The following is a 70,746-nucleotide window of genomic DNA, read 5'->3' as shown; positions in this document are numbered from 1 at the left end:
AACTTTTCTTTTGTATTGTGACATTTTTACTAATACGAGTTTACTGATATATAATTCATTTGCAATAAAATATTCACTAACCGTTGTAATTCACTCCATCGTAATGTGAAATTTTCCAGACACATACACAGATAATTTACATTGTCTTTCACGTGTAAATCACTTTTCACAATAACTAGTTATATAATGAAAGTTTAAAGTGTCTCGATTTTTTACCGTTTTTCGCAATTGCAACAATATTACCCCATATCGTTTATATTTGGTTTCAAATATTCGTAATTTTACATTTTTCAGATATTCTGGTAAAACCCGATTCTTCCTTATGGTACCACAGATTCTATTTTTTTTTCATATATATTTTTTTTGCTATTTCAACACTGTTAAAAAAATCATCCATATAAAGATGACGCCATTTTATTTATTGTCTGATGTTAGATGTGATATTGAATTTTGTAACGGAATTCCAGGTCCTGAATATATTTTAAATTTCGATATGTATCCTGACACTAATTCACATACCATTCTTATCACTATACCGTACTTTATGAGCTTACTGGAGTTTTATACGTGAAAATTTAATCTTCCACACCATGGGATCATACCCTCATCCAGAAATATGTTTTGGCTTGGTTTGTACATATTTTTTAATCTTTCAGAGAAATAATCAATTATTTTTTGTACTTTGAACAGTAATCCTACATTATCAGGAACATTTTCATTATTGGAAAAACGCAGGTAACGTAATATTTGATAAAACCTATTTCTACTCATGGTTTTTGCAAATATCAACGTCCCTATTAGTGGATTTGTTGTCTAATACAGATGTAATGAGCCTTTTTTTACCAGGCCCATTAGCAGTATCAACTAAAACCAATTTTTTAATTCTGGTACCGTTACATCCACCCATTTTTTAGATTTTATTTGCAGTTTGTATCTGTTGATGTGTTGATTATGGTGTCTATTCGTTTCTTCTGCAATAACGGAAAACAAGTCATCTTTAATAAAGTTTTGTGTCTTGTAAAGTGTCTTCTAAATATTTTTCTTGTTCATCTTCCTCATTGCTCATGAGCATCATAGCATGTGGACGATTTCTTTCATGAACAGAGGAGTCTGAATCACTACCATTATAATTTTCATTGTAACTTGGAATATCTATATATATTTAACACTATATTAAATAACATAAACTGTAATTATTTTCACGTAGATTCTACACTCGTATTTAACTAAAAAACTATGTTTTATAAACAGTTCGTAATATTTTTCGAATATTCACTCGAGCACACGAAAACCAGATGCACTTCACACGATAGCATAACTTAAACTTAATTCTTATCCATAGGTTTTTATGTGTATCGTGCTAATAATTCAAAAATAATAACTCGAAAAAATTCCCACTTTCTAAAATAATGTGTCACTGAGATTCGGTATTTCCAGTAAGCCAGTAATATCTGACGGGAGATAATATTTACTCACAAAAAATATGTTGGAATTTCCTTATAACAGGATAGAAAAAAATACAATAGAATCTTACTAATCTGACAATCTTGAGATTCTCAGTAATCCAATACTATCTAATGGTTAATGATATGATAAATTTTTAGTGTCTTGTACTTTTTATATATGTACATCGTATTTTTTAATTTTATGTAATTTGACTTAATTATAAATAAACCCATTTACCCAATAAAATATTTTTAAATATACATATTTATATGTTTGTGTATAAAATATCATATTTTTTCTTTTTTTACACCGTCTGAAAAAAAAGTGTGCTGGATAAAAGTTTTTAGAAATTTGAAAAAGTTTGAGAACCGCTGGTTAACTCAATTTAAATAATTTTTATTTAAATTCCTAGATTACTTGCTTTTATAATTTTAAAATCATCAATCAATTTTAAAATCTAATAATAAGGAAATGTAATAATTAATTTCTATTTCCGGCGAACCACATGTTGAGAGCCACTTAATAATGGCTTGAATTGATGCATTGTTACATTTATAGCATGACTAGAAAAATTTGTTAAAATATTCAGACCACATCAAAAGATACATAAGTTTGTCTGGTAGTGAAACTGCCTGATGAAAGAAATATAAAATATATTTATAAAACCTTCGCATTTGTCTAAATATAATTAAAAAAAAAAAAAATTAAAATAAAATGAAAATTCATACATTTATTTAGTCATCTCTTAAAAAAAAGCAAATAAAACACTTAACATATATTTTTAATTTGACATGGAAACGAAAACATACACAGGACGCCAATTGGCGTCTGCGGTGTTTAACTTTCGGCACACTCAGGACGCCAATTGGCGTGAGCGGTAGATAAAGTGTTAAGATCAAAATGGTACTTATGGTCAACCTATACATATAAAAACAAAACTACCCAAGTATTATAAAATCTAAGAAATGATAAAAAATAAATACACGATATACATAGAAAATAATTGTATTTTACTCAATAGTTATACAAATGAGTTGAAGCATTTTATCCAAATATTATAAATGGTTCACTGTGTAATGTAGTTCAATGAACTTTTAGCATACATACTCAATATTCAGCAACATTCATCGAACATTTTCGCGGGCCTCAATATTGACGCAAATCTAAATCGATACTCAAATGTTGGTCCGCGGATTATACAGTTACTTAGGATCGATTGATCGAACGAAAATCAACAAACTTTCAGCATCACGTTGTCACATTTTCCAGATTCGCTTGCCCGACGGAATTTTCTTATAGTTAAGGCGGAGGTATTTTAAGCACCGATGACATGGAAGTGACGTTCGAGCAGGGGTGGCGATTTTTTATGCACATAAGGCGACTAGGATGCTCGGCTTTGTTATGCGGAGCGCGTGTCACTTCAATAATTCATTTCATTATCGGTGTAGCGTATACTCAATGAAGCACTTTTTAAAGTTGCCAAGGGGCGGTGTCGGCAACCCGTTGATGCTCGTTGACTTTCAGCTGCGAGCTTTAATCATTAATGAATATATAATTATAGATATAATGATTGTATTATAATAAAAAAATCATAATAAATAATCACAGATATATTCATAATGGAAAAAAAATTGATCTCCGTTATCTTTATAATATTTCCTCAATGTAATAAAGAAACACATACGTGCATTAAGAAATTAATTATAATATTAAGTTTTTTTATATTCTGTTTATGTTTTACATGTATGTTTCGATTATTTTTTTTCAGTGTATAAACAATTAGCTATATTAGCTATATAAATTAATAAATTAATAAAAATAATAAATAATCTCCACAAGAGGGAGTATGAGTCGTATTCGTATTTGTTTTGCGTTGTGATAATAGCGTACATTTTAAAGTTGGTGAGGGGTGGTGTTGACAACCCGTCAATTTTCGATAACTTTCGGCTGCGAGACTAGAGTGCCCCAGAGAGTCGAGATTGCGATCATTATTCTTGACTGTTGCGACTAGGACGTCAGCGCTCAAGAATACTTCTGATTTTTAACGAGCTTGCCAAATACAAAGATATTTTTAGCGATAGTAATGAGGAGCTGGGAAAATTCACGTGGGATGGTGCTTATCTATTTAAGGTGTGCATCATTACTGATTTTTATTTATTTATTTTTTAAATGTTTATTATTATTTATATAATGGCTAACATGACGCATTGTGGAAACCTGTAAGGTCATGTCAATTAGATTTATAATAAAAACAAAACAAAACAAAAAGTGTTTACTCATTTCTTAACGACCACACTGCCTAGTATATTTTCCAGGGCTGTGGAGTCGGAGTCGGAGTCGGAGTTGGAGTCGGAGTCGGAGTCGTGAAAAATGAGCGACTCCGAGAATTTTTTTAAATTATTAAATTTATGAATTTTTAATTGCGTAATAATGAATGTGTATAGCGTATGAATAATAAACGTGTAGAAAAACATCAAAAATACCTGATAAAATTAAATTTTTTTGAGTCGGAGTCGTGTTGTTGGTAAATATCGGAATCGGAGTCGGAGTCGTGTTTTTTTTTAACGACTCCACAGCCCTGATATTTTCATATTAAATTTCAATTGCAATAATTACAGGTCCCGACTCTGAAAATTGAGTTTTTATATACTTTGACTTTTAATAAATAATACACAATAAAATTTAAATAAACCGCGATAAATATTTTCTGAACATAAAATAGCTGAAATTTTTTTATCATTATAAATATGAATAAAAAGTGTAAGTAGCAGTGATGTAAATCTGAAAAAAATGATGGCATATTTCTAATGATAAAACTAATGCTTTTAATGCTGAAGCATAATTTTAATACTGGTATTTACAATATTAAATGTATTTAAAATACAGGTATTAATACTGAAATTCCGTTACAAATATGAAAAACATATTTTTTGCGGTTGAGATTCTAATAAGATAGCTTATAAACAAAATAAACATTTCCTTTGAATTACATATTTTTTTAAATCACGTGTTTTTAATAAACAAATATTTATTTTCTTGTATTTGACTGTAATTTCATTTTTCTTTGAAGGCATTTTGATGTGTAGATTCTAGATAATATTTCGTCTAAATCTCGTAGGATTTTTAGGTTTTCAGATAACGCAAAACATTGTAAAATTATCGCGTTTTCTATTAATTTACATAAAGTCATTTACAGAAACGTTAACCTTTCTTATCAGTAGGCAGTAGTTAAGATAACTGATTTGATGATGATAGGCATTTCAAGGAATGAATTAATTATTTTTTTTAAATTTAAATCTTTCGTTATAATAAACCAGGCGTAAGCCCAATGCGTTACAATGAGATAAATCAATACCTACAAATATTTAAATCTGAGAATCGGTGACATATATTTTATTAATTATAAACAATGATTATAGTGAACAAACAATATAATATTTTTTAGCTAATTTTTAATAATAACGCATTGTTGTAAATAAAGAACTCGAGTCTGCTGCAGTTTTCGAACCCAATGGATCTGGATTATTAGTCCAGCATCTTACGGATTCTATATTTTTTGTAATTAATAAATTTAGACAGAGTTTTCTTCGATATTAAAATATTATATTATATATGAGAATAATTTAAACTGAAGAAAAAAGGTATAAATTCAACTCTTTATTTATTATAAAACTGTGACATATTATTATCAGATGTATAATATTATTCGACTTTGTTTTGGTTCTAAAAAAATGTTGACTGTGATGAAGTAGTAAAGTAAATCCCAATATTGCAGAACAAACATTTTTCTCCTGCTCTTAACCGATAAACGTCGCGAAACGAAAATTCTCGTCTCCTGCATACAAAGTGTTATAACAAATATAAATGGCCAAAATCACACTTAAAATAAAACCAAAATAATTTTTGATTATTTTGTATCATTTTAGAATACTAAAAAGAAAGTTAACATAAAAGATGTTAATCAGCGTCGTCGTATAATAATTACCATATCTTTTATTTCGACCTACAAACACATTTCCAGTGTTGATATATTATACAAGCGAGTATTTTGCTTCATTAAAGTTGTAGAACCACTGCCCGTTCGTTCGATGTGTGAGCAGTTCAGTCAGAGATGGCGCGAGTAGTGTGGCAGCTGGGGCTGTTTTTTTATTTCTATTTCTACGACCTTAGAAGTGATGTTGAATAAATTATAATTAAGATTCTGAGAGAAGCGTACGTAATTTTCGTCAAACGTTTGTGTATATAAAACCTCAGAAGAGTCTGGAAGTGCATTAAAATCTCGACGCTGCTCGAAGTGACATCATCGTTCCATACGTTTGGAAATCACAGAGCAAGGATGACATCTGAAGCGTACGAAAGAAAAGTACGAATAGTGACGGCGATAGCTGCCGGTAAATATGTTATTGTTTTTGTTAATATACAATAGACTTACCGTGATGTGTATGGATCAATAACAATAACAAGGCTAACCATATGTTCGGTTCTGCATGGGACTACATTCTTATGTATCGGCGATTATGAAATGATATACAGCCGGTACCTGAACTAACTTTCACACCGAGAAAGTCACGCATGCGCAAACAAACTATAGGGTTCTCAAACGCATTTATCAGTATAAATGCGTTCGGAAACTCACTTCAATACATAATTTGTAAAAAATATTTTTGTTGAAAAAAATATTATTAAACTGCGGATTTTTATTCATTGCAACATTATTTTAATTAAATAAGCGATTAATAATTATTTAAAATATAATATTAGATTGCTAGTAAAATGTATTGAATAATTAAGTAAGATTATCGGAGAAAGATGTTTTGTTAAATGCTATTATGGGCATATAGTCATTTGCTCTCCCCGTTGAATTTTCCCAGAAAAATGCATGTCATTTAATGAAATATTAAAACAACGACCACTAACTCGCCAACTTTTGGAAAAAGCAAAAAGGACGTCCCTGATTTTAAATCAGAAATTCTCGGGTTATCGCTCTAAAAAAATTAAAGAAAAACAGTCTCGAATCTATCCCGAAAATACTTTTTAAAATATGGCATTTCAGTGAAATCATGTAGATAAATATATATTTTTACCAGTGAAAATATTATTTTTTGGCAGGTGCTAGTAAAATTATGTATATGATTTCAACTTTTCCATGCGTAGTAATATAAATGTTACAGAGAATGTGTATTTTTCAGTGAAGTTATATTTTCACTGGTGAAGTCCAAATACATTTTCACCGGTAGCTATATATTTTTACTAGCGAAAATATAATTTATGTCCATAAAACTCAATTTTACGTTTGCGAAACGTCTATTTGCTGTTCAAACTTTCAGTCCAAGTCCAAAGTTCAAACTAAGCTGACTCATCTCTCAGGAGAAAGTAAACGGAAGAAGTACAGACATATTGCTCCGTAGTTTGTCTACATTTCGAAAAAACAAAATGTGTTAAAAAACAAGTAAAGAAGACATACATTTTCTTTAAATATAATATAAAAGGGCAACAACTTTTAATCATATTAATACTGTAGAATATTCATATGTATATATGTACAAGAAATCAATACATACTTTAATTGAATCGTATTAAATGTGAAAGTTCATGGCAAATTCTGATCTGATTATATTATTGGCTGTACGTGTTATAAATGATGACGCATGAGGCAAAATTTGAATGCAAAAATGTTTTCTATATATTTTTTATACTTGCAGAAAAATGTAAATATAAAAATTACAAGCACAGCGTTTATTAACTTTTTTCTTCAACATCATTAAATAATGTTGATCACAATTCTTTAAGTTCACTAATAAGAAGTTTCCGTTATTAAAATTTAAATGATGCATTTCTATACTATCTGTATTTGTTTTATTTAGTGATATTAATTAGATTAAAATATAATTATTATTATATTTATTTCAGTGTTCATGATAACAATTCCAATCACAGCTATTAAAGTAATTAGATCGATTCCGTAAGTATACTACTATTTATATTATATTCTTAAATAATTGATAAAATACACCATTCAATGATTTATTGCTCCTTAGAAAAACTGAAAGAATTCAGGAGCAACAAGTGAGAAATATTACAAACGATAATGAGTAAGATATTTGGATATAAATATATAGTTGATCAATATTTTTTTGTACTTTATTATAATACATAATGTTACAGTATCTGGCGTTGTAAAAATGGTGATAAAATTGATGTGATGTTTGTCTGTGATGGAAAAATTGATTGCACAGATGCTTCTGATGAGACATATTTACAATGTCGCAACTTACCGTAAGTAACCGAGTTTCAAAATCTGATTTTTTTTGTAGAGCACCCATTTTTAGTAGTACCTTCAATATACAGTAACATCTATCAGTTTTATTTTAATTAAACTAGAAATATATACTAATACCTAAAAGTCCTAGGTTCAAGTCCCATAAGAATGCTTGTGTTTTTCAAGTTCTATCGCGTTTGGGAGATTGGAATTATTACTTATTTATATAATTCTGATCAATTATCACAGATTTTTCTAATCTCACGGATGAATAATTAAAATAAAATAAAGCTAAGCTATGCATAGTGCCATATTGATTGCTGTTATAATAATTTATAATTAATAAAATAAATGTCACTGATTTTATCTGGTGTCTCATTATTTACTTGTAGGTATTGTTTGTGTTTACTCCATTGTAACGCATTAGGCTAGCGCCCGTTATGTTACAATGGAAGATATACAATATTTAAAAATAAGTTATAATGTTTTGAACCTTCTTAAACAGTTAGGAAAATCAAAAAAGCTGTACAAATGGGTGCCTGTGCTTATTTTACGCACCAGAAATGATCCATTTACGTACAACAAAAAAATTTACTTATTTTCTCCATGATATGTTCAATTACTAATACATATACTATGATTTATATAGATGCGAAAATGATTTCCAATGCGTTTACGGCGCTTGTGTGCCTATGAGTAAGAAGTGTGACAAAAAACGAGATTGCGCTGATGGATCTGATGAATTTCATCCTGATTGCGATTTACCTACTACCAAAACTAGTGTATGCGACCAGTAAGAAAATAATTTGTTATAATGCTATTTTCTGGCATAGTTTATATTGTCCTTTCTTTGTAGATATGAGTTTGAGTGCGATGATCACCAATGCATAAATGCTGTAGATGTTTGTACTGGTAAACCACAGTGCCCCGACAATTCTGACGAAAAGGTGGAAGTATGTGGATTCGTTGAATGTTCGTCGCGAATGTTCAAATGCGCATATGGAGCGTGCATATCTAAGAAGAAGCATTGCAATGGGGTAAAATTTACTAATTAATAACAAAGACTGACCGTAAAGGTCTTTCTCATATTTCAAACATTGATAATTAGTCAGCAAATGTTAGTAGACAACAACACGGTTTTAATCATACACGATACACGGTCACTAACCTTTTATTCTTCTCATCGATGGTGACTAAATTCCTTGATATGGGAGTTCAAGCAGATATATAGATTTTGATAAAGCCTTTGACAAGGTTTGTCATGACAATTGCTTGGATCGATTTTATCATTCATAAACGAACGGCCATTAGAAACTAACTTTTTGTTGTATGCCGATGATTTGAAAGTGTTCAAAAACGATTTATGAATAGTTTGCAGACCAATCTGCAGACTATTCATAAATCGGAGCATCGGAAAGTACCATGTCGTGTCGTTTTCACAGATATTTTTTATCAGTGGAGTTTTCTGATTACTTAAATGAAGACGAACTTCACCAAAGACCTCGGAATGACATTCGAGAGGAAGTGGAAATTCTCTACATTTCAATAATATCTGTGTCTTTTAGATTGCTTGGCTTTGTTATAAGAAACGCATTTCACTCTAATAATCAGTGATTCGCATCATTATCACACTTTGATCTGCAGTAATCTTGAAACAAGATCATTAATTTAAAACCTTTGGGGAGCCACATATTCTCTCTTGATTAAGAAAAACCAGAAATTACTTCTAAGATACTCCATATGAGGAATTCTGTTATTATCCATTTCTATATTTCATTAGGACCTTTATATTATGATTAGCTATGTTCTTGTTAAACTAACACATTGCTTTGGATCTCAGAATTTTCATTTCATCCATGAGGAGCTGATCTGATTAATTTTGTCCGATTTTATTATGTTATATAATAAATGGCATACCTTTTTAGGTTGATGATTGTTTAGACGGTTCTGACGAATGGGAGTGTGCAAATTCCAGTCCTAAAAATCCTCCGGTGTAAGTATCTAATGTTTATTCACTACATTATCTTCAATAAAAATATGCATTGTTTTTTTAGATACGATCTACCATGCAAATTAGACAAAAACGTTAAAGGCACACCGTACTTGCTACATCAAAACATAACAATTAATGATGAATTAATAAGACATTCGGAATACATTAAGTACCTCTGCAAAGATGGCAAAACTCAGTTGACATATTGCGAAAACGGATCATTGATCGGAGACGTACTATGTAAAGGTTAGAAATACTTTTTGAACATAAATTTATTTATTTTAATTTAAACACAACTAGACGATTTAACAAAATCAGGATTATGATAATAAAAAATATTTTTATAACATAATATGGACATGGAATTACAATTAAGCTTAATACAGCATTGTATATAATATCAATACATCTGAATGACAAATCCTTTTGAATTGAACATTTTTATCAAGATGGAAAATCCGCTCTCTGCACAAAAAAGTGATAAGAGTGTATAGACCAATTTTAAACTCATAGAAACCTTTGCTGATGATTCTTATAAAAGCCGGATACAGCATCTTGATATAGTCAAGAAAATAAAATACATAAATGTTTGCAAATCTAAAGAAATAAGGCAAACATGAAAAATAAGTTAATCAACACACTAGAGAAGAATGATATATTGAATGCAAACAATTTTGATTTAGTCTAAGTAAAAATATCACAGTTAACGACAGACTTTTAGGGTTTTATATGGGGCTAAATAAGCTATCTTTATATGTATATTAACAACAAAATTAATTAAGCTAACAGCCAATGAAGGGAGCATTATCTAATAGACAAAAATCGATTTCCGTGGCACAGCTCCAAATCCTTGTGGCCATTGAAATTTCATTTTTTGTTCGTGTGACACATTTGGCCTCCATTTTGCTATCAACCGATTGAGAGTTCAGCATCCGATGGACAAAAAACGATTTCTGTGGCACAAAAATTACTTTATTTTGTCTGTGTGACACATTTGGCTGCCATTATAAACTGCTTGTACATAAACCCATCTTGATACCAAAGTGGATGTATAGGATCTGGCATGCAAATCTAATAACGAAATTATATAAAAAATTCAGAACGAAATACTGAGATTAGTATTGAGCACTTAGTGGTTTATCCAGGGCCGGCCCGAGGGGCAGGCAGTACAGGCAATCGCCTGGGGCGCTAGATTTTGTGGGGCGCCGTGATACCAAATAAAGGCGCAATATTCACTTAAAATTATCAAACAATATTGTTAAGGAATATAATCTGATATTAGTTTTTATACACTACTGTGTACTCTTTAAATTATTTCACACGTAAAAAATCACAAGAAAAAATAAATTATAAATTCTTAAATACCCACAATCGTAAAAAAGAGCATGTTGTCAAATATAATATATTATTTATTTAATTTGAATTATATTTTTGCGCTCATCAAGTATTAATAGGGTGGGGGGGGGGGCGCAAATTTAGTTTTTGTCTGGGGCGCCAAATAACCTAGGGCCGGCCCTGGGTTTATCCCATAGGCGAAATTGAAAAACATTCCAATATTTTGACTAATGAATTGGCTAAAATCAAAATCATAGGACACTTAAAGTCATATATGCGATATACTGATGCAATAGAAAGAATTTTTTAATGCCCAGAAATGTTTTTCGCTAAATGATTTTAGATATAATGGAATTTATTTTTCTAATTTTAAAATTGAAATTCATTACTTAACCAATATATTAAAAATTATTGAAGCAAAAGAATAAAAAAATAAATAATAAATTTAATTTTTCTTATACATATGACTCAAAATCTTGCGCTTTGCGCTCTTAATTTCGCTTTTTATTAGTGTAACTACTAACTCATTATTTTTATTTATTAATATTTAGTGTCTTAAGAAATCATATAAGTATCAATTTCAGGCATCGTACATTTTAAAATATTATGTGTACTAATAAAAGACAACGAATGTTTTTAAGGAAATATTTTTTTATGTACTCACTGGCCGTTATTATAATGAATGAGTTTTTTTTATATAATTACTATCACCCCAAATGTATCATGATGTGTAGTCTTTGACCGCATATTACTTAATTATCTTTTAAATTACATAATATGTGGTTAAATGTTCAAAACAAATAACAACTTTTACGCTTCACATAAAATGACATATATAAATAAATTATATATATTTTATAATAAATATAATGGCCAATAAAAACAAATTATACTGTGATCAAAGCTTCATATACAAAAGCTGTTTTAAAATAGCTGAATGTGGTATTGGGATTTTTACTTAATGTGTTTTTGAGATAATTAAAAACATAATATTCCATTAGAATTAGATAATAATACTTTTATGAAGGGCATGCGTAACATAACCCCAAATTGTTTTTAGAAACTCTTCTAGAGATTTATGGAACAAAAATATCTTTCTAAAGTCATTCAAAACATATATGTATACGTAAAATGTTACTAGTTTAAGTTTTTATAATTCTTATAAAATAAAAAGCAGTACGTGTATAAAAAAATAACAAGGTGGAGGAAATGAAAGTAAAAGGCAAATCGTACAAGCATTCGATTTTACAGATTTAAAACATACACATCACCCAAGAAATAAAATAAATCATACTACAGTGCGATCCATTGTACCTACATCAGGCCCAAGAACTACACAGCATCCAAGAACTAGGCGGTCGTAGATATATACAACTCTGGATATCGGATATGGAAATGGAGACTAATAACGAACTTAAAATTCTCGAGCTTTCAGTATTAAAATATAATATCACATTGCATCTATTGCTTTGATATTTTGTATTTTTTGTTATTAAGTGTTTATTTATTTTATATGCTAATTTTCTTATTGATTAAAACATAATATGTAGAATAACTACGCTCAAGAACTTCAACACCAGATTAAGGATACAAATACAGAAGCTACTAACAAGAACTGATAGTTATATTTACACATTACCTATGATCCTTAAACCAGTATTAAAAGAAAATATTAAATTGCATCTATTGCCATGGTTGTACAATAATATAATAATTGTGATATTTTATAATTGTTATTATTAAATGTTTATATTTTTATATGTCAGTTTTTTTAAATAATTAAAACATAATAAAATCGAATGTGTATTAATTAACAACATTTATATTATTATATTTAAGAGAAGTTATAAAATTTAAAACTTATTACTACAGATTCCCAAACACCAAGCGTTTCGACTATCGTCTCGGTATCCCAAAAGACAATATCTTCGCTGTTACTGGCCCATCTGATCTTCTATGCGATGCTGACACAACATTGAAGATATTCAACAATAGAGATAGCATTATTATATTATTAATTTATATATATTGGTAAATGGTCTTTAAAACATACTACCGAGAAGAATCTATAGAAAAGTAGCTAAATATTGTAATTTCAGGGTTGGCAATAGTAATTATTTTCTAATAGTTCAAAGGTTTAATATTTGTTCGATAGCGAAATCAATTTTTGTAAGAATCTAGTCGAATTCCAATTGCTTAATATTTATTTAAAGGAATTATAAAAACATACATAGCTTTAAAACCAAATTTGTTCCTTAAAAAAGCTATAGCTGTTTAACTGATGAAATTTCAATTAAAATATTATTATATATAAATGTTTTGAATATTTCAAAAATAAAAGTTATGAAATAACAATTAACTTTAAATAAGTAGTACATAAACAATCTCATAAAACAGTTCAAGGATACTTTATCATATTTCACGAGTTACCAAAAATAGAGTGACGAGATATTCGGTTGATTGTTTACAAATCTAGTTTTCACTATTTTTCATAACAAATTTATTTTCGCTGATCATTACCGAGTAATGTGAAGAAAAAATGAGGTAGAACTTGTTTTATTGAATGTATATGAAAAATCTTAGATTAGATTATTAAAAAATATAAAGAAATATAGTATTGTTAAAATTGTAACATTAGATATCGAATCTCATTAAAATCTCAAACTTTTATATATTCCAAAGATCTATTTTATAATATGATAATATGGTTCATTAATTGAAAAAAATCTCATGGCCTAATGTATTATTATTAGTATAATGTTTTATTTTATAAATTACTCGCATTGTAATAGTGATAACTATTGTTAAAATACAAATTATATATCCTCTAAAATGTAAGAACAGCAAATTGAAAAAAAAATCTATTTCTATTGTAAAAAAATATTATTATAGTGAAAGTCTTGTGATAACTTAAGTGGGGGATGGTATCAAATATTATATATAAATATTTTTCATTAACAGTAAAATACTGTATTTTTTATTGAAAATTTTATTTTTTAGTTTTAGATTCTTTGTTAAAATTCTTTAAGTCCAAATATGTATAAACATTACATGATTTATAATATTATAAATTACAGTACTTTGTAATACTTTAAAATTCTCCCGATCTCAGACAGTTATTACACTATTTTATTGATGTTTTTGTATGTTTGTGTAGCTTTACAATACCCATACAACTATTATGTTATGTATACGTGTATATTTATTGAATATATATTATTTTTTTGAACATTTTTTTATTTTATGAAGCCAATTGATACAATAATTATTTTATTACAATACTAAAAGTGGAACTATAAATAATAACAAAAAAGGTCATGTGTAAACGACATCGGCCTCTGACACAGAGATGATCTTATTAGATATTGAAAAGGCGTTTGACACGATATGGCACAACAGCTTACGAGCTGTATATTTTTATCTTATTCACACTATACAAATCGATACACAAATAGCAAACGCAAGTATTGTATAATTAATCAGTGCGTGTGAATAAAAAAAAACTACCGTTATCGCGGCCAAACAAGAGCATCGCACCACTGGCCCAAAAAAATGGTTAATAATAACCTAGAATTGCAAACAATAGAAAAAGACCAAGACGTCCAAACAAAAATAAATACAACTTGACTGTAGATAAGACGACACCAGACGACTTAGATTTAGACCATCTGACATACCTGACAGACATGACAAACAATAAATGGAAAATAGTAAATTAGTATAAACAAATGAATTAGTATTATATAAAATAAATTATATTTTGTAATAATAAATATGGAGAGGCGTTCAATGGGATGTTTTATTTACATGCCAATATCATAATCAAAAATATGTACTCATTGCTTATGTATAAACAGATTATAAATAAAAATTAAAAAAAATATACAACATAGATGTGTATCTGAAAAACAGTCGACACACCATTGATGTCAAGGGATCTCCATTGACCCCGTAAAATATCCCAATGAGACTGTTATCACTTATATAAACAAAGCACGTTCGATTGCTTTCTCTGTATCCACACATCTACTCTGATAGGACAGAAGTTTAACTGTGTGTTATCCATTGCATGCACCACTGCCGTTACCGGTAATAGTCCAACCTATGGGTGGGCACCCAGCTTGTGACGACCGGGTGAGTGGTTCCCCCACCCGCCGTAGTACTAAATATGTTATTGGAGATATATTAGTGTTTCTCCCGAGCGCTCAAAGAGACGGGCTCTCTTGCGTTGCGTGTCTACGTGGGGGTGTTTCTATATAGGACAGAGAGTACATAACACATTGTCACTCTCATTCATATAAACAAGCTCAAGTGGTACCCGCAAAGAACATTCTTTATTCGGGTGAATGTTGTTCTAGTTTCTCGATCCGGTATTTTATCTCTAGTATATGGTCCAAGTCTGATAATATATGTATTTTATAGCACTCTCCGTCGGAATTGAGTCGTCTCGTCTTTTGTTTTCTTAGTATTTAATTTTAGGCTCCTGCTACCTTACTTATGAACGTTAGGAATCCCTTTCGACTATCCACTATGAGCATCATATCGCAGGTTATTGAGTGAGACACCGTTCATTCTTATTCCTTCATCTGTGTTCAGCAATTGTTAGGCAGAAATATTTACTGAATAATGTTTAAAAAAATGGGAGATAAAACACAACCTTGTCTTACTCCTCGCTGTATTTCGATATCATCCGATAATTGTTTTAATAATTGGTTCTTGATAGTTCAGCAGTATTTTATAAATACATTTAAAGTAAAACTAAATTAACTTAAGCTTAAAATAGTGAGGATTATTTTAAGTAGTCCGATGGGATCAAGATTTTTTTGTACACAAGATTTCTTTGTAATGGGTTATTGTCTTATTATTAACAGTTGTTACTGAAGCTTCATTTGAATCGATTTCTCTGAGCCCAGCTTTAATCAGTTCAAGGCCTTCAGTTAATTTTCAAAATGTCATTGTGACGCTCCATTCTGATTTAGTCTCTTCAGTTATGCGTATGAATCAACTAGCGTGAGCTCTCGGTTATGGGAGTTTATCAGCTTCATGATATCTTCAGCATCAATATCCAGATCGGGCCGCAAAGCAAAAGCGACCACATCTTCTGTTGCTTTAGCAATGTGATCAATTTCTAAAGCCAAGAGCAAATTTTAACTAAATAAGAACGGACAAGGCTTCTTCAATACAATGTTCTTACTTACTCTTTTTTTTAATGTTTTTTTCTCTTCTTAGTTAAAGATGAAGGCGTTGGTTGGTTTCTTTTTGAAGAAACAATGCCCTTGCTTGTGTAGGAGAGTCGGCAACGATCGGGCACACTCATTCATTGCCAAATGAACGCAGCATTTTAAATTTTTTAATAAACAGGCGACACAATTTAGAAGAAAGGCAAATCGTCATCCAATAACTCATAAAAGATTCCACATTCATCTATACGTTCACATTCTCCAAGCGATCAAATCAAACAACTAGTCAAATATTTATAATTGTTTTAATTCATCAGCGTAAATTACATATAAAACTCTTTGATTACAAATAATATAACACTCTACAATTTATCAAAAGTGTTTTACATACACGCACCGCCTTTCAATCGCTCTCTCTCCGTTTTTTTCGGGTTAAGATTAACGTAAAAAAAAATATAGAGGAACAGCAATAAAACATACCACAAAGAATCGACGGTTCTATTTCGCTGATTATATATATAAATATATACAAAAAAAGTTAATAAATAAAATATACAAATATATTGATTTTTTTTTAGAAAAAAATTATAATACATTTTTTTTATAATGATGATAAGGACCGATTTATTAAATACAATTTTGATGGACAGCCCTTTCATAAAAATCCTAGTAGTTCAAAGCCGCAAAGCGAGAATCTTGCGACGACGATCCGACGCGACGATCGATCGTTAAGTACACAATGATTACAAAAAACGATCGCGTCGAAAAGCTTAATCGATTTTACAAATTCAACTATCGTTCATTTTTTTTTTATTTAAACGTCTCACTACTTACACTTTTTAAGTTATCCTCGATGCTATAAGGCAGTGGCTCTCGACCTTTGTGGAGAGAATTATTTTTTAAAAATTACATATTTACAAACGCGTTGTTAATGCGATCGAGCATATCGTATATAAAATATATACAACATACATGTTAATAGATGTACAAATAAATAATCCATTTCTATAATACTGTAAGGATCAGTTAAAATTAAAGTTCAAGTTTCGCTCGTTACTTACTCTAAATAAAGTCCTTATTTGATACAGTCAATTTTTTTGGGATTTGTATCCTGATAGCAAATTATTTATTACTTTTCAATACGTGCATTAGTTATGGTTATTTTTAAAAAGCAATATATAATTACATAATTTTTTTAGTAGCGTGATTGAGATTCTTTGCAGAAATATGAGTAAAAAAAACCTTTTGATTTTCATATAAAAATACGCATTATTTTGGTACAAATTATAAGTATCGTTTTTGGTACATTTAAAAAATGGAATACTTGTCTGTACACCTAAAAAAATAAGTCCAGCGATTAAAATAATCGCACGTACAAAAATGGTCACAACCGATCGGCACCGTATTGATGCAAACATGTCTCTTCGCGAATAACGGTATTAAAAAATTACAATACGTAAACTAAGAATTCTACCGTCTGTTCCGACACCATTTCTAGATTAAAAAGAGAACCCCCTTTCATCACAAAAATGATTAAATCAAAACGCCGATTGTTAAAACGACGCAAAATCAATATCAGTCTAGCCGTTAAATTACACAAGCTACTATAAATGTTTGTTCATTAAAAATGAAGATAGTTAACAATCGAGCGGCCGAGTCGTACGAACAAGCAACGCCTAATTATTCCGATATATACATATACAATATAAAATTTAGTCAATTTTTCTAACTAAAATACATACAAACGTTGTTTGCCTCACTCTGCCGCCCGATTGTGTTATTACTTTCGATTTGTATTAATTGAGATCTTTTTTAAATAATATAAAAAAAACTTCAGAACAAAACAGGAACGTCACACCGTCATAACGACGACGAAAAATCAGGGTATACACGCATTAACAAAAATTTAACTATCGCTTAAATTAATAAAAAAAATAACGTCAGATCTTCCGTGCCGTTTCATTCGGTGATATGACGATATCGCCGGCGATTCCACCAATTTAATCACTTATTTTTCACCGTATATACATACATATTATATATATTTATAACGTCTCACACTAATTTATTAATTATTTATAGAGTACAATTGTCCTATTTAGAAAAGCGACGGTTATTTTACATAATAAATTCGCACATTTATTTGAAACGTTTAATGTAAATTTTAGTCATTGTCACATTAACAGCATCCTTAACGCGAAATTAAATAAAACTAAAAAAGAAAAACACTTTTGGATTTCCCACTTTGGCCGTCGTCTCTGTTGTTTGTAATTTTTTATATTGTTTTTAATTTTTTATATAATATAATATAATATGTACATGTATCCACTGCATAAGCTGTAGTTAGTTAAGAAATTAAGTTCTGTTCTTATATATCATACGAACGACGCCGTTCGTACACCGTAAAGGAAAAATGCAAAGCGTTGGATATTTTAAAGATAAAAATCTAATATATTAACGAAATGGTAATTTCCGTGCGGACTCCCACTTCCGACATTCTTATTTAATTTATTCAAATATCACTTTATTAACCACACACGCACACACACTGGATCACATTGGAGAACTTAGGAATTATCGTTCGACGGGACCATTATTCGCTCAAATCCTGAAACTGAATACAAAATCTATTAGTTCTTCAAGATCGTTCATAAATAATAATAATAAAAGTAACATAAATCAATATTAATATATCACTAATTTTAAAATAAAAATTATCACATTTTAAGTAAAAATTAAAATAAGCCAACACCAAATAAAATTTAATATGAACTATCAAAAAGTCTACACATACTTAATATTAACCCTTTGGTTGCCGAGCTTTTTGTGATTAATAATTATTGATGAATATATAATAAAGCAAAAATATATCTGATTCTTTTTCCACATTGGATCCGACAATTCTCGCCAAGATAGCGAAAACCGATAAATCGGATTTTGGCAACGAAAGGGTAAAAAGTGTATCTCTACTGTAAAACAATTTCATATCTACGCTTTTCTTACTACAGTAAAATAAATTAATGATAAATTTGATGCACAAACGAGCTTTTATTTTCACATTCAAAGTAACACATTAATCAAACACTACTGACACAACTTTTTGAGGAGCAACAATCTCAAACGAAAAAATACACATCTATAAAAAAACATTCACACCTAAATTTAGTAGAATATGAATTGTGTACTCTATTTATTACAAGCTATTCTGAAGAACTACAGAGTATCATAGTCTGAAGGAATGTAACGAAGACCGAAAACTAGTCAAGGGATGTGAAAGCCGCAACTTATGAGAGCTTCAATACGATATATTACTTTAGAGATGTGATCGATATCCTAAACTACCCCAATAAAGTTGCCACAAACAAAATTTCATACTCACAAGCAATATGAAATTCTTACAATTTCATGGTCAATGAAGGTAAATATTTATATAATTATTTAAATTATGATACATAGTTTCAGTAGCAGCTTCACAAACATAATTAGTAACAAAAAGTAATTTAAATAATTATTTAATTACTTAAAACGATGGACCTCAAAAATAATAAATACAAGTCGATGAAATCACTCTCTCGATTAGTGTTTATCAACTAACGATCTCAACTGTTAGATGTAAAAGCAGGAATGTGTTAATCCCCATAATCATATTGATTCTTAGCGATTTCCATTTTCAATTCGGTTAATTTTCGCTAAGACAAAAAATCAAAGGGAGAGTTGCTCAAAATATGAATGCTTCTCTCGTGGTCAATTTAATGTTACAATGTCACAAATAGAGCACTCAAAATATTTAAATGTACTGATGGAAGAAAATAATTAAACAAAAAACAAGCAATGAAGGATACAATATAACTGGAAACATAAAAATAAAATCGATTTATGCATTATGAACCAAATATACCCCAAAGTATATTTAATTTAATCTCTTTCAATCAATCAGTACATCATTTTAACGTAACATTATAGTTGAAATTCTGTAGATATCTTATAAATCGTTGACGCTAGAAAGTATTAGGGAAACGTGTGCACTAGAAGAGTATTAAAAATATGTTAAACACTCACAGTTTCCGGGCTCATCTGCTGAGGCGCGTGGTGTGAAGAAGTGGCTCCGGAACCGGACTTGTCTTCGCCGGGCGCGTAGTTCAAGAAGTCCCACACGAGTATGGTGTCGTCGTGCGACGACGACACAATTTGAAATTCGTCAAATTGCAATCGAAATACACGTCCGGTATGCTCCTGTGCCAAAATGTTACAGTTACACGCATGCCGTATAGCGACGAGAGATCAACTTAACATATACAAAGCATACCACAAGCGTCTTGAGGCACAACTGGGTGGCGGGCGCGCGGGGGTCCAGGGCGGCGGGCAGGTCCCACACTTTGATCTTGCCGTCGTACGCGCCACTGACTATCCGCTTGGCGTCGAAGCGAATACACCGCACCAGCTCTTCGTGACCCTCTAGCACCCTGCGAGAAATTGTTAATATTAAAAATAAACTAGTTGTTCGATAAATGAATAAGAATATTATAAATCACCTTAAACATGCACCGCATTCAATGTCCCAAAGGCGGATCGTGTTGTCACTGGATCCGCTCACTACTAGACGATCTCGGTATTGTAAACACGCTATGCCTCTCTTGTGACCGTTTAGTGTTCGAACAAACTCGCAAGAGCTTGTGTTCCATACCTGAGAAACATAAAAAAATATAGTTAATCAAGTATACCATATCAGAATGCAGCACTGGATGATGCATGGACTATTCCCTGGTAAGTAATAGGTTAATTAAGTAAATACAGTATATATTGTCTATATATTTAAAAGAAATATTTATTGTTAGACTTCATTGCTAGATCAACTAAAACCCTTAGATGTCCAAAGTATGTCATGCACAATATAATTTTATTTTCTAAAGCTTTTTTGAATGATTTGATGATAAAATGTCCAGTATTTTATTTCGTAAGTCACTCACGGAAATTTCTATTCTTATATTAAGTGAAAAGATATGGTAATACCTAATTATTTTACGAGGAATGAAATTATTCACAAAATTTATCAATCGATTAATTTAGGAAACAATTTTATGAGGATAATTTAAATGAACAGTATATAAAATAATTGTTCCATAAAACAAATTGTTTGTGCATCACTATTGAACAGATTAAGTGCAGCGAGCATTGGTTAGAACAGTGAACACTATATAACTCTCTGGAACGAATTCTTTTCTGAAGATATACCTTACATAAATGCACAAACAATTCGTTTTATGAAACAAAGTATTTACTTAAATGCACATATCTCTAAAAATAATTCACTATTAAACCGTACCGTAATTTAAATACCTGTTTTACAAAAGTCAAACATAAAACAATCCATGGTTCTCAATTAAAAAGTTTTGGTTTAAATTTACATATATATTTTTATTTAAAATAAATGGTTTTTAATTACGGCCGACAGTACTAATAGTGATGATGAAGAGTTATACTTTTATAATTGATATGTGGCTAATGTATTTGACGAAAAACATTCACTTTATTGTGAAAGTAATATTTCTGTTAGTGAATATAATCAAGAAACTTAGGCAAATATTTTCGAGTGAAAGTGAGTAAGTCGTAGACATTTATTTATTGATGATGATAAACCTTAAAAACACACTACTGGAGTATATAAATTATTTGTAGTTTTCAACTATTCAAATATTGAATAAAAAATGGATGAAGTATTCGAATACATTCCTAATCGGCTTTTACCGATATTAATTTATTAAACCATTTAGTGAAACAAATCAATTAATTGCCTGTAAAATATTATTTAATTAAAAAATAATTATTTTAATAAAGCATTAATTACTTTTATAATCGTTAAACTTTTTGAAACACAACGCTGTAGGAATTACTGATAAGCAAAGGCGTTAAAGAAAAATGAAAATTTTTATTATTTTATGTAATTTAAAACTTTGTAAATTTATATACAAAATTATAACCCCTCATGTTAAAAATCGTCCATTTTTTTTATTGCATTTGTACTATATCATAATAATAATCACTATTTCCGATCTCCCAGACACGATAGAAATATAAAAACACTTAGGTCCGTATGGGATTCGAACCCAGGTCTTTCAGGTCAATAGTCGGAACTTATACCAGTAGTTTATCGTGCTGGTAATAATTAAATATTTTTTATCGTTTATTTTGTGCGTTTTTAGAAACAAAAAAAAAGACGCATAAAGGACCGTGGATTTTGGAGTGGCACTGGTGACTCGGGTATATTGAGAGGCAAAAATGACTACCTGTGTTGCTCAAGTTTACAAATTGTTTTATTATAAGATTTTTCCAAATATTTTTTAAAAATTTTTCAAATGACATATCAAATAGGTACTATTGGTATATAATAAATGCCTATATTATGTATAAAAAAACAACGTAGATATTTTTTAAAATATGTGAACGAAAATTATATCTTCATAAAGAAATATCATACGATGGACAAATATAATCAAACATCAAGTATGTAAATATATAAGTAATTGGAATATGCATAAATAAATATATTTAATGTTTCATATATCAAAGTAATTTTGTGTTAAAATAAATTGGACTGCAATGGATTTAATAAGAAAAAATATTTTAATTCAAATGATTAAGCTAATCTAATAATGTATATATGAAATACAATCAATTAGATGAACTGAAAATCATCATCAAGTGCATATAAAATAGAATGAACCATAATAAAGAGACGAGTACCTTTATTGTCCTATCGCCAGAAGCGCTGACTATGTATTTTTCGTCAAAGTCCACCACGTTGACAGCGGCCCGGTGTCCAACCAACACCCGGCGCAGGCTTATCTCAGTTTGAGACGTCATGTCCCACACGGCTATCGATCTGTCCTTGCTACACGTGACCATCAAGCCGTTGGTGAACCGCAAATGCAGCACCGCCTCGTAATGATGTATTATCGTATTGACCATCTCGCCGTTTGTTGCGTCCCAGACCCGCACCGTGCCGTCGCTCGATCCGCTAATTATCACTCGTTCGTCGTATTGGAGACATAGCACAGATCCAGTGTGTCCGGTTAATATCTAAAACAAAACAATTAAACCATTAATAAAACAGTCATCGAGTGATAAAATCCAGTTTGATTCAACCCACCTGAATGCATTGTAATGAATTTCTATCCCAAATTTTAATTGTGTTATCTCGTAGACCCGAAACGATTTTGTGGTCGTCATACTGTAGGCAGTATACTCCTTTTGAATTTTCGCTACGGCAGTTTATCCTCTGAAATCGACAATAATATAAATTAATTTTATTAGAATTCTATTTTAAAAATTTGAAAGAGACGATCGTTCACCTGAAGATTGTGTCTCCCCATCCGCCAATTATTTTCTATAGAGTCGATATCTTGAATTATTTTTGGGAACAGCGATCTATAAAAAGTGTGACCCGGATGCACTGTCCCCGGTTTTGGTTTAAACAAATATTGTATCCTAGAAGAGAGAAGAGCTTGTAATAATCCGGAATACTATACATACAATAAAACATTTTATATTTACCATCCTCTTCTTTCGGCTAAGCCTCTCCATAACGAGTCCGTGCGGACTTTCCTTTCTACCAACTTCTTCCAGAGCATACCCTCAGATATGACCCTCTGCCATTCCCGACAGACTAGCTCGGCTGCACAGAGCCAGCGCGCGTCCAGGTATGACAGTATATTTTCTGCTATGTGTTCCAATCCTTTGACTGAGCAAATGCAACAATTATTAACATAGTTTCATTCATTTATATAGCTTCATATAAAATAGTTTCTTACCAGGCAATAAACTAATAAAGTCCCTTTGTAACATTGGTTTGAGATATGCGTTGATGTGTCCATGCTGATAGTGGCACATGCGGGAGAGGAGTTGCTCCACAAATTCGACCTGATAAAAAGACAAAATATTCAAATAAGCGATATAAATCAAGCACATTCATCAGATTAAATTAAAATTTAGTTAATATAATAAGATTTGAATGACTTCTGTTAGACTACAATTTAAATGAAACAATTGTTTCATAAAACGAATTGTTTTATGGAACAGTAAACACCCCATGAATTACTCTCTGCAATGAATCCTTTTCACAAAAATTCGTTTTATGGAACGAAGTATTAATTTAAATGCACATATCTCTTAAAATAATTCTCTGTTAAATCACACCCCTTCTGTCATAATTCGTAAATATAATTATAGAATAATTCCTGTAAATTTTTCTTAATATTTCATAAAATTATTACATTTTTTACGTTTAGCATACTTGGAATGCCTTTGTATTATATTTCAAGTACGGAGGATGAATTTTTATTCATATTACAACATACACAATATTATCTATAATTGAGACAAGATTAGATCTGCAGTTTGCAATATTAAATTTGATGACGATTAATAAGATCAATTTGATTGTACTTAGATTAATGCACTATAAGAGCAGAGCAATACATGTGTTTAATTATTTATCAGACAATAGAAAAAATTATGCACTTGTCATTAATTTCATTATAGCACATACAGTTTTTATATTGTTTATCTATTCCAAAACTCAGCATTAAACAAAGATGATAATAAGCATAATGTAATATTGTGGTTTTTACGTAGAAATTACACTGGATCTATAACTCCTAATTAAATATTTTAAGGACTATGTAGACTTATCGTAAAAAATTCGAGGATCACCTGGTCAGCTTCGTTCCATCCGGCGAAGTACTGCAGGCAAGCCTCCCTCTCCGCCTTGTGCGCCTCCCTGTCGGCCACCGACGTCTGCGTTTCGACCTTTGTAGTGTCATTGTCGCACAGCTGCGTCAGTGGAAACTGAAATACACAACCGACTCCATCAGCAAACGATTACAAAATATGTAAAAAAACCGCATAATCAACGCCACGGCGATCGAATTAAAATTTTGCTTTTATTATACAGTCGCGCTCCGACGGAGCGTTGAGCCATTTCTTTCTGCGCTTAGCGGTCTACAATAAATTCACTTTATTATCGAGATTGTGACCATCGTGCGGGGAGAACGGGGACTCGATCCTGATGGCTATGATATTGCTACATTTCTATTGCTAGTCACACTACTTCTAACGATTGATATGATTGAGTTACGAAAGATTTACACTTCTAATCCTGACAGCTTGACTAGAAACTTACTTATTGAGATGTGATTTTTATTCTGAACATTTAATTTTACTTTTTTATCGGATTCCGAACGTTGCGCTGTTATATATGGTCGTATTATTATACAGATTTTGTGGTTCTAACGTGCAAAAAGGAAAAACTATGTAATGAACCAATCAGAACATAAAAAGCATTTCCTTAGTGAGTGGATATCTACTGTTTAATAAATATTGGAGTTTAAGCTTTGCTCGTATCCATTGATCTATGACAACCGAGGCGTGTATTGAAAAATTTAAAGAACGCATTACTTTACATGGAATATTACACAAAAAAGACATTGTCGATAGATCAAATTTAATGATAAAATTAGGGAAGCTCGTAGATGCTAACAACCAGCTTTGCTTTGCATATGGTATTCATTAAGCTTTCTATGATGTGTTTTATAATAAAAAAAGCAACACAATATTACAGATCTTTCTGAGACCTCAAACAGTATTTGAATTTGATGATTTCAAATTATTTCGACGAATAGAATATGGTTTATTTTAAAAGATTGACAATTAAAAACAATGCTAACTTTCCATTTCTCTAGATAGTGAAACAAAATGAAGCAGCATTTAGACCATAGACATTATCGCCTACGGGTGGGTGATGGACGAAGCCCGGTGGGCAATGCTGGTTCCGAGGGAATTTGATGGGCAATGGAGTTTTTTATTCAAAAAATAATATTGTGCCAAAGTTTTTTAGGCATTTTATATTCAAATAAAGTAAATATCTTTTACATAAAATACAGTGCGTTTTAGGATCTTTTGAAAGTGGCCGCTGTAATTGTTTTTTTTCAGTACCTATGGGTTAGGCCTAAATTTGATTTTTTTTAAATTACGGATACAATTTTTATAAATAGCAAATATCAATAAAAACAGCTAATAATAATAATTATAAATAGGTTTATGTTTTTTTTTAAGTGAATGTATTATTTTGTGTATTTAAATAATACTATGAATTGTTTTACGACCATCGTGACGCATTGGGGTAACCTGTTAGGTCACGGTGGTCTTAATTTAATTTAAATAAAAAAGTAGCACTGTATAAATCGCAAAAAAATGATTTTCTTTCTTTGATATTAGTCAGTAATATTATTTTGTTTTATTTTAAAATTTACAATTTAAAATTCTAAAATTGCACAAGCTGTATTTTGGTGAAATTAAAAAAATACATGGGCATTGCTACGTTTACAATTTATTATTAAATGGGAAAAAAATAGTTTTCCAAAGGTGGGCGATAAAAAATTTTGGCGTTGAAAAGTGGGCGATGAGTCAATTAAATTTGAGAATTTATGCTAAAGCGGTTAATCATTTTAAAGGCAGTATCTAAAAGTGTCTACCGATTCGTTTGGAAGATATCAATTTTGCCTCATTAACATAAATTAATCGAAATACTTGCACCTGTCAAATAGCAGACGAGTCACTTCATTGTTGAGATTGAAAATAGATGAGAAGTCAATACTCAATAACAAAATGATGATATTCTTGTTAAATCGCATCGAGCAGAGTAAATGATTGATAGTCATGGACAATCAGAAAAATATTAACCGATCTAAAATAAAAAAATGGTCAGCTAGCATTAACCACTTAATCCTCATGGACGAATATACTCGTTAAAAATATGTGATCCAATTTCCCCATGGACGAGCTAACTCGCAAGTTTCGTGACTGAGTATACTTGCAAACTGAAAATTAAAATTTATGGTATACTTAGTCAAGAACGTCATTTGGGGAAGGGGGCAGGTGGAGGCATTTACCCCCCCCCCTTAGAAATGCATGTCATTTAATGAAATTCTATAAATCTAAACAAGGTCGAAATATTAAAAAAACGACCACTAACTGGCGAACTTTTTCGGAAAAACTGAAATGACATCCCTGATCTTAAACCAGAAATTCTCAAGTTTTCCCTCAAAGAAAACCTAAAAAATGTCTCAAATCTAATGTAAGCATATCGAAATACATTTTCACCAGTAAAAATATAATTTATCTGGCAGATATCAGTAAAATTATATGATTTCAACTTTTCCATATGTAGTAACATATATATTTACATACTTATCATTATTTATTTATATCCAATGTATAAATGTTACAGTGAATGTGTATTTTTCAGTGAAGTTATATTTTTACTAGTAAAATCCAAATACATTTTCATCAGTAAATATATATTTCTACTAGTTTATAATAATTAATATAATAACTAAAATGTATATGAAACTCAATGACAGTTGCGAAATGTCCATGCTGTCAGACCCAAACCTAACATAATGAAAGCTCTAAAACTAATTATAGTTTTAGAACTTTCATTAAGTCTAGTCCAAAATACAAACTAAGCCAGCTCATCTCTCAGGGGAAAATAAGAGGAAAAAGAAATATAGACAGACGTTGCATCTTGCATATTGCTCCATAGATATACGAGGGTCCCTTTGGCTTACTCACACATAAAGTAACGGGCACCCAAATAGTACGTCTACAATTTACCGTGTTATTGGGGGGTATACTGTACTATGAATCTTAATAAAATGGAAGTATTAAAATAACTACCACTGAATGACATATGTTATTTTTTTCAAAATAAGAATATATTTATATTTTTCAAAATGCCAGTAATTATATTAATTTTTTATAGCTATTATAACTCGGAAAACGTCAGGGATTAAGCGGTTAAAGGAAAAGTTACACGAAGAAATCAAGAATAAGGTCTAAAAAGCAATTTACTAAGAACAAGAGAGTATCTCCTAAAATTAGCATATATTTGTCAGCCATCATCGCTCTTACGAGTGTTGAACTGTGACGAAGCCAGTGCAGTTTATCATCGAAAATGATGATAAACTGCACTGGCAGGTCTTTAACACTTTCATCAAGAAAATCACCAGTACACATTGGGCACCGAAAGCTGCCATAACATTTGAGCCTAATAATATTAATTATTGAACCGTATTTAAAAAAACTATGACATTAATATTAACAAATTTTGAAATGGCGGGCAGAGATATCAAGCGCAGTGAAAGAATTAATAACAATTACCGTTACAAACTTATCATAACCACTTAGTTTACAAAGCCCTATGACATATTTATATAGTATTGCGCAAATAATAAAACTCTCAAATAGAATTAGTTTACTAACTCGAGTCTGGTATAGTATCCATGTGGAATCTACTTGTCCGAAATTGCTTAGGAAATCCATTATTTATAATACATTAGTGCGGGTTGACATACTTTGCATTGTTTGCACAATAATAATCTTTTCATTATTGAATTGCATCAGATTGATGATTCATTATTATGTATCTTTCCAACATACGTTGGCTGGGCATAAATTGCAATAATAATATTTGAGATTGTGTTTCTTATTCACGAATGAGAATGCACACTTTGCACAACCAAAGCAGCGTTAAATGTTGCCAGCGGAGAGAACGTTTACGAATAAGTATATATATCATCCAGTTTTCACTATTTTATAAGCCTTGAGGAAAAATAAATCACCGGATTATACATTGTAATGTGACTCGGAGTGAGAAACTTTAACATATCATTTTAAATTCAGATCTATCTGATTTGACTGTAAAATTCGAATCGGATTTGCGTCATAATCTCCGATCTCCAGTTTTGCACTTTTGAGATATTTTCATATAACGGAATAAAACGGAACGCGAACAAAAGGGTTTGGCCTAAAAAGTGACATTGTAGGGCACTAATGTGGAACGGAAGTAAAATTGGAAACAAATGGTTCAATTCGAGTGCGAAATGTTTTCCGAGAGCGATGATGATGCGTTATCGCGTTCGTTCCGGGGGCAGGGGGGGCATGGCTCATCGCTGGGGGCAGAGAAGCTCGCGAGAGTGCCGTTATGGGAGGTCGTTCGCGCGGCGCCGAACGGTCGGCGCGCGCCGGGGCTCGACCGGGACCCGGGAGTCGACTGACCAGCTGCGTCTCTGCGGCAGGGCGCCTCTCCATCCCAGGTATGGCGGCCAAGTGACAGCGCGCCGCCATCACGACACACTCGATCGATACAGGGTGACCAACTGACACGCCGAAGGGTTGCCACACTGACGCGTACCGTTATGTTTATGCGCTGCGGGCCAAATTACAATTATTAAAAACACACACGTTCCTATATTTCATTGTCACAAATTCTTTACCATTATTTATATAAAATTAACCATATATTTACAAAATATCGTAATAATGCATTTAATTTAATTGTTAATACTTTGAATTATACTTGGGTGGCTCTCATAAATTATGTCACAGCTTTAGAGGGGAGGGGGTCAGCGGAATTGTGACAATCTTTTAAAAAATGTGACATCACAAATTTGAATTTGTTCATAAAAAAGCCTGATTTTTTTTTTTTTTTTTTTTAATAAAACAGTTTTCCTAAAACAAAAATGAAATGTATAATTAACCAAGCTTCAACGTGTCAACGTATGATTTATTTACAATATAGGTAAACGCTGTTCATCGCGACCCCGGTGACTGCGGACTCGTTATATCGTGACCGACAATTTAAAAAAAACATTGAATATATTGAATGAATGAATAAATCACTTATTTTTTGGGATCATTTAAAATCTCAACATGGAGGAGAAGAAGTAATTAAAGCAAGCAAAGGTTGCCTTGATCGGTTTAGAAAACGATTAAACTTGCATAACCTTAAAATGATTTGTGGGTCGACTAGTGCAGACGTAGAATCAGCTGAAAATATCCAATGAAGTTCTGTGAAATTGTAGAAAGGGGAAATTATCTACCAAATTTAATTTTTATGTGCATGAGACTGGACTTTATTGGAAACGAATGCCAACACGTACATTTATTTCCTTAGAGGGAAGACTGCTTCTGGATTTAAAGCATCCAAGGACCGTCTAACTCTTATCGGTGGAAATGCATCCGGAGAATTAAATTGAAACCTATGTTGATCTACCAATCAGAAAATCCTCGTGCCATTACAAGTTACTCTAAAACAAATTTACCAGTTTTTGCAAAGCAACCGGAAGACTTGGATGACATAACATTTATTTATAGACTGGTTCAAAACTTGTTTCTGCGATCTTATGACAAGGGGGAAGGAGGGAGGGGAGTCAAAATTAAATTATATACCTGTGACATCATTTATGAAAGCCGCTTTATGGAATAATAATGAAAGACAACAAATACTTCAGCTGCAGTCTTTAGCCCTCGGACCTCAGAAGGAGTAGAGCCCTTTGGCTCGATGGCTTTACTTTGCTATGCTTTGTTCGTCTTAGGCACTGCTTCGCGCTCTACCTAAGACGGCCTTACCCTCAAGGGTTTAAGATTTAACCCAAGAAGAGTCCATGGCTCTCCCACACAGATGGATGGTGAGAGTCCAGAGTATGGTGGGCTGGCGCCCAGGGGGGGGGGGTCAGCAACAATAAGCGCCAGGGCTCAATTTTTCTCTCGGTGGCTCTGGTTTCAAGCGTAACTTCAAAGTTGCCAACTGTATCAACTTCCCCCTCACAAAATATAGTTTACACCAAATAAAAGTATTAAAAAAATACCATTTATTTTTTAGTGAGGAAAGGTGCAAATTTTTTTTAAATACCGTCATCGCAAATTTATATAAGTATTAAGTCATCTGAAGGGGCTAAATCTGGCAAGACCCTGGTATACCCCAAACGTTTTTGTATACCCCACTTTTTTTTTGTATACCCCAAACCCCAAACAACCGACAAAATGTTCGAAACACTAAATGACAATTTATATATAAGATTTTGTATATGATATTAAATTAAATTCTCTTAGAGCAAGTCAAAAAATGTTTAAAAAACATTTTTATTCGAATCAATTTAACCATTTAAATTAAAATTAGCAACCAGTTGATAACGAGACACATGTTAGCCGCTGCAGATGTTTAATTTATTGGTTAAAGTATAATATGACATGAAAAATTACTACGGAGCCAATCAACGAGACGCTGATCAGCGGGAAGCGTCCTTCCATTGTGTTGCCAATTGAGTAAATCCTTCAATGCCGCTCTCCTCGGTGCTGCCAGCGTAGCTCCAGGATTACTAACCTTATCGGCCCTTATAAATTAATTTAAGACAATTGCATAATGTGTTGCTACGTTTATCGTATTTTTTTAATGCTTTGAAATAAATATTATATATCGGTAAAGACAAGACATTGACCAATTTAGGAAGCCTACGAGTCATTCCTATTGCAAATAAGTGATTTATATAATTAGCATTTTTACATTTTACAAATAAAAACACAATGCAATTATATTTCAGCCAATCAATTATGTTTTTTGTTTCAGGAGGATAGCAGTATTTAAGTGTAAACTGACTAACTAAACTTTTGGGTGTAAATGATATAATAAAGCCACTTTGCTTCTACCATTTTGTTACACATACTATGAAAATCCCACTTTTTTAAAATATCAAGCCAGAACATTTGAGTACTCATTTTATTTTATAGTAACAGATTCATTGGATACATTAGAAATAATTATTTTGGTTTCGTGATGCTTTTTTATATGTTTTCTTAAAGTACCTGTACTACGAAAAGCTTTATCACATTGCATACAATTATATGGATATTCCCCTGTATGCAGAGTTGTATGATCCTAAAATAAAATAAGCATATTATTAATAGTATGTAGTATAAAATATTAAATGGATGTTCACATACCTTTAATAGTTTATTCGTTTTGAATTTTTTATTGCAAGTTTTGCATTCGAAATTTCGCTCTCCTGTGTGTAACGTGATGTGATACTTCAAATTGTAAGATTGTTTGAAGCTTTTTGAGCAAAATGTGCATGGAAAAGGCCGTTCGTTGGTATGTGTCCTCATGTGAGCTTTCAAATCGGTGCAAGAACGACCACACTGTTTACAAATGTAACTTTTGTTATTGCCATGTATTCTTGAATGCACAATCAAGTTACTGGCTAATGCAAATTCTTTGTTACAAGTCTGATAAAGAAATAAACCATTAAGTAATTTAATATGTAATGTATATTTATGAGTACCTACATGGCATTTAAGAGGTTTTTCACCAGTGTGTAACCTCATGTGTTCGGATAGGTAGCTAGTAGACACAAATTTCTTACCTGAAAGCAAAAATCGACTATTTTTAAAATTATTTTCTATGTAAGTGATTTAAGTTATAGCACCTATATATTATACCGCTAAACTTCTATGAACTACTCGTGTCTTAACATACTCCCCACCATGACAATAACAATCAAATCAAAAAACATCATTCTTTATTTTCTGAATTTACAAAAAAAACATTTAACTGGATTAAGTTAATCGTTTTTATCATCAGAATTCACTAAATAGAATATATTTTGCAGTGTTATTTGCAAATATCGCAAAAAATACTGTAATGCATCTTTTAAATTTGTATTTTTTAGCATTTTGTGTTAATCTCATATGATTAATTTGATCTTCAGATTATGATTCGACATCTATTTGTAAAAATATCATATTATCTCACAGCTTTTTGTGTTTGATGTTAGCAGCACATTACTGTACTAAGGTTATTTTATATTATTATACCGCAAACAGTGCATTGAGCTCTTTTCTCGCCAGTGTGAGTCCGTTTATGCCTCGCCAGACCTCCGTGACTTGTAAAAGCTGAACCACAAACATCGCACACAAATGGATGTTCACCAGAGTGCCGTCTTTTGTGTGTCACCAATGATCCAAGTTGAGAAAACTTTGAACCACATTCCGAACATCTGTAATAATAACTAAAACTTAAAATTTTTCCCTAAACTGAATCCAAACCTTCATAGATTATATGTTAGTACTTGTATGGCTTCTCGCCGGTATGAGTTCTCATATGAATTTTTAAAGTTTTAGCCAAAGCAAAGGAGCGACCACACTCATGGCAACAATGGGGGTTAGAACCATTGTGCGTGTTTAAGTGACGTTCTAAGTTCGAAGAAGTTGTGAAAGCCTTACCGCATTTATCGCATTCCCAAGGTCTTTCACCTATTATTCATATGAGTGTTGTCATTAGTATAGGAAGTCAATCAATTAATAATAAAATAGTCATACCAGTGTGACGCCTCATGTGTATTACTAAGCCACTTTTAACGGCGAAGGATTTTAGACACACTTCACATTTATAAGCTTTATCTTGTATGGAGTCAGAATGATTAGAATTTTGTGTAATTGGCAAAACTTCCGATTCAAAATTATTATCGTTTAATTCAGAATCAAGTTCTTTTATATTTTCTTTTGACTCAATCAAAATATTTCGTAATTTTTCATCTGATTCTTCGCATTGCTTAACAAAGCTGTAAGCAATTTCTAAATTAGAAATGCAATGTTTGCATATTTTGAGAGGTAAATCATCGTTTGGGTAAATCTGCAAAATAAAGTCCATTGAAGCACTGAAAACTTATTAATATTTTATGCATTATGTCTTACCTTTAACTTTGAGGATAAATTCATAATTTTTTGTGAATATTGAAGATCAAATTTACTTTCAAATATTGAATGTAATTCATTATCGTTTAAGCATAAACGGCATATATTTTGATTCATCTTTACTATCTTTTTAGGTTACAGATATATGTCAAACTATTGTTGCCAGCTGTATAAAATATTTATTTTTCAATCTATGATAAAAAATAATTTTATAGCTATAAGAGTTATTATTCGTTGAATTTAATTATAAACATAAAATTGTTTAATTTTGTACATTTGCTTGTGATTTATGGGGTAATAGCGAACAAAAATATTGTATTATATATTTCATGTACATTTGATTGACTAGGTTACTATAATAAATATGAATACTATTTCAAAATCTCTTTTTTTTAAGTTAGTTAACTATTCAACTATTGGAAAAAATAAACTTAATTCTGTTTAAATAATTATAATTTAACTTTTCGTTTTGTAATTCAATACCTTACATTAAAAACACTTTTTGATATAATAATGAATAACCGTACATTAAAATTTTATACAATATATGAAAAAGTAGGAACTTGCCTTAAGAGCTTCAAATCTATTAAAAAATGTAACGGTTGCCTTCTTAACCAACACCAACAAGATAATACCATATAATATCAAGAAACGGTTGCCTCAACATTAGTTAACAAATGATCAAGAAGCAAGCTAAGTTTGAATATAGTAAAGGAACCAGAAAGCAAATATGTAGTATTCTCATAGAAAAAACTAAAAATGCAATGTTTGCATGTCAGCAGCAAAAGCAAAAAACTTGTACATTTGCGAGGGTAGTATAAATAGTAACATTTATATTTCAATGTTAGAATCCACTTTAATGAATTCATACTGCAAAATATTTCCAAGCACAGAACCCGCTATTACCCGATTCCAGCAAGAAAACTCTCAGTATCATATTTCGCTAAAAAGCAGGAGTTAGTTTGGGTCAAAGGGTTTAACGCTATTAGAATAGCCTACACAGTTACCATACCTAAATCCAACAGAGCATTTATGTACAAAATTAAAAGGAAAGGTTACTTAACACAATTGCAAATCCAAAATTGAGCTGCGAAAAAAATGGAATGGGGAAAATTGTTTCCGTTCACTTGCAAGTCATCAGTTGACATAATGCTAAAGAAGGTTGCAGCTGTAATTAAAGCTAAGGGTGGACCTTAGGTACATGGTACGTTCGTTTAAGGCTGGTGGATCCTTGCCACCAAATAAGTAAATTTACTCAACTTTTTAAATTTTTACATAAAAAAACGGGCACACAATAGCACGTTCCCAATTTACCGTGCTATTGGGGGGTCTACTATACTATATAAATATTGATGTAATACAATATAAAATAATGTATATTGCAAAAACAAATACTCTACAGCCCATTAAAATTGTATGTTGCAGTTATAAAAAATAATAATAATTGTGTTACTTTACACCAGGCGAACGTCTGCCAAAAGGGTTTAGTAATACATTTTTATGTTCTGTAATTAGCGTAGTTTCTAATAAATATCTGTTTAAGGTCTATGATGGCGGCAAGCTTATTAAAGCTGCAAAATGTATTTTTTTAGCTCGGAGTCCAAATGTATGTCTGTTTATTTAACACATGATTTCCACTCTAAATTATTACTACCTTGTTCACTATAAAGAAACGGTGGCAAAATATGTCTACGTTTCATAAATATTATTGACTCATGTAGTTGTGGTAAAACTAAACTATAAATATGGTACTAAATTTTGTAAATATTTCTAATGCTACTAAAAAAATATTTTTTTCAATGGAAAAAAGTAAAACGTTTAATAGTACTTAATTATTTTTTTAATAAATGAATAAGTGATTTTTTTTAAATTATTCAAAAAAATTTTTTAGATTAATTGAAAATTAAATAGTTACATATGTTCACTTTTTATGGTTTTAAGACCACTTCTTTAGAACTAACGGATAGTGACAGCTGTCAGTGTGCTTGATCTTCTAGTCGGTTCTTCAACATAACCTAAATTGAATCGTCGAGAATTGTGGTAATAAACAACAGCTTCTTATTCTTCCGTATATATTTAATTTATCATTACCGTTGAATGACTACATATGTTTTATTAATTTAATTAAAGATCCATTGAATCACTATGTCTACCTCGCCGACCCAAAATCTAACAGAGAGCGAAGTCGATAACGAAGAAATTATAAATAGACTGACTAAAAATCTACAAATGCATATGAAAACTGACATTGAGTCACCAGAGTCTTCAAACTCGGATCAAAATTATGTATTCACTGTCGAACCTAATGAACATCCAGACTTTAAAATTAACAAAAGCGACAGTGCTAGCGCGAAAGCCGACGATAAAGAACCCGATAATGACGATAAGTCAGATGATGGCGGAAACGAATCCGACGATGACGAGATTAAACTGAAAGATTTGGAGGTTACTTTAACAGACGAAGAAAAAGAAGTTAAGAAAGTAGAAGCTGAAAAGCATAAGAATGATGGTAATAACGAGTTTAAAGGTGGCGATTATGAAAAATCGATAGTACATTATACCAAAGGCTTGAAAGTGTGCCTGTTGTCATTTAGCAAAGAGCGATCTGTACTATATTCGAATAGAGCGGCGTCAAAAATGAAGTTGGATAAAAATAAAGAAGCTATCAAAGATTGCTCTAAAGCTATTGAATTAGATCCTGTTTATATCAAGGCATATTTTAGGTAAGTCGATTATGATGAAATATATATATCATGTTATTTAAATGTGTTTTTTTTTAGACGAGCGCAATGCTACGAACAGACTGATTCGTTCGACGATAGTTTAGCTGACTTTAAAAAAATATTGGAACTCGAACCGCAACATGCTGAAGCTTTGAAGGCCATAATCCGACTGCCTCCATTGATCGAACAGCGTAATGAAAAGTTAAAAACTGAAATGATGTCAAAGTTGAAAGATTTGGGAAACATTGTGTTGAAACCGTTTGGTTTATCCACTGAAAACTTTCAGTTAGATCAAGATCCCGATACTAAGGGATACTCGATTAAATTCCAACAAAATAAGTAAATTATATCGTTAAAAATATTAACATAGGTTAATTATGTGGTAAAATAATATTTAGGAGTTCAAGCATAACTTACGAGCTTATCGTATATAATATTTAAAAAAATGTATTATAAAGCATTTCGTCAACTTAGTTTAAACACATACAAGTCTAACTTTTAAATTCATATTTATGTATTGTTTAAATAATATATAAGCTACTTGAAGTTATAACTAAGCTGACTATATCGGGTATTATTTTTTGTATTAAATTCAATGCAAGCAGATTTTTTAAGTAAATTTATGTTCGGCCAATGAAACAATATATTAATAATTTATAATGAATAAATGTAAAATTACTACCATTATTGTATTTTATTATTATTATATAACTAATTGTATATGAGGATTAATAATATTGCAAAATTACGGTTTTGGGGTTGATTTGTACCCCACTCAGGAACGGATAGGTAAAGTACTAAGATAAATAAGCAAATGGTGTAATTTTAAATCACATTTATATTCTTTTTCGAGCAGCAGATTTTATTAGTAAGCCCTACACACTTAATAATGTCCTGTATACTAATATATTCGAAAATTTTTAATGTATAGTATTATACTTAACCCTTTGCTTAACGAAATATAAACTTGTATCGGCTTCATATATTCACTTTAAGGGAAATTAATATATATTTTTTAATATTATATATTATACATCGATATTTAAATAGTAATCTTACAAGTCTCGGCAATCAAAAGGTTAAGACACTTGTCCCTCAATAATTTTCTTTTGTCGGTACTAGAAATATAATTAACGACAAACGTTTATTCTATGTCTACATTATTCATTGGCTAAAACATCTTATTTTCCGGTGTTGCTTCATCTAAATTTATTAATGCAACCGTGATTGTGTCATATACTGATGCTTCATTATTTGTAAGAGAATTTAATAATTATATTTACTTAATGGTATTGTTTCTTTATCAGAATTGTTACTATTATTTATATTGCTTTTGTAACCCCTCAACCGGGTTGTTTCTTACTATGTGATAGTTGATTCTGAACATGCAGTTAAATATGTCAAATTTAAATTCTTTAAAAGTTAAATGTACTCGTCATAAAATAAACAGATTATGTATGAAATATAATTACGACCACTTTAGGCGTCATGCTCGGTTAAGAAGGTAATGATATGTTCTATATACGAACTTTTTCATATCTCATTTTGACTTCTACATACGAGACACGAACCACGATGCACTGCAATTTGCGTACATGTGTTTGTTGTTATTTCGTCGCATTTATTTGAAATACAACGCTAAGAGTTGTGTGTGTGACACATGCTGCTCGTAAATATTTACTTTTTTGTGTATCTATTGTAGTATTTATGTAATTAATAAGATATAATGGGAAATTGGGTTTCGAGATACGAACCAAAGTTGGAAACGAATTAAGTTCGTAAGTCAAAGTACCAATGTATTGTATTATCTTTAGAATTATTACATAATAAGTTTATAAGGTTCTTCTACAGCTTGTTCACTTGGGTAAAAAAATAGATACAGTGCATTGACTGTACATAATATGTCACAATTTCTTATCAAAATAAATATCAATATAACATTTATGTGTGTTTTTTAATATTGCTTATTATTTATTTTCACGACAATTATAATAAATATATATAAAATAAATATTTTAATCTATCCTTTAAAATTATTACAAACGAAGTAAAAAAATAAAAACGGAATTATTTAAATAAAATTATTATAAATCTATCTTTATTAATATTAATACAAACGCCTCGAAGATCTGGTTGAACTCTTTATATTCAGGTGACTGATCAGCTAGGGCAATTCAGTGCGAATTCAGCTGATCTATTCTAGGCGCAGTGGTAGTTCTAGATAAAATTCCTGGCTAAAGTTATTTAGTCAGGACGGTAATATTCTTGGCCTATATAAATACATACCCTTAAAATTATGAATTTATAACGTTCTTTCTAGTCCTTGATTACCTAATTAATAATAATGATTTAAGTGGAAAGAAGTAACTGGGCTAATTTAGAAAATTTATTTAAATTTAAAATAAAACATTTTTTTAACCCTTTAAACGCTATCGACTTTTTATTGAGTCACCTGTTATTTCTCTTCCACGTCATTGTCTTTTTTTCTAAAAATAAACATAAAATACTTGGTTTACTGATAAATGAAGCTAGTATAATAATCTTTAATAATAAAAAAATCTAAATAATTAGTTAACTTGATTTAAAAATTAATTTCTTCAACTGGTTAAATAAATAAAATTAAAAAAATACGTGGAGCTATTTAGGAATATAATAAATAAAACACATATAACTATAACGACAACTTTCTAATTTTAAAATGATTTTTTATTGTTATTATTTTAATTTGAGATTTTTACTGTAATCGTTAAAAAATGATGAAAGAAAAGAAACACTATTAGAAGAAATTTTTGAAGATCAACTTTCCCAACCTTCTAGCTAAGATAAAGAAGATAACAATGATCAATGCGATTTTGAAGAAGTTTTAGGTCAGAAATCCACATAAGATATCCCCAATGCGACATGGGATTGCTCAGACTATGACCCTCCAGGAAGGTGTGCCAGTTCATCGGTGATGATTCGTTTCAGACAATATCAGAGGAGAGAAACTGATATCGGGAGAAAAATCACCGTAAATACGTATCTTCGGTTCACTCGTGAAAATGAAGTGATGTTATAGTTCTGGAATTAAAAAGTAGTAGCTTAAAAAAATACCAATCCTAGAATAAAAACTCTGTATTTTAGAAAAACAGTGAGTTAAAACCACACAAATATAAATAGTAAATTTAAAATTTCATTAGTGTTAAAATATAAAATATGTAAAAGTAATAATATAATACGTTTTTATGAGTGTGTGTTTCTATTGGAGGTGAGTGTGCGTTTTTCATTGTATTTGTTAGTAGTTTTTCTGTTACATTGTGCAAATATCAAACAAAATATCAAAGATGCACGGTTGGGTGCCGTGCAACTATCACCGCGTATATTGACCGTGAAGTGTTAAAAGATATTTAAATATATTTTTATTTAATGGTACGCGATTTACAGTTTTATGCTAACTGATTTAATTATTACGAATATTCATAGTAAAAAAAACTGTAAACACCGCCTTGAAACGATTTTTAAACCGTTGGAATTTCAAATATATATTTTTTTCAATTGTTTTAGTTGATATATATTAGTCTCATTTTAGGTTAGAGCACTGAAGGAATACGTTAAGGTAAATATGCATTTTTGTTATATGAAGTTGAAATTACGAAAAGCACAAATTTGTGCACACGGTATTCAATGTGTTAACCCTTTGCACTCGTATTTTTTTTTTGTTGGGGTAGCGCCAGCTCGTATTTAATTTCGAGACTTTTTTTATGTTCAATTTTTGGAAGTAAAAATGAAATAAAACATGTTTTGATTAATCTTTTTACAAATTAAAATTAATACAGCGAAAGATTGATAGTTTGTCAGTATTTTAGTTAAAAAAAAATTAATTAAATATTTAAAATATATTATAATTTAAATACTTTAATCGGAAAATAACTTTTTTTATTGTACTTTTTTATAATTTGTAAAACGTTAACCATGAAACTTAGAAAAGAATAATTTATTAAAATGTGTTTACGAAGAATTGTACTTACTATTCACAAAAAATAAATGACATAGTATTAGGCATACATAGTATAGGAAGGTAAATGTAATGATGTTTTTAGATGATTTTTCGTCCATCGCAATCAAATGCGCGGTAAAACAAATAAATGAATTATTTAAAAAAACAGCTGAGTGATGTAGCGGCAGGGGTTTATAACCATTAAGAAATTTGTAAATAGCTAGATGTCATATGAATTCTAAATAATTAAAATATTGGACTGTTTGTATTTTTTTTGCACCCATCGTTTATTATCTTGCGCAATGCGCTTATTATCTTGCGCATCGCGCACGTTCTATAGCGTTTAGCGCTCATAACATCGATCAACAATTTGCGTTCATACAAAAAAATAATGGTTACAATAAAATTTAATCAAGATTAAAATTACAAAGAGCACAAGTTTTTTACTTGTTGTTTTTTTTTCTTAGTAAAACCTTAGTTTTTAGTTTTTTTAATTGTTGTTTTTTCTTGGTAAATAGTTAATATATTCCCATTAACAAGTTTTAGACTTTTTAGAAAATCAGATTACAATAAACGTATTATAAAAAATAAAAAAATATACTGTTAGTTAAATAAAACATATATCAACATATAATAACGTTTAAAAACACATTTAATACGAAAAATTGTTATGCACCTTACAATAAATAAAACACAAACAATATGCACATCAGCACATATGTTTTAAGCAAAAGGATACATTTTGACGATATAACCAATGATTTTTAAAAGCAAAATTTAACACTTTTGACGCTAAGTTGCCGATAATGAGATTCCAAATAAAGTAAAGCGAAGGTCCATATATAAAGGAGAATCTAGATTAGGAAATATGGTTCTAGGACACTAACCGCCTGGAAATATACCCCTTGGACAATAACCCCCCGTCAAAACCCCCCTGGACATTGACCCCCGTGCAAATAACCCCTGACAATTAACCCACCATGCAAATAATCCCCCTGACAATTAACCCCCGCCACGTATAAAGATAATACAGATATTACTTAACACGTCTCGTGACGCTCTATTATACTTAATAAAACATATACTGACGCCATTACCAAAGTTTAGCTGTATTATACATACATATGTATCTAGCCTAATAATATTTTTTATTTTTTTTTAATACTCTTTATAACAATTTTGCTCGCACCGGTCACCGGTACAAAATATACAATACGTATATTTTCTTCGTAAATGTGTTGGTTTTATTGATATTTTAAAAATTCTGTATTTTGCTGAATGAAATAAATTAGTATTGATACTGATTATTCGTATTAAACATTATTTTATTAAAATAATGACCATTTATTATAAATAATAACAACTTATATAAAATACTTATCTCTATACGTGGCGGGGGTTAATCATCAGGGGGGTTATTTACACGGGGGGTTAATTTTCAGGGGGCTATTTGTCAGGGGGTTATTTGCACAGGGGATTATTTGTACAGGGGGTTAATGTCCAGGGGAGTTTTGATGGGAGATATATCTATCCAGGGGGTATTTGTCCTGCGTTTACATGCACTTAGGATAGGAATATTTAAAATACGAAAAAGAAGGCCAAATTAAATTAGATATTTTTTAATATATTCACTGTCTATGGCAGAGGTCAGAAAATTACGGCCAAATCCAGCCCTCTGCTTATTTTAATCCGGCCTGCAAGTAATTGTTAGATTTGACATATAAAAAAATCAAAGTATGTGCTATAATAGAGCGGCCAACCGTCGAGTTAAGGAGCTAGCTAGGTATCACCTTATAAGGTGCTCCTATTGCTTTGTATTTCACCGTGACGTTATGCACTTTAAATTTGACAGCATCTTCAGTGCCCACGTAACGCCTTTTGCAATACATTTGAATATTTGAGAGAAATGATAAAGCTCATTTTAATTTTGCTTCCTGGCCCGCTGAGCTTAAAATATTTACAATCTGGTCCTTCACAAAAAAGGTTTGCCGACCCCTGGTCTATGGTGTTACACGAGCAAAATAACCTTGTCTATATTCTTCAGTCATATGTTTTACAGAGAGACATTCAAAACGCGTCATGGCGATTTTACAACTTTATATTTAGATTGTCTTGTATAACCGGAATGTCGTAGTCCTTAAGGCGTTGAACTGATATCCTAGAGACTATCGGTTCAGGTCCCGCAGCAAACTAAACATTTTAATATTAAGAATGCGCTATTATTAAAATTAAGCCCTAACTGCTAAGCGACATCTATTGATTGTAAGCTGTAATTATAGTTAACAATATATAATAGATATCACTAATTTACAAACTGTGTTTTAAATCTTATCCAATTAAACGTGTAAGTGTTGATTATGTTGTGCATAAACGACTTTTACCAATAGTTTTTCAATGACGCATATTTGAGTCATCCACCTTTAGAGTGTTAAATATGGATAAATTTATATAAGTGTAATACAATCCTAAAACTCACTGAAAAAAATATGTTTTACAAGACTTTTAACCCTTTCACCGCGGATGACTTCTATAGGTGTCATCAAGAAAATCGCCAGTACTCATTAGACATTTAAAGGTGCCGTAAGCATTTGAGCCTAATAAAATGGCTTTTTAGTATAATTTAAGGCTGTAAATCAATTATTTGAACCATACTATTTCTAAAAATATGGCATGAATAGGTGCCCCCACATATTAACAAATTTCGAAACGGCGCTCAAAAATATCAGCTGTGGTGATAATATAAATGCAATTGGGGCCAGGCCCCACCCAATTTTTTCGTACATAAAAAAAAATAGGTGGGGCTGGTAAAGTTTTATTATATTTTGTGAAAATGATCAAATTTTATATTTAGACAAATATTCTACAAGTTTTTCGTATGTATTTGCCCATTTGAGGCAGAAATGATAAATATTACATTGTTTTTTTGTGGGGATCTGTTTTGGATTGGCAGGCGTTTTTACACCTAGAGCGAACCAGCGTAGTTTGGCCTCGTGGCTTTATTTTTGAATTTTTAAGTTTTGAATTTATTAAAACAGTACTTAAAAATATAAATAAATTGATCATAAAAAATTATTACATTAAAAGATTATCCTAAAACGTGAAACTTTAAATACTTGTACCAGATTTAAAATTGGTAAAAATAGTCTTAGCATAAACGCATACTATTACTGTCACAGTAATAATATCACGGTTAATATCGAATTCATCGTCACGTCCTTAAAAATTTAATATTATATCGTCATTCGTAATTATATGGATAATTTTTAAAAGAAAATCAATATATGTATTTATAAATAATTAAAACACAGATTACTAATTCTGTTTTACATAATTTAGCTATTTACTAGCTCGAAAATATATTAAATGTGTCGAGACTAATATTATCGTTTGAGTTGAGTACCCAGGTCGATAGTTGTCAATCGCTCATTTTACTAGTGCGAGCGAGTAAGCGAGCTCTGCTAGCATAACGGCATCTCGCTCTTTTTTCCGTCTTAAAAATTTTATTTTTATTTCATAACAGACACACAATATAAAGTAATAATTATGCACAATTAGAGCATATGATCCCGTTTCATCCCATATCATAAAAATATAGATGCCCTTAGAAGGAAAAAATCAGTTTTAAAGCATTAATTGACAACCTAAATCTGTCAAGTCTAGCGCGATGCCGTCCTAACAGCGCGCGCTTTGACCATGTTCCGATGAAAAATTTTACAATAAACTTACACTTGTAAATTTAAGATTATTGAGTTATTTGCATAAGTTAAAAATTCAATATTACTGAAATGTGTTTAACAGAAGTCTTTTTACTATTAATAAATTTAAATTTTCAAAATTTGCTTGAACACAAAGCCAATAAATGCATTCAAAGTTTTGTCGACATATTGTCGACGTTCGAGTACAACGCTTGAAATACGATGTCGACACATAGTCGACTTACGAGCGCAAAGGGTTAATCTGGCATAAATTAAAATTTACAGTTATGAATTTTGTTTATCATAAATTATTGATAACATTATGACAGTTGATGTTACTTGTGCTAAGAATGTATTAAAATAAAATTATTTTTATTATTTGGTTAAATTAAAATCACAATTGACTGATTATGTGTCATCGACGACACTAAGAAATAGCCAATTGCGATTTTTAAATGATTTTGTGGAATATACTAAATAGGTTTTACTTTTTCAAATGTATTTATGTAGCAAAACGTTGTTGGCCACATTCGCAGATATTAGGGCCAAAAGCATATTAAAGCTGAACACATGTTTATAACAATCTGGTTTCTGAGCATGGCCCTGATAAAATTGGCAATTATATATACTTATTATTATTACACATATATGTATCTATGAACATTAAATCAAAAATAAATTAATTTACTCAAGCTCAAAACTAGCAATAAACTTGTCGCTAACTTCGTGTGTTACACATATATATTATGTTCATATGAGTATTAAACAACTAGACTAGAAGTAATATTAAAGTACAAACTTATATTTTTAATTTGTCAACCCTGAACTAAACCCTACGTTCTCCTAAAGTAAGCATAATCAATAAGCAAGAATTATTATTTTTTGTATTATAATCACCTGAAATAAAAAAAATCTAATCAGATTATTTCACTTCAGACAGCCCGGCGACGTAGCTGAGCTGCGATTGGTCTACCAATAGCGGCCAGCCACGCCCCTGATCACGCCCCTATTCACCGGCGCGCTCCCCCACTCCTTAGCTCGTGAACGAAGGAGCTTTCAAGAGATTCTCATAGTGAGTCAGATTGTTTCGGGAGATTCGCAGGTGCGCTCATGAGCGATTGATGTCGGAGTTTGATCGACGCGCTACAAGGACGTCTTACGAGGATCACATGGACCCTTGACCTCCGCACGAAGCGACAGTTTGTTTAAGGTTAGTTTTAATACTCCCTTATGCCTGAATAATATTATAAATAAATATGTGATTAATATGCAGTATACGATGAGTACGTTACATTTTTTTGCCACAAAGATGAAAAGTAAAATCACCGTTGATTTTATCTGTATTATATATTTAGTTTTACCACAGAAAACGACTCTGTTCTTAATTTTTTTTAATTAATAGTTTCTCAGCACTTTTCCATTGAAAAAATATTTAAGAATCATTTTAAAACAGACTTGTATGATTATTTGTTATACATAGTATATATTAGATTTATTTAAAATCAATTTCAATTAATTCAATGATTATTATAAAAATTACTACAAATGAAATTTTATACAATAGTGATTGATTTAATTTTTTATAGTCAAATCTATCATTTTTATGGCTACTTATTACTCCAATAGATTCAATTTTCTGTATAAAAATTACTACAAAAAATCATAGTATTATTTATCAAATGATATTTTTTTCGTAGTGATGTTATAATCAAATTTATATTTTTTACGGCTATTTGTGATGCAAATCTTTATTCACTTCTTATCAGTTTTTGTCACAAAGACGCAATTATCTGATTTTATGTGAATATATGCATTAAGTATTATCTTTAAATTATCAAAATATGAATAATACAAGTAAATAAAGTTATAAAAATAGCCTCAGAACTATTTGTAAAAAATATAATAAGCTATTCTTTTTTAATTTATATATTTCACAAAATGTTTTGAACATCTCGTTAAAATTATTATTGTTATCGTATTGAAGTTTACAAATAACTGCTTCAATTATTTTTATTATATCGTAAATATATTTTTGTTATAATCAAATTTATCATTTTTCGGATTCTTGTAATGCAAATCTTAACATTTAATTGCCACAAGGGTTTAATTATTTCATTATAATATAAAAATATGCACTTATATATATTCTAGTATCTGTTATTTTTTGCCAAAACGAATAAATAAAATTATTAAAGTATATTTTATAAATCACTACAAAATAAAAAATGAGAATTACTTTGAAATTATATATATATTTTATTTCATATAGGCAATTTAAAATAAATTAAACACCATTTTTAATAATAAAAAGTAGTATTTAATTGCTTTAAATGTTTTTTTTTATTGAATAAATAGATTTTTTGTTACAGTCGATTTTATCATTTTTACGGCTATTTGTGATGCAATCAGTATTTGACTTCTTATTACGAACATTTTATTGCCACAATGATTCGATTATCTAATGGTAAGATAAACACATGCATTAATTTTATAACATATTGTTTCATAATTTTTTTTATATAAACATAAAAATTATGTTTTTTTACCTTTAAAATTTGATATATATATTTTATGATTCATAGGTAATTCAAAATAAACATTATAGTTTATTAAACAAGTATTTTTTTTGTTATTGTAGTGATGCATATAATCAGTTGCTTTATTTAGTCTTTTATTGCCACAATGATTCATTTATCTAATGGTATATACACGTGCATTAATTTTATCACATATTGTTTCATACAATTTTAAGTAAAAAATATGTTTCTATTACTTTAAAATTTGATATATTTTTTATGATTCATAGGTAATTTGAAATAAACATCATAGTATATTATACTAATACACATTTTTTGTTATTGTAGTGATATAAATATATAATCAATTGCTTTATTTTTTATATAGTATGAATAGATGATTTGTTCGCAAACAATTCATTGGTCAATATTTTTTTGACTTATGGTTAGTTACAGCAATACAAAAATATTTTTTCATGATTATCAAAAATTCAGTGAATATTTTATGTATTGCATTTACTGCATCCGATATTAAACAAATAAGTTCAATAGCTTCGTTCAACAAACTGTTAAAATTTAATCGACCATACAATATAAAATACTGAACCTTTATTTATAAGTATGTACTAACTACTGATTAAATAAGAAATCTTGTTTGTTGTAGTCAAATTTATAATTTTGCGAATACTTGAAATGCATATTTGAAGTCTACTTTTCATAGTTATTTTTTAATTATTTAATAAAAAATATGCCAATGCTAAAATAAAAACTAATAACAGATTTTTAATAAGCGCTTATATTTACAATAAAATATTATATAGATTTAATTCCTAAATGACAAATGTAAAAATATGTTAAATTTGATCTATAGCATAGTATCACTACAATAACAAAAATAAATATACTGAGCTATTTCAGTTTTTTTTTAAAAATATTATTAAATTATTTAATTAAAAATAATTAAATTTAATATATTTTTTAATTTTATTTATTTTTTTAGAATTGATTTTTTGTTCGTTTATTATCAAGCGTAAAACAGTAATATTTTTTTTAATTATCGTTTTTAATTAATTATTTTCTATAAAATATTCCGATTTTTTTTCACACCAAAAAATATTTTTTTACTGTAAAAATCATTATTATATATATAGTATAGCCAAAAACTTTGTTTAAAATAAACTGTTACATCATTGTATATTATATATTATATAATAAATATTAAGGATGCAATTAAAAATATTTTGTAGTGTTTTAGAATCGAATATATATAAAAACGAAACTTTATCGAAAAATTTATATATTTATTATACGCTTATTATCTTTTATTTGTGGCAAAAATTATTGAATACATCTAATTCTATAAATATTGATTAAATACAAAGATTAATGCTTAGGATTATAGTATATACATATATAAATAATTCATCTATCATTAAATATTTTTAATGAAAACATAAAATGTTATCCTGTTAGGCACGCGCCATCAACTTTATGGCCTTTTTCTATACATAATATAACTGTTTTTTATTATGATTTATATACAATATAAACTGAGAGAATATTATTTTTCCTTATGTTTCTATATTGATTTGTAATAAAAAATCTATAGTGTTGTTACTTTTTATTGCTTTCGATTAATTAATAAACGTAGCACATGAATTATTGCTATTCTGTATGATTGATAAAATTGCTGGAAGATTATATTGTTCCATAGATTTTGACATTGTGCTATAAAAATAAACTCAATAAGTCCGTTGTGTATTTAGTATTTATTTGTTGCTAAAAAATGGGTAAAACCCAGCGGCTTAGTGGCTGATGATTTACCTGTGAGATTTATGTAAGCCCTTCGATAAATTTAAATAACGATATTTTAACCTGTGTTCGAAGAAAAATGAATCACTGAAAGTTTATTATAGATTAACCACGTTTAGATATCGATTTGGATTTGAGATTTGTTGATGTTGAACAACAGTTTTGCATAGATGTTTGATAATTTTTTTTCGCACACACAAAATCGAAGGGTCAACGCGGAGGTCTCTATTTTCATTGTGCGCTAAATTGTTCGACAACAATCGATGCACCGTGCCCTATCTCGTTCGGCATCTTCTCATTCAACGGACACTTCCTCATTCTTCGATTGTCAACTTGACGACGTGTCAATGAAAAGGTCCCTTCTTTCGAATTCATTGACGCGTTCGATGCGGTCAGATTCGCCCTCAGATAAAAACTATGGGGGCAAAACAAAACACAAAGTGTCGACCTCTGATATTATTGATGAAAAAACGCAGAGTTATTAATTTTTATTTTATTGCTGTCATGATAAAATATGGTGTCAAAATTTGCTCCCCTATGATTTACGTTTGTTTACAACGATTGAATGGTGCCACACGTGAGAGGATAGAAGGGATTAGTGCCCATCCGAAAATTTGTCGACTCCCCAAGACGTTTCCGATTTACTAATCCATATAGGAGAGCACATGTTGAATTATTTATTATTTAGTGTTACAACAAGCTTATCTTTTTTGCGGATTTAAAAAAACATTTGGTTAATGAACTATGGCGAACTTTGGTTCAATAAAATATTGATAAATAAACATTTGGACTACTTTTTATGATTGATTAAATACATAGTACATATTTATGTTTCTTAGAACAGTATTTTATTATAGATAGTCAGTATATTTTGAAAGATTAGTATTTATATTAAATGGTCAGTTTTATTTTGACAGTTGGTCGGTGTAAGTTTCATGGTTATTGGCTCTTATGGTTGACATCACTGGCATTGTATAAATACATATTTTGAAAACAGGGTTTCATCTCTAACTAATCTGCTCAGCGTTTAGGTGAGCACAAAAATAGTTCGTGATTATATTATTATTATTATTGTAAAAATATTATAAATTTATTATAATAATTTTATATCATATGTCCATCACTGCCGAAACATCGAACAGTAAATTATTAAAATTAATACATAATATTTTTAACCAATTGAGTTTCGTTATAACGTGTTTTTTGCTATACGCCTAAGTAATCAATTAAATAACCTACTTTATTAATTGTCAGTCATAAAATATAATAGTTTATATTTTATGACTAACAATACTTTCAGTCTGGGGTTTTAAAAATTCTTACTTATTTTAATTTAATTTAATTTTAATTCTGTGCAAAAATCGATCATCCAAGTTATTCTCCAAAGGATACCGAAGATTTTTTCGGCGAAACGTCGGGTTAAAATCCTTAAAAACCGTGACAAAATTTGTGTCACATTCATTGAAAAATATAATACTATAACGATTTTAATGTATTTTTAATGCACCCCAGTATTTTAAAATTTTTATCGTGAGTTTATGTTTATTGTTTAATTATACTTTCTATCGATTATCGTAATCTAAAATAAAATTTTCTTAATCTCACTTAAATAAATTTGAGATAAGTCGTAGTTTATAATTAATAAAACAGACTTTGATTTCAGTCTGGTGTCTCAATACTTAGTAGTTGTTGATTGTGTTTGTGGTGTTACTGAATGTTAAAGCAAAGCTTTATAATAAATAATATTAATTAATTGATTTAAACAATTAAAGCAACATTACTTTTACTTTAATATACTACATATATTGATAGTTTATTAATAGTATAAAATCATGATAGACCAGTGGTATAAGTCGGAGACTAATACCTGAAAGACTTGTGTTCGAATCTTAATTGGCACTGTTGTTTTGTCATTTTTATTTTAGCTATATATTATATACAAAAAATATGTACTAAGCTATTTCACCTATATCGTTTTTATTTTTTATAATATATAGTCAAAAATTTAGTTTAAAATATACTATTGATCATAGTATATTATATATAATTTTAAAAATGCAATTAAATGATATATTTTAGTGTTTTAGAATCAAAGATATTTAAAATACGAAACCTTATAAGTAACTATTATTTTATTATAAAATTATGATCGATTAGTGGTACATGTTGATGACTAAAACCTGAAAGTCATGGGTTTAAATCTTGATTGGAATAAGTGTTTTTAAATATCTATCGTATCTGATTATTTTATAAAATGTAATACAGATTTGAGTTCTGAATAAACGTAGAAAAATATTTATTTTGCAAAAAAACACTTTTTCAACAAAATTATAATTAGTCGTATAATAGTGATAATTTGTTTAAAGTATTGTATTTAATTAATTATTTTCTATAAAATAATACACCGATGTCTTTCATTAAAAATATGTTTTTTACACAAGAATTAAAAAAATATTGCTGATGTAAAAAATGATGATTTTTTATGTTTTTATTATTTTCAAATAATATTTTGCTATAAATAATCAATATTTAAATTATTATGGTGTGACTATATAGTGTTTATATATTTGTTACTGTTTTAAATTAAAAAGGTTTTGGAATCAAACTGCGTCATTTCAATATTAATTCAATCAAATTTATAAAATACGGAAGTTGGTAAGTCATCGGTAAAGTTTTGTTATTATGTTTCAACTTTGTTTTCTATGATTAATCTCTAGACGTTTGTGACAAAGCTTGCGTGTGTTACTTCCTGATTCGTCATTGTTTATAATTTCTTCTTTATTGTTGTTACTATTATGGGTTAGTCGAGACCGATCGATTTTCTCCCGTTGTGTATTAGTAGCAATTTGTCATCAGAGCCGATAAGAACGAGCTGCCGTTCTGTGCATTCAAGTTTTATACTGTTTCTTATCTTATTTCTATAGACGTAGTTTAACATAAAAATAATACATTGTCAATATTTATTTAGATATATTTACATTGAAAGCAATTTGGATCTGATGAAGGTTCGGGGCAAAATGAACAGTGAGTTTTTAAAAATTATAATCTTAATAACCGTTACAGGATTCGTGGTTTAGATATATTTTTATTAGTAAAAATATATTTATTTTCTAATAGTACATTATGTGTAAATCGATATTGTTCAGAGTTTAAAACCTAGCCAGTTTGACGTAACTTCTTCCTGGAACGTGACTTTTCTTGGTTTAGTTACACAATAATTCGTTCGCTACAATGTTGCAGGTTCTTTTGAACTCAGACAATAAAACACAAAACAACTTATCGTCGACATATTTTCCACCGGTCATAAAGATTAAGTTTTGTGCTATTCAAATAGCATCATTACTATGAATGAACTTTTCTAATCAGCAGATTTGAACAACTATGTAAATTAAAATTGTGTATATAATGTTATGTCAGTAGTTAAGTAGACGCATAATAAGAGTAATCTTATTATTTTACTCATATATTTATTATAAGCAGGAAAAATCATAGCAAGAATATATATATAAAAAACGACCTAAAATAATAAATCTGAGCTATAGTTGTTTGAGATGTATGTACTAATGTAGTTCAGGTATATGTTCCTTCAGCCCTTTTAATACATATAATAAATAAAAGGAGCGGAACATTGCCTTCAAAAGCACTTTCACAATAAACATTATTATTCAAAGGGACAGATTGTAGATTTTTACGCGGCTCCGTTTGTGTTAAAATTTGTTTGCAAATTATTGTTGACCTTATTGCATTTTGAACGTTTAAAAAAGTAATATGACAGATATTAGATATGATCAGTAATTTGACAACTGGATTTAATGCAGTAAAATAAATAAATAATACATTCAGTTTCATGTGGTTATTCCTAAAAAAAAATCTAGAAAAAACATCCCGAAAATATTTTTTAAAATATGTCAATTCAGTAAAATCAAACCGGAATACATTTTCGCCGGTAGATATATATTTTTATCAATGAAAATATAAATTATCTGGCAGACGCTAGTAAAATTATATGTTTTTAACTTTTCTATATGTAGTAATATATAGTATATTTACATACTTATCATTATTTATTTACATCCGATGTATAAATGTTACAGTAATAAAGTTATATTTTCATTAGTTAAGTCCAAATACATTTTCATCAGTAGATATATATTTCTATTAGCGAAGATATAATTTAATTGATAAGCGCTAATATGCTGCTCTAAAATGTCTATAAAGCTCAATTTGACAGTTGCGAAACGTTCATTTGCTGTTCAAACCCAAACCTAACCTAATGAAAATTCTATAATTAATTATAGTTTTAGAACTTTTATTAGGTCAAGTTCAAAATACAAACTAAACCAACCCATTTCTTAATTATTGCATCTCACATATTGCTCCATAGTTTATCTGCATTTCAATATTACACTATTTTAAAAATATGATAGCTATCCTTACTGATATTACTATGGACTTTTAATATAAGAGGGCTGATCAAAAAATTCTCAAACCGAATTTTGGTCAATAGGAGAGCGCAAAAACAATTATCACTTCTCAGAAGGCAAAAATTCACGTCAAAAGCAATAAAATCGTGTCAGCGCCGGCGCAGTGGGAACGCTCGGTAACGAGCGTTCCCACTGCGACGGCGACGGCACGATTTTATTGCTTTTGACGTGGATTTTTGACTTCTGAGTAGTGATAATTGTTTTTTTGCGCTCTCCTATTGGGCAAAATTCGGTTTAGATGTGCTTTATTCGATCTTCACTCGTAATATTTTTATAAAAATATGGCACGCGATGGCACGATTTTATTGCTTTTGACCTAGACTGGAAATTCACTATATGGCAACACTGAACAGCAGAGAAAGCACGATAATTATCATCAATATATATTTTTAATGCCTAATTAAAATATTTCGCAACGGTGGCTAATTTTTATATTTATTTATAGCATAGAAAAGGTTAACTCGTATATATTATTATTTATTCAAGAAATTATTTTACGATGTTAAAATATATATAAAATGCCATTTTTATCATGAGGCCCAGAATCATTGTTTTTCCAGGGCCCTGGTTTCCTCTCGGCGGTCCCGATTATAAGACAAAGTAAGAACATCATTTATAGGAATGTTATTTTTCTAATAGTTACGTTGAGTCATTTTTAAAAAATCGTAAAGAAATAAATACGAAATATTACATCTTTTTATTGCGTACCAAAAATATCAAAACGCCACTGTAAAAATGTAATTTATTGCTTCTTTTTCTCTCGTACTTTTTTATACACAGTAAAGCTTTTAAAACTTGACGTTTGCTTAGTAATAGGTACAAAAATTTATGGAAAATCTGGTGGTTCGACTTTTCTTTTCCCGACTCGTGTCAATATTTAGTTATCAAAACCAATGGACCCGTGTGTGGTGGCTGAACAGTCACGATCTCACGTATTTGTACAATTCATCAGGCAGCCCTTTATGTGCTCACTATATAGGGCTATATAATGCAGCGAGATATTTCGGGAATTTTACTGCGTCTCTCTTCAACCGACTTTTATGGTGTTAAATTTATTCTAATTTACGCCTTCAGACTTAAAATAAAATGCTACTGTGAACATTCTGAATCTGATACATACTATTTTTAGTCCATGAAAAATTTATTGTTAATAATGATCTTCAAGACAGATCACCATTTAAAATGATAAATGATAAAGTTCTTATATTTATATTTTGTAAATCATTCGTTATGATTTAATTCGTTGTAATTATTAACTGAATTACTAAATTTTTAAGATTTTTAATTATATCAATAATCAAAAACTGTAATGTATATTAAAGGAACGAACTGTTTTCAATTAATAACTGGCAATATCCTAATATGGTCAGTTATTATTTTTAGCAAATAATAACTGACCATATTTAAAAATATTTTTAGTAATTAAATGGTATAAATTATTTTATAATTAATTGACCATTTTTAAGTATTGACTAGACTTATTTTAATAATTATACTTATTATTGCATTTTAAAATTATTAACATTTAAAAAAAATATAACGGACATTATTTATGAAAAATAAATTATTTAGCAAATATTACGAAATCAGTATCTTTTAATAATCAATCAACTTATAATTTTTTTTCAAACTAAATTAATGTCACTTGGAAGATAACAACAAAATAATGTTTTTTTACTACAAATAAATTGCATAATTTTGTGGTCTTTATCTACAATTAAATTACTTTTAACTTAACAGACTGCTGCTAAAGTCTCAACAATTAATAAATTATCATTACTAGCATTATATTATATAATAATATAATAAAATAATAAAAATCACATATTGAACAACACAATAAATATTAAATGCAATGAATGTCAATAAAATTAAATAAAGGTCTATACGTTTCTATCGGGTTTATTTCCTACCATCGGTCCATTGAAGGGCCAAAAGTTCGTGTCCATGAATAAATTACTTGACTTTTTGTGACGTTTGTTCTAGTACGGACATATGTCGGCGGCTTTCAAACGTTCCTTTCATTAGTGCTGTTAATATTATTCATTTCGAAAATTATACTTATTTAAGTACGCTTTAAACTTTAAAGCTGTAAGCAGATTTAAAATCATTGAACAGCTAATCGCAAGGTTGTCGGTAATCTCTTTGGGAATCCGAAGCGGACAGGTTCCCACAGTTTGCTTTAGCCGCTTCCAAAAACACTGATAAGATTTTATTTTTAATTGTAAAGTGCAAAAAGTATTATTAAAGATTTAAATGCAATTAATATTGTCATGAATTGTTAGTATCGATGTAAATCTACGTGTGCCATCGTATTGAATGGACGATATCTGAAAAAGCGAAACCATATTTGTAAAAAATATTTTTACATATAATCTTTGTGGCAAAAAATTGATTAGAAAATAAAAATAGTATCTTAGTATAATAGTGTGTTAAAAATACCATTACATTATATTGACACCAATTTAATATATTAATGAATTATTCAGTTCAGTTAAACTAAGCAGTTAACATTCGTATTCCATACTCAAATTATGATTTTAATAGTAAATATATTAATAATAAAAATAATTTTATTATTTATTTATAAGTTTGAATAAATAATGGTAAAAAATAATTGGGTCTTAAAAATATAATTTTATTTTTAATATATATTTTAGAAAAATATGGTATTGGTAGTAATTCTCCATAAAACATGCCGTTTAATTTATGATTAAAAATGGCGTTTGTCACACCTAGACGCAGGTGAGTAATTGCCATACCTTTCCTTCCCAGAAAGTTAATCTCCCGAAGCTTGGTTTGATCATGCACGGTGGACCATTTTCTCACGGGCCAACGGACGTTTTTCCATCGCCATTGTTAATTTTCGGCACACAATAAAAACAAATATTCGGATAATCCCGTGCAATGTTGTTTTGTTTTGAAGGTGAGGTAAGAAATAGATAAAGAGAGCGATTTTTTATCAACATTCCGCTATTTATTGCTCTATAAACACAGTGTAAAATAATTATAAATAGATCTATATTTCTGAAAGTAAAGACAAAGTTTTAATTCTCTCACGGAATTTAATGTAACTTTTAAAAAGCTATGAAATCAGTACTAAAATATTTGATATTGGATTATTAAACATAATCCTAATTAATAAATATCTGCATTATGCTTCAATTAAAACCAAATAAAATTTGTTCTCTAATGAAATTTATAGGTAATTAAAAATATTTGTAAGGTTTTTATATGTAAAATTATAGTTTTTTAGATAAAAATATATTTTCAATACAACTATTTTTGAACACTGCATTAAAAATAATTTTTATTTCCATTATATGATTGATTATAATATATTATAATTAGAAGTATACTTTAAATACAATTGGTGCTGTAATTTCGGATCTTCTTTTCTTAGTTATTTTTTTATTTACAAAAATATTATAAGCAAAAAATATCTATATTTAAGATTTAATATCGAAGTAAATTTATATGTACTATGATATTAAAAATTAATATACGATATTAGATTAAGATCTTATTTCTACATTGAGTTTTAGAGATTTTGGTCTTTTTCATAGTCAATGCGATGTATATTTTGATAATAAATATTTTTTCATTTTACAATTGATTATAATTTAATAAATATTTTTTATATAAAAAAATCCGTATATTTTGTACGAAATGATTCGTTAAAAATCATTATTTTTTTATATTTTACGATTTATTTAAATATACTCTAAAATAAGATAAGGTACATGCTAGTAATGTAATGAGAGATTAAATTTAAGCTCTTTACAATGATACTGATTTTTAAAGTAAAAAATGAAAAAAATACATTTAAAATAAAAATCATTTTTATTTCTATTTCACAGTTGATTATAAAATATTATTAATTGTAGTATATATTAAACATAATTTAAGGTATGTTTTAAATTCTTTATTAAAATTATGATTTATAAGTAAAAACTGATTTTAATCAAAATCTCAATAAATTTGGTACAAAATATTCATTTAAAAATCAATTTATTAATTATATTGTATTATAATTCGTAGTATATTTTCAATTTAATTAAAACCGAGTCTTCTTTTTTATTATAAGTATGACAAATAATTACAAAAAATCAATACATTTTGATAAAAATGATTATTTTAAATTAATACTAAAAAAAATATTTTACGATTGATTTATATAAAGTTAATATTGCAGTTCATTTTAATTTAAATTAAAGCTAAGATTTGGATTTCTTATTGTTAATATGATTTTTAAAGTGATAAAATACAAAATAATTACATTTTGTATTTGTAAAAAAAAAACATAAAATTTTAGTATATTTGAAACATAATCATTAACTAAAAATAGGTCTTAAAAATAAATTTTATTTTAAATTTAAGTTAGGTTTTGCTATATTTATTTACTAATATGATTTTTGAAATAAAAATATGGTTTTTTGTTCATGAAATTCGTTTGTTTACAACTAAATGTCTAGTTTAAAATATTTTTTTATTTAATTTTATGAAATTATGTAAATTGTAGTACTCATTAATATTATTAAAAGGAAAAATAAAGGTTATTTTTTATAATTATAATTCCTAAAGTAAAAATATGTTTTATTATAGAAAACGTTATTTAGAGATATACCTATGAATATTTTTTACAATTATTTTTATTTAAACTGTATAATTGCCTTTATTTAGCTATACATTTTTAATTCAATTAAAATGTAGTACAGTTTTATTTTTATACGTAGTATATTATTAATTAAATTTTAGCAAAAAATTAAATTTTTTTATTGTGTTTTTTAAGGTGAAAAAATATTTTTTTGACCCAAAACACCACCACAAAAAAATTCAGCATATTTACAAAATGATTAATTTATTTTTTTAAGTAAAAATAATATGTATAATAGTACATTTAAAATTAAAATAAAGCTGAGCTTGAATTTTTTTTATTATAAATATGATTATTAAAATAAAAATAAAAAAATCTTACTAATATGAAGTATATTTTAAGTATGACTATTTTAAATAATAAAATTACTAAAATTACTTTAATGCTATACTGCTATAGTTATATTTTTAGTACCGTATGCATTTTTATAATATTTTTTTAGCATTCTCATTCATTTCGCTGAAACTTAACTTTTTATATTTTTTACTAGCTTGAAAATGTACGTACTACAAAAACAAATAACATATCAATAATCAGTTCATAGCTTTACATTATATGAATCAGATCTTGTTCCAAGAATAAATAGAATAAAATTTTTATAATATATATATATAGATTACAGTTGTTTTTTGATAGCATATGCAATGTTTTGTTATCAGCGGATAATTTCAGCTGAATATTATATTTTTTGAGGAAAAATTAGATTGCAATTGACCATAAAAAATGATAATAATTATCTAAAAAAACTTAAAATTGCATAAATATAATATAAGCATAATTTGACATCATACAAATGTGAAAAAACAAGATAAAATCGATAATACATCTTATAGAGAAAAAAAGTAATGATACATCTCAAATAACTTTTTCACATACACGTGGATTTATGTTATCTTTGTTGCACAAACAATTTGCTCGATTTTTTAAATTAAATTCAGAAACCTTTGTAAGTGTCGGTTTGTAATTTGTATTTCTGGGATTCGATCCACATACCTTCCGTTTCAAGCGCTAAGCCCCCGCGCGTAATAGGAAGCACGCGCCGGTTATAAATATGTTTACCACCCCTGATTCTCCCTGATGATTGATGATCTTGACGGTCGTGTCTCACCTTGGCAATTGCCTAGAAAAAATCTCGAATTCCTCACCCCGAAACGTGACCACAAACAATACCGGCAATTAAACTGTTTAAATGTCCATGAAGGTGCAAAAGTCATTGTTTCACTTTATCTATTCAATTATTGTCAGTATAATTTTGCTTAGTGGCTCAAGAATGTGACAGCTGCTATGTAAATCCTAATATGGAGATTTTTTATCTCCGATCGAGTCATTCGATCTATTGAAATGTGAATCATCGAGTGATCTCATTTCTTTACTATCGCACCTCGTTTTAATACTAAGAAGGTTTATTTACATTTGCCTTTTGATTTGTTTATACAATCAAGCTATTGAATTACTATACTAATATAATTGGTTGTGTTCTTATTAGCTTATTCTTAAAGTAAAATAATATCGACATTGCTCATTAATAATGTGCTTATAATATTTTTTCATCTATAAAGATCCAGATTATTATCATAAAAAATTGAAGCTATGTTGTTTCACTAAATAACGAACTGTTTTAATAGTTTGACATAAGACTATAATATTTATTAAAATATCTAATGACAATAACAATAATATTATATTTAAAGTGACCAATCAGTATACTTCGGATGTGATAGGCGTTTCATCTTTTGATATCTAAATCGAGACAGTGTTATGTAATTCACAGTGGAATGGAAAGGGACAGCAATTCATGTGCGCAATTGCCTCTCGACAGTGCGCATCCAGATGTAGCAAACAATCGATATTTCCATTTAACCCTATTTTATTTAGTAATTAATTTTAGTACTAGAACTCTGAATACGCAAATAGAACCCAAGTGTTTCTCTCGAAATAAATCGACGAGTGTAAAAGTAGCCGTGGATATTTATTATTCGGAATAATTTTACGACGAGGAGAAATGAGCAAAGCTCCGAAGGGTCCTGAAATCAAAACCTGTTAGGCATTTCCCGCCCAACAATCAGATCTCGCTGTACGTGATTTGCATTATTCATGACTTGTTTTCGGTGGCCATTTTGTTTTATGCTTCCGAGTTGCATCCATATTCATTCTATTAAATAGATTCGGTTCTTCAAGAACTTTGATTTACACTCAATTTTAATAACATTAAAAAAATTGCCACAAAGATAAGAAAAGTTGGTTTTATTCAGAACTACTTTATTTTACAGATACCATAGAAATTTTCTTCAAAATATTTTTAATAGATTTTTTTGCTAGAAGCGTTGATATATAATACAATTCATTATATTTTCGGCGTAGTTTCTACTGAAAAGCAAATTTCAAAGTTGCTAAGGGACGTTGATGACAATGCAATAATGTTCAGCGAATTTTAGAGTGCATTAGAAAGTCGCGATTGCGTCCCTAATTCTGACCAGGACATTAGCTCTTGAAAACGCTCCTCTTGCACGAGCCGTCCAGCTTCTGAACGAGCTTGCCAAACACGTGGATGTTTTCGGCAATAGGTATGAGGAGCTGGAACTGGGATGGTGCTAATATATTTTAGATGTGCAAAGATGTGTAGCTTTAATTAAATTAAAATTGTAAAACGACATTATATTATGAACAATCAAAAATTAGAAAATAAAAGCTTTAAAAGTTATTGCTTATGTTGTATACTAATTTGTAGCAAATTAAAAATATAAACACCAATAAATTATTAATGACAGCAATATAATAAATATATTATATGAAAATTTCTTCTTAATATGCTGGCATTGCACATTGATCTGTATAACATCAGCTACGAGGAGCTGGTCCGGTCCGTATAAAATTTTAATATTTTATGATTTTTTATGTTGCTTCTTTGTATGTATTATTTTAATTATATATTTTTGTGTGTATTGAAATAATACAATGTATTGTTTTCGATCATCGTGACGCATTGGAGTAACTTGTTAATTTAAGTAAATAAATAATAAAAAAATACTAAGCATGATTCTTAGCTGATTCATTGTTCAAAGATATGATATATATAAAAAATGGGTAAGAATCAACGTCGGTCGTCGTTTTTCGTACGTTTTAAAATATAATATTTTATGTAGAATTTTTTAAAATCAAATGAATAAAATAAAACTATAATATTTTTTTATTAAACGTATAAAATTGTCAAAACAAAAGGTTTTTTAATTAAAAATTTAAACGAAAAGCCTAAAACATAGCTTTAATTTAATTTGAAATGTATAATGCATCGATATTATTTTATAAACAATAAAAAAAGCTTTGAAAAATACTAAAATTATTGATAATAATACACAATAATTCGTAAAAAATATAAATAGCAAGAAACAAATAAGTATTAATGTCGGTCATCGTGTTTCGTACAATTTAGGATATTATTTTTTGTAGAATCTTAAATTCTACTTTAAAAAATCAAATAATTTATTTATAGCCTTAAATTCATATTCAAATTATTATAATATGTAAAAATAAAATCAAATATGTTAGAAAACATGAATCATGAACTTATTGGAGCTTAAAAACAGTGTAATTTTGCATATATTTTATCGTATCTTTGTGGCAAAAATCGTCTATATTTATATATTAATATATTACAAAGTAATAATGTATTTTCGTTTTACTTGGTTTTTAGAATATAATATTTATTTAAATTAATAAGTTTAAAACGTATTATGAAAGCTTAAAAATTAAATCTTATATTAAAAATTTACGTTGATAAATATTATATTTTTACGGACTTTCCTGTTATTGGTGGGCAAATTTATTCTATACAAATAATTATATATAATTAAAAATGTAATTTTTTAAGTAGGTTCGTTTCAGATAGTTATTCATGGGGTGTTTACTGTTCTAACCAACGCTCACTCGCTGCCGCTCGTTCGTACCTATCCTGTTTAAATTTTAAAACGTATTTTTGTGCAAAACGTTGTTTTGTACAGTGATGTATTTATATTAATATACAAATGTATTAACAATTGGACAGAACAGTGATGTATATACATATATAATATATAAATAAAATATATAAACATATATTTTTTCAGAATAAATTTGTCTTCTGATAACAGTAGAGTGCCGTTTAAACATTGTTTGGATAGCAAAAATATTTTTTGTTAAAAAAAACTGAATATTACAAAAATTAATTAATAACAGTATTTATTTCGCGTATAATTAACATTTAAATTAAGTTTGAGTTATTATTTTTGTATTGAAGTATTATTTATAAAGAAATAATATTTTAGTATGTTATCAAATGTTAACAAATTTAAAAGTAATTAAAAAAAAATCAAGTTAAAGTTAATAGTCTGGTTTGAAGATCTAAATCATTTTTACATACCTTTTTATTAACTTATTTATTGTAAATCTTCCTTTGCAATATAACATACATTACCCCAATGCGTCACTCTAGGTTAAACGCAATCTACAACTACAAAGTAGTAATGAAACATCAGACTGAAATCAAAGTCTGTGAATCAGTGAATTAAAATTTATTAAATAGAAACTAATACTACAGCTTAGAATTAATATGTTTTATTTTAATTATTTATCATGATATTTATTTATGAGATAAGGAAAATCTTGGAAATCCTGATGGATCGAAATTATAATTATATACAATAAAAATCACAAATTTCGATCTTCCAGACACGATGAAAATTGCATAATACTAGGGTCTATATCAGGCGCGTACGGCGAGATACATTTGCACAGAGATTTGCTCGCGTGTTAAGTGACGAGAGTGAGTGAGAGATAAGAGCGTACGTTACATGCGTTCCGCACGCCCATTTCTTCTCACTCACACTCGTCACTTTACACGCGAGCGAGCGAAAGGTAATGTATCTCACTGTACGCGCCTGGTATAGTCACCGACTTACTGGTATATCTCTTCAATAATATTTTAATAATAATCTATAAATGCTGTGTATTTATATTTTAGAAAGGTACATTTATCGATGAACTTTATTATATATTATTTTTCTTTAAAGGTCGAGATCCAAGAGACATCGAAGAAATGAAGGAGAAGAGCAAGAACGCCGCTCGGTCTCGTCGGGAGAAGGAGAACGCCGAATTCTTGGAATTGGGAAGACTTCTTCCTCTGCCGGCGGCGATCACAGCGCAGTTGGACAAAGCTTCGGTCATTCGACTCTCCACCAGCTATCTTCGCCTCAGATTGCTCTTTCCGGATGGTGTGACATCTTCTCATCTATAATTTGTTCTATGTTTATTCTTTATCTAACGAAAGCGTGTCTTTAGGCTTGGGAGATCATTGGGGAGCAGCGCCACCTCCGAAAGGTCCTCGCGATTTAGCCATTCGAGAGCTTGGATCTCACCTCTTGCAAACTTTGGATGGCTTCATCTTCGTAGTGGCACCCGATGGGAAGATAATGTACATTTCTGAGACTGCCAGCGTTCATCTTGGTCTTAGTCAAGTAAGTTTATATACCTAGATTTAGTACTTACATGGTAAAGGAGAATTGATTTTTTATAAGGAGCTTTGAGATATAATTCTCGTACACATTTATACATTGTTAAGCATTTCTTAAAATTACTGAAGGATGCTGTGGAGAGTCATTCTATTTTTGAGAATTTCTAGCTATGGATTCTTGAGCAATATATTCAATGCAACTTTTCATGGCAAGGATATACGCATATACCAACTTACCTATCGAAGTTGTCATCCAGTTGTCATTCATATATGGAAGTTGTCATCATAATACATATGTATTTTTAAAATATAATTTTGTTCTGTTTGTTTTAGGTTGAATTGACCGGTAATTCCATCTACGAATACATCCATCCAGCCGATCACGACGAGATGTCTGCCGTTCTTTCCGGAGATTCTTTATCTGTGGATGGTGTAAGAACTCCCGCTGGTAACCTAATCCACAACAGCACCGTAATCCATCACCAGTCTCATCATCATCAACGATCCATGGATATGGAGTACGGGAGGGCGTTCTTCGTGCGGATGAAGTGCGTTTTGGCGAAGAGAAACGCCGGTTTGACAACTTCTGGTTACAAGGTTAGAGTTCTTTTGAAATCAATAGCGTCACACTTTTATTCCAAACCCTCCGGCCAATAGAGAAGGCTTAATCCCGAAAAAAGTTTCCGGAGCACACTCCGTCGATGGAGAAAAAACGCGTTTGTTTATCGAACAACCCCGACTTTGAAACTGATATGTTGCCAGAAAAACTGTTAAGTGCGCGATAAATCACTGGGTATTATTTTCGTTGAGTTCTCTTTTTACAGCATCGATCATTTTGTGTTTTGAAAAATACGCGGCTAGAATGTGACCCGTAATAAATTAAGCGAGACTGATCGATGCGACGTCACGCGTGTCGTATGCAAAAATGCATTTTTTGAGTGCATAGTTCTTCAGTTACAGATGCAAATTAATGCAACACAATGCACTTCGTCTAATTAGAGAAAAGGCGTTGAACTCTGCTTATTAGAATGCAGTGATTTCAAATTTACAAAGAGGAAGTATACGCAACATTTTTAAGCTCTAAATTCTAGAATCAGTGGTGTAGCTATTTTTAAGAGTATATAAAATTATTTTTATCTTCAAGTAAGATATTGCAAAGATAATTTTATTAAATTATAATTTGCAAGCTGATTTTAACTTATATAATAAGATGCTTGTTTTTATATAACTGATTTTAATAAGTATGATTTTTTTTAGTATTGATCTCATTTTTTTTATTATAGTGATGTAGATATTTTAAGTTTATTGCTGCATTTATTATAGCGATGTAGGCATTTTAATTTTATTGCTGCATTATTGTGATTTTTTGTTGTTTTAATACAAATATTTAAAAGATTTGAATAATAATTATTTAATAAATCACAAGTAGCCGTAAATATATTAAAATCGACCATATATTTAAAAAAAATATTTTAAACGATTTTAACACAGAAAATAAAGTAATCTTATAATTACATTTTGACTATATGTTTTAAAAGCAAATATTTAAAGCTGTGAAATCAGCTGTTCCTTTACACGGTAATAAAAAAATTGTAGCGAAATATTGCATCATAATTAGTAATAAATATAGAAAAAAAATATTAGGCATTGTTTAATGATTTTTATACAAGAAGTATAACTTTTTTATTTTTATACAAAAAGTTCTACAAATTATAAATTAAATTCTCAAGCGAAAAACTTTGTTTCAAATAATGAATCATATTTTTTTTAATGTATTTAAAAAATTTAACATTTAAAAAATGACGTAATGAACTAAATTTTGTTAACAAAAAATAATGCAAATAAAATTAATGTGTAATTTAATAATACGTTGTAGAAAAAAATATATTTTTAATAATTTAAAAAAACTATATAATAAATTAAAATAAATGAATTGATTATTTTTATATTTTTATCCAAAATGTTTCATATAAAATATTGCATACAATACAAAAAGTTAGTGTTGAAAAAAACATTAATGTCGCAGTGATTTTGAAATCAATTTGAATTGTTTCTAATGTGTTATATGTATTCGAATAGTACCACAAGTATGTATATAACTTTATTTATCTCAACATCTATTCAACATACAAATAATCCGAAGATTCTGACCAAATACAGGCTTTTACTATATTTATAAAAATGTGGAATATTTTTCGAATATCTTGACTACGATTCTGTTTTATAAAGTGTTTGTGTTTCTATGGCAAAGAAAGATTTTCTTTTCTATTTACAACACGGAACGGAACTAATTTTATGACGTCATAGCAAAACAACAGCTGGCTTCTGAATTGCACACAAAATATGCAGCAGAAATAGGACTCCGTAGCGAATGAGTCAACAGCGGAAGTGTTTCTCGTTCGAGTTCAATAAGAATGAGCTTTGGTCTTTTTAGGTCATCCACTGCTCCGGTTACCTGAAGACCCGACACACGAACGGAGCTGGTCTCCGACTCCTCGGCCTGGTCGCTGTCGGTCATTCTTTACCGCCGTCGGCGGTCACCGAACTGAAGCTGCACCAGAACATGTTTATGTTCCGCGCCAGCCTCGACATGAAGCTCATTTTCTTAGATGCCAGGTGAGTTCAATTTAACCATTATTTAATAAAATTCAATATACGACTGTTCATAACAAACATAATAATTTTGTTATATAAAAATCTCATTACCACTTAAGAAAGCATATGAAAAAACTTAATCCCAGCTCGGATATTTAAAGGCATAGCTCAAAATCTCTTTAAACAGGAAATGATTTTATAATTATCCTTCCCCGGCAATTATTAAAATAGTGTAGGCGAAATCACAAGCCTTTCGATAAAATGAAAAGTGAATAGTGTTAACTAGAAATTCCTTTACTTTTTTCACTACCTGCTCTGAATGCAGCTGTAAATTTAGCATATTTCAATAACACGTTTTTTTTAATTTCAGCAGTTATAATTTTATTTGAAAATATTCAGATTTTTTTTTATAAAACAATATCAATTGTATTATTATTCTGAAAAGACAATAAAATGCCTGGGTTTTAGAATATCTTTGCTCAAAAAGTGATTAATAAAAATAGTTTATGTTTAATTAATTTTTAGGTGTTTGTAAATAATTATTAAAAAAATCTGGTAGCCAGAAAATTTTAACTTCGCTACAAAAAACTAATGTGGGACATTTTTTGAGGACACGATTGTAAATATTTTGCTTAACTTTTTTAAATGCTTCAAAATGACAGCTATTCGACTTAATTAAAATTCAACAAGTAGTGAATGCAAAACCAAAAAGAAAAATTAATATAAAAAGCTTTTCCCCCCCTCATATTTACAACGTTGGGTATTACATACGTACATATTACATATTATGTATGTGAGATATAACGATTTTTGTGACCACAGAGAGAGTACGCGATCTGTGTTGCGTCGCTTGGCACTCCGTCCGGCGGCTATTGGGTCTCTTTCCTGTTTTCCTCTGATATTGTCACAGAAATGAACATTAAATTTTATATTTGATTGTTGGTAAATACATTTTTTTGATTGTCAAAACTTCAAATATAGGAACAAGTATCAAAAATATATTTTCAGTAAAATAATTATTATCCAAATTGCTTCAGTAAATTAATTTCTACCGTTAAAAGAAACCCTTTGTCATTATTAAGTAATTCGTCAACACTTGGCCACCCCTGTCGCATAACGTGTGTGTGGGGACATTGACATTGAAATGAGTTGTGTCAAATTTCACGAACCAGCTGTTCTCGCTCTCAATCGTATTTGTATTGTATTTTTTTTTGTTTCTGAAAATTCATTATCGGAACAAAACTTTTCACAGATCTTTTTAATACCTTTGTTATTTCCTTCTTCGGTAAATTTCGTCATAATTCTGAGCTGAGCTGGATGTCACTTGCAATATTTCATAAGTATAAAAATGACACCATATTTTTTTTTATTTGCATAAAATTATATGCATTCGTGTCTTTGATTGTGCAGAAACAACTTAACATATATGTGATAAGCTTTAGATATAAATCAGATCCACTTTTATTACTTCTAATAATTATAAATCAAAGTCTGTATATCAGTGACATCTATTTTAATAATATAGCATATAATCAATAGATGGACCTAGCTCAATTTTATTTTAATTATTCATTCGTGTGATTAAAAAAACTTTGAACACCTTATTTGTGATGATCGATTATAATTATAATTATAAAATAATTACTAAATTTGATTTCTCAGACACAATAGAAATTGAAAAACTCTAGTGTCTATTAAATTTCGAACCCACGTCTTTCAGGTGCCACTGGTCTATAATATAATATATATCAAAGTAAATTAGATAGATAGTATATATGCTTCGATTCTTTAAATATCAAAATGTTTTCTTTCAATGCTTCTAAGCCGTGGGAACGCCAACAGATTTCCTAGAACGGGATGCGCACATTAAAAAGCCATTGTTTTCTGTAATACTATCCTTATTACATCACGTGTGCTGGTAAGGGGTGGTGATATTGCGGAAGGAAGAAGAAAAAAAGTATTAAATTTTTCAATGTTTGTGAAACATTTGTTAACGACCGTCCCTCTTTATATATCAGAGGAGGGTGAAAGAGGATCGGGGAAGTTGTGAAGTGGTGATGCAGAAGCTGAGACGTAGATTAAGCACGTGAATGTTCATGGTACATTGTTCCAAAGACACTTTATAGCCCCCATACTGTACCTACATATTTATACACATATTTGATGTAAATGTAAATACACCAACAGTAGCTATAAAAAGAATTAAATTTTATATTGTCCAATAAACTGAGATTTTTTAAATCTTGCCTTGATAATTTCTCAAAGGGTCTTTAAATGACTTCTACGATAATAGTTCGACTTGTTTGATATAAAAATAACAGCAGTTGAAACATAAATGGGCAATATAAATTAAAATTGTCTCTTGCTAAAATTTCTACAGTTATTCTAACATTCTCTATTTGTCTTTTCACAATGCGAAACATGTGGATCGATATTCAAATCAATTAGTGCCTTTTTATTGATTATTTTATTTAAAGTCCATCGCAATCATAGTTGTCCAGCAATTTAAGATTACTGTAATTTGAGAATTTGATAATAATATTCTAAAATGTACAAAACACAATGATCGACATTAATTCTAACGTTTTTTATTATTTTTATTATTAATTTAATTGATTTTGTGTGGTACTCCACCCCAAGCAAGCTGGTCTAAATAGCCGTTTATATAGAGATTTTTTCTTCCATAAAAACGTATTTATGTTGTGTGGATTTGCATATAAATGAAATAAATATAAATAAATTAACCGCGATTGAATTATTGAACTGATTGAAAAAAATCTTTGCGTCTTAAAATAACAAATACAAAAACTTTACAAAAATTTGTGACGCACACCGGTTTTTGAGATAAGCGTTAAACGATAATAAATGGTGAGCCTATCCAATATTTTGCATCTTCTGCGAATTTCGGTCATAGTAGACACGCGATAAAATTCTATTTACAAATATTTTTCGAAAGCATAAAAGAAGTAGTGCCTTATTGTCTCTATAGATTTTAAGGTATCACTAGGCAATGATTACCTGTATTGGTTATTCAAATTTTATTCGATTATGAACCCTTGTTATGATTCACTGTATTTCCGTAGAAATACATTTCTTAAAATTACTAAATTCTGCCGTGGATTCAATTCCAAACATCTTTGATTAATACATATGCTCGCCTTTGGCAGTAGTTCTATAATACATTTTTTATTTCAGAGTATCTGCACTGACAGGATACGAGCCCCAAGACTTGATTGAGAAGACTCTCTATCACTACATCCATGGCATGGATATTATACACATGAGATGTGCACATTGCATACGTAAGTATCGTATTAAAATTTTTTATGTATGATATTTATGTAAATTAATTAAAATCATCAATTCTACAGTATTAAGCAAAGGTCAAGTGACGTCTAAGTATTACCGTTTCTTGACGAAGGGAGGAGGATGGGTTTGGATGCAAAGCTATGCCACGATCGTCCATAACTCGCGAAGTTCAAGACCACATTGCATAGTATCCGTGAACTACGTTCTCAGCGAAGTAGAAGCTAAAGGATTGGTCATGGCTACAGAGCAAGGACCTTCTAGTTTACTACATAGTCCAGATACTCCGCAAGACGTTCATTCGACAGTCTGCGAAACTCTTCAACCGAGACCTGCACATATCCATCATATACACACTCCTTCCAGTTTGGAGAAGTATAGCAGCGGAAGCGATTTCAACGACTCTGGTGGCAGCTATTCGTATCCAGAGTATTCTGTGGATCTTCTGCAAGACTTGGCGAATCCCGTGGCTCCTTCGGATACTGGTTATGATCTGTTTTATGGTGGATATAATGATAATGTCGAGCACAGCGTAGCTAATGCGGCCCAGAGACCATTCTCCGCCGGGTCTTCTTCGTGCAGTTCTGCTGAAAGTGGCGAAGGTTCTAGGCAGTACATCACAGGACAAGGACAAATGTACTGCCACGACGAAACACCACATTTTCAACCCCTTCCGTGCTATGTACAACCACCGCCACCTCCTCAACAACCTGCATACACCAGCGTGATAGTAGCAGCTGCTCAACAGTATCAACATCCACACACCATTAACGACGAATACGTGCACTGAAATAGTGATCTCTATGTAAATAATATATTTAGATATCTTATGATAATTTGTAGCGCTGGAACGTATCTGCCTATTTTAGAAATAACTTACGCATTCTACTGTATTAATTAAAAAATAAATCAATAGACTGCTAATCTTATTTAACATTCCATTATTTTGTATAGAATAATATATTTGTCAATATGTAAATTTTATATAAACAATTACTGTATTCATAAGTAAGATTGTAAATATTTGTAAATAATCATAAATTTTGTAATCACCATCAGAGTGAACAGCCATCGAGAGTACAAGTTTAATTTAATTTAATTTTAATTACTAAAGAGGCTATTATTATTCTTATTTTTAATCCTGATTATTATTATTTCATGCAAAGCCGAACTAATCGAAAATGTTGGCCAAAGATGTTTGAAAACGACTGCATTATGTTAACGTATTCATAAATATATTACATAAACATTAAAATGAAAGCTGTATTATTTATTTATCGTCACAAAAACCACACACACTTACGACTAAATCATAGGTTTTATAAATATACACATATATTGATTGCATTCTTCGTATTCGGCTTGCAAATAATAAAGCGTATAATGCGATTTCACGCACTTTGTCCGAATCGAACTTGGAACACCGAAAGGGGTTCAGGGGTCTCGAACCGTCGGCGTTTTTAACTAATATTTTTTTAATGTGTCAAAAAACACTAGCTCAACCTTTCAACAAAGAACGTTTTTTATGGTATATTCATAGGTATAATATAACTTTTCATTCTTAAAAAACACAAACACCAAATCTGCTACAATCTCATTGTATGAAGAGAAGAAGACGCCTTTTAAAATGATGTACATAAAAAAACAATTAATAGTAATGAAGTATTGCTTATTAATAAGACAAAAGTTATTACATAA

At 29.6% G+C, this 70,746-nt stretch overlaps 5 protein-coding genes and 1 long non-coding RNA gene across 7 annotated transcripts; 3 read left to right on the top strand and 3 right to left on the bottom strand.

The window, feature by feature from the left end:
• Positions 1–5,090: 5,090 nt before the first annotated feature.
• Positions 5,091–6,010, bottom strand: LOC148231541 (uncharacterized). The gene is made up of 4 exons (XR_015810766.1): positions 5,879–6,010; positions 5,696–5,789; positions 5,454–5,611; positions 5,091–5,376 (listed from the first exon to the last, which is right to left on the bottom strand). It is a non-coding gene; the product is annotated as an uncharacterized LOC148231541 (long non-coding RNA).
• LOC148231540 (uncharacterized) lies at positions 5,550–14,264 on the top strand. Of its 2 annotated transcripts, none has more exons than XM_088192884.1 (9): positions 5,550–5,837; positions 7,357–7,408; positions 7,485–7,538; positions 7,612–7,722; positions 8,355–8,498; positions 8,562–8,742; positions 9,631–9,698; positions 9,760–9,944; positions 12,906–14,264. In XM_088192884.1, exons 1-9 carry the CDS (start codon positions 5,783–5,785, stop codon positions 13,010–13,012), a joined length of 957 nt encoding a protein of 318 aa, XP_088049010.1. In that variant the 5' UTR covers positions 5,550–5,782; the 3' UTR covers positions 13,013–14,264. The 2 variants fall into 2 exon arrangements, with proteins under 2 accessions (XP_088049010.1, XP_088049009.1); XM_088192883.1 differs by lacking the exon at positions 12,906–14,264 and adding an exon at positions 12,285–12,648.
• A 4,372-nt stretch (positions 14,265–18,636) lies between these two features.
• On the bottom strand, positions 18,637–29,442 carry slmb (beta-transducin repeat containing E3 ubiquitin protein ligase slmb). Its single transcript, XM_088192855.1, has 11 exons — positions 29,327–29,442; positions 24,923–25,057; positions 24,022–24,130; positions 23,765–23,951; positions 23,563–23,698; positions 23,361–23,489; positions 22,955–23,290; positions 20,746–20,897; positions 20,520–20,676; positions 20,273–20,446; positions 18,637–18,827 (listed from the first exon to the last, which is right to left on the bottom strand). The coding sequence occupies exons 1-11, from the start codon at positions 29,393–29,395 to the stop codon at positions 18,807–18,809; spliced, it is 1,605 nt and encodes a 534-aa protein (XP_088048981.1). The 5' UTR covers positions 29,396–29,442; the 3' UTR covers positions 18,637–18,806.
• A 2,370-nt stretch (positions 29,443–31,812) lies between these two features.
• LOC148231538 (uncharacterized) lies at positions 31,813–33,971 on the bottom strand. Its single transcript, XM_088192868.1, has 7 exons — positions 33,800–33,971; positions 33,425–33,737; positions 33,175–33,358; positions 32,921–33,102; positions 32,393–32,469; positions 32,051–32,332; positions 31,813–31,985 (listed from the first exon to the last, which is right to left on the bottom strand). Exons 1-7 carry the CDS (start codon positions 33,914–33,916, stop codon positions 31,827–31,829), a joined length of 1,314 nt encoding a protein of 437 aa, XP_088048994.1. The 5' UTR covers positions 33,917–33,971; the 3' UTR covers positions 31,813–31,826.
• Positions 33,972–35,737: 1,766 nt separating this feature from the next.
• Positions 35,738–37,206, top strand: LOC148231537 (tetratricopeptide repeat protein 1-like). Its single transcript, XM_088192885.1, has 3 exons — positions 35,738–35,839; positions 35,930–36,522; positions 36,580–37,206. The coding sequence occupies exons 2-3, from the start codon at positions 35,945–35,947 to the stop codon at positions 36,863–36,865; spliced, it is 864 nt and encodes a 287-aa protein (XP_088049011.1). The 5' UTR covers positions 35,738–35,839; positions 35,930–35,944; the 3' UTR covers positions 36,866–37,206.
• Positions 37,207–45,228: 8,022 nt separating this feature from the next.
• Positions 45,229–70,303, top strand: sim (bHLH transcription factor single-minded). Its single transcript, XM_088192854.1, has 7 exons — positions 45,229–45,403; positions 62,708–62,908; positions 62,976–63,151; positions 63,481–63,744; positions 65,582–65,763; positions 68,938–69,044; positions 69,114–70,303. The coding sequence occupies exons 2-7, from the start codon at positions 62,734–62,736 to the stop codon at positions 69,836–69,838; spliced, it is 1,629 nt and encodes a 542-aa protein (XP_088048980.1). The 5' UTR covers positions 45,229–45,403; positions 62,708–62,733; the 3' UTR covers positions 69,839–70,303.
• The last annotated feature ends 443 nt before the right edge of the window (positions 70,304–70,746 follow it).

This window comes from Plectrocnemia conspersa, unplaced genomic scaffold, assembly GCF_051122295.1.
Source record: "Plectrocnemia conspersa isolate PC_06_02 unplaced genomic scaffold, ASM5112229v1 ptg000009l, whole genome shotgun sequence".
NCBI lineage: Eukaryota > Metazoa > Arthropoda > Insecta > Trichoptera > Polycentropodidae > Plectrocnemia > Plectrocnemia conspersa.
This window is presented reverse-complemented; position numbering and strand designations above follow the sequence as displayed.

Bases quoted from the DNA above. Each gene is read 5' to 3' on its own strand.
- LOC148231540 (XM_088192883.1), top strand. From the start codon at position 5,783: ATGACATCTGAAGCGTACGAAAGAAAAGTACGAATAGTGACGGCGATA. The intron at 9,699-9,759 runs GTAAGTATCTAA...TTGTTTTTTTAG, and splicing joins AGTCCTAAAAATCCTCCGGT to ATACGATCTACCATGCAAAT. The intron at 9,945-12,284 runs GTTAGAAATACT...TCGATTTTACAG, and splicing joins CGGAGACGTACTATGTAAAG to ATTTAAAACATACACATCAC.
- slmb (XM_088192855.1), bottom strand. From the start codon at position 29,395: ATGGCGGCGCGCTGTCACTTGGCCGCCATACCTGGGATGGAGAGGCGC. The intron at 24,131-24,922 runs GTGATCCTCGAA...TCTTTTTATCAG, and splicing joins GATGGAACGAAGCTGACCAG to GTCGAATTTGTGGAGCAACT. The intron at 18,828-20,272 runs GTGAGTGTTTAA...TTTTGTATTCAG, and splicing joins AGCAGATGAGCCCGGAAACT to TTTCAGGATTTGAGCGAATA.
- LOC148231538 (XM_088192868.1), bottom strand. From the start codon at position 33,916: ATGAATCAAAATATATGCCGTTTATGCTTAAACGATAATGAATTACAT. The intron at 33,738-33,799 runs GTAAGACATAAT...TTTATTTTGCAG, and splicing joins ATTTATCCTCAAAGTTAAAG to ATTTACCCAAACGATGATTT. The intron at 32,470-32,920 runs GTATAATAATAT...TTTTGCTTTCAG, and splicing joins AGCTCAATGCACTGTTTGCG to GTAAGAAATTTGTGTCTACT.
- LOC148231537 (XM_088192885.1), top strand. From the start codon at position 35,945: ATGTCTACCTCGCCGACCCAAAATCTAACAGAGAGCGAAGTCGATAAC. The intron at 36,523-36,579 runs GTAAGTCGATTA...GTTTTTTTTTAG, and splicing joins TATATCAAGGCATATTTTAG to ACGAGCGCAATGCTACGAAC.
- sim (XM_088192854.1), top strand. From the start codon at position 62,734: ATGAAGGAGAAGAGCAAGAACGCCGCTCGGTCTCGTCGGGAGAAGGAG. The intron at 62,909-62,975 runs GTGTGACATCTT...GCGTGTCTTTAG, and splicing joins CAGATTGCTCTTTCCGGATG to GCTTGGGAGATCATTGGGGA. The intron at 63,152-63,480 runs GTAAGTTTATAT...TGTTTGTTTTAG, and splicing joins TTCATCTTGGTCTTAGTCAA to GTTGAATTGACCGGTAATTC.